The sequence below is a fragment of the Chenopodium album genome, chromosome 14, assembly GCF_948465745.1.
Source record: "Chenopodium album chromosome 14, dcCheAlbu1.1, whole genome shotgun sequence".
Lineage (NCBI taxonomy): Eukaryota > Viridiplantae > Streptophyta > Magnoliopsida > Caryophyllales > Amaranthaceae > Chenopodium > Chenopodium album.
In genome coordinates, this window is record NC_137847.1 from 51,862,253 (window position 1) to 51,924,717 (window position 62,465).

The 62,465-nt window shown below is 34.8% G+C and overlaps 4 protein-coding genes and 2 pseudogenes across 5 annotated transcripts; 3 read left to right on the forward strand and 3 right to left on the reverse strand.

Moving 5' to 3' along the window:
• Positions 1-1,614: 1,614 nt before the first annotated feature.
• LOC145578320 (uncharacterized) lies at positions 1,615-17,956 on the reverse strand. The gene is made up of 14 exons (XM_081635661.1): positions 17,804-17,956; positions 17,173-17,313; positions 17,007-17,052; positions 16,772-16,951; positions 16,511-16,641; positions 16,188-16,398; positions 15,721-15,958; positions 15,562-15,616; positions 15,057-15,349; positions 2,875-3,539; positions 2,637-2,756; positions 2,468-2,539; positions 1,979-2,100; positions 1,615-1,839 (listed from the first exon to the last, which is right to left on the reverse strand). Exons 1-14 carry the CDS (start codon positions 17,954-17,956, stop codon positions 1,615-1,617), a joined length of 2,652 nt encoding a protein of 883 aa, XP_081491787.1.
• Positions 17,957-21,439: 3,483 nt separating this feature from the next.
• On the forward strand, positions 21,440-24,452 carry LOC145579530 (cysteine-rich receptor-like protein kinase 6). The gene is made up of 7 exons (XM_081636771.1): positions 21,440-22,450; positions 22,526-22,669; positions 22,762-22,880; positions 22,967-23,177; positions 23,400-23,637; positions 23,735-23,891; positions 23,989-24,452. Exons 1-7 carry the CDS (start codon positions 21,625-21,627, stop codon positions 24,316-24,318), a joined length of 2,025 nt encoding a protein of 674 aa, XP_081492897.1. The 5' UTR covers positions 21,440-21,624; the 3' UTR covers positions 24,319-24,452.
• Positions 24,453-31,690: 7,238 nt separating this feature from the next.
• LOC145577500 (cysteine-rich receptor-like protein kinase 10) lies at positions 31,691-34,544 on the forward strand. Its single transcript, XM_081634979.1, has 7 exons — positions 31,691-32,526; positions 32,615-32,755; positions 32,858-32,976; positions 33,049-33,259; positions 33,346-33,583; positions 33,678-33,828; positions 33,923-34,544. The coding sequence occupies exons 1-7, from the start codon at positions 31,710-31,712 to the stop codon at positions 34,247-34,249; spliced, it is 2,004 nt and encodes a 667-aa protein (XP_081491105.1). The 5' UTR covers positions 31,691-31,709; the 3' UTR covers positions 34,250-34,544.
• A 230-nt stretch (positions 34,545-34,774) lies between these two features.
• Positions 34,775-39,239, reverse strand: LOC145578321 (putative cysteine-rich receptor-like protein kinase 20; annotated as a pseudogene). Its single transcript, XR_014098850.1, has 10 exons — positions 39,176-39,239; positions 39,000-39,061; positions 38,063-38,228; positions 36,947-37,612; positions 36,694-36,813; positions 36,325-36,446; positions 35,993-36,203; positions 35,606-35,843; positions 35,334-35,484; positions 34,775-35,217 (listed from the first exon to the last, which is right to left on the reverse strand). The product of XR_014098850.1 is annotated as a putative cysteine-rich receptor-like protein kinase 20 (transcript).
• A 942-nt stretch (positions 39,240-40,181) lies between these two features.
• On the reverse strand, positions 40,182-48,611 carry LOC145578322 (cysteine-rich receptor-like protein kinase 19). Its single transcript, XM_081635662.1, has 12 exons — positions 48,509-48,611; positions 47,729-47,859; positions 45,214-45,335; positions 44,742-44,858; positions 44,360-44,526; positions 42,810-43,484; positions 42,570-42,689; positions 41,706-41,827; positions 41,375-41,585; positions 41,004-41,241; positions 40,767-40,917; positions 40,182-40,681 (listed from the first exon to the last, which is right to left on the reverse strand). Exons 1-12 carry the CDS (start codon positions 48,609-48,611, stop codon positions 40,385-40,387), a joined length of 2,454 nt encoding a protein of 817 aa, XP_081491788.1. The 3' UTR covers positions 40,182-40,384.
• Positions 43,582-47,226, forward strand: LOC145579531 (cysteine-rich receptor-like protein kinase 19; annotated as a pseudogene).
• Positions 48,612-62,465: the final 13,854 nt, after the last annotated feature.

Genomic DNA, 62,465 nt, shown 5'->3' on the forward strand with positions numbered 1-62,465 from the left:
CGATGCGTGATGAATATGGTGCTTTAATTGAAACGGGGACATGGGAATTGGTTCCTAGGCCAACGGGGATGAATGTTGTCAATTGTATGTGGTTATTTCGACATAAATTGAATGCTAATGGTGATCTTGAAAGACACAAAGCTCGTCTAGTGTGTGATGGCAGGTCGCAGGTTGAAGGAGTTGACTGTGATGAAACTTTTAGCCCGGTTGTTAAACCGGCCACTATTCGTACAGTGTTGAGTTTAGCTATGGCTCGTAAGTGGTCTATTCACCAACTTGATGTGAAAAATGCCTTTTTACATGGTGATTTGAATGAGTGTGTTTACATGCATCAACCCCCCGGGTTTGTTGACAAGCAATATCCAGATTATGTTTGCAGACTTCGCAAGGCTCTTTATGGTCTGAAACAAGCTCCACGAGCTTGGTATCAGCGATTTGCTAACTTTCTTTTGCAGATGGGGTTTGTCATTGCTAAAAGTGATAATTCTTTATTCACTTTCCGGCACGGGAGTGATGTGGCATATTTGCTTCTATATGTTGACGATATTGTGTTGGTTACTTCCTCTGATCGGCTTCGTGAGAATATTATTTCTCACCTACGGACTGAGTTTCCGATGACTGACTTAGGTCCTTTGAATTATTTCCTGGGTATAGCTGTCACTCGTACTCCTTCATATTTGTTTCTTTCTCAGCAAAAATATGCACAGGAAATTGTAGAGCGCGCAGGTATGGCTAGTTGTAAACCTGCGGCAACTCCGGTGGATACTCAATCCAAACTCAATGCAGACTCTGGCCCTCAGTTTCACGATCCAACACTTTATCGTAGTCTTGCAGGTGCTTTACAGTACCTTACTTTTACTCGCCCTGATACCACTTATGCAGTTCAGCAGGTTTGTCTATTCATGCATGATCCTAGACAAGCTCATTTTGATGCGTTGAAACGCATCATAAGATACATTCAGGGTACCATTGATCACGGGTTACACTTATATCCTTCATCTCCTACAAACTTGATTACTTATACTGATGCTGATTGGGGCGGGTGCTCGGACACTCGTCGTTCGACCTCGGGATATTGTTGCTTTCTTGGGGACAATCTTATTTCCTGGTCTTCAAAGCGTCAGCCTACACTTTCTAAATCAAGTGCAGAGGCAGAATACAGGGGCGTCGCAAATGTTGTTGCCGAGGCTTGCTGGCTTCGTAATCTTCTATTGGAGTTACATTGCCCACTCCGACAGGCCACTGTTGTTTATTGTGATAATGTCAGTGCAATATATTTATCTAACATTATTTTATTACCAATATGTAACATAACATCGCGAATTTCCAGTTTATCTCTTTGATTGACAAAGTTTGTCAATCTAAGGGTACTCTTGGTTTTTCACTCATTAAATACAGGGACCATTTTGCAAATCAGTGTGATGACATACTCATTTTGCCATGTCGCTGCTGAGTCCGCAGTCCACATCATAACACGGGTATTACACGGATGATACCAGAAAGTTAATGCTCATGTACTCCGTCATTCAACCTCAATCTGGGGTTAGCTCAGCTCCACTCCCACTGTAGTTTTTGGACATACTACTCTCTAATATGGTTTTCAATAACAAAGTTTTAACTACAAGTACCAAAAAGAAAGCGATCAAGGCTCTTGTTCGCCACAAACTCGTAAACAAGTAACTTCTCTTCTCCTTCAGAGCAAAATCCATAAAGTTTGACAAGATTCTTGTGCTGCAGCTTAGCTACTAAGGAAGCTTCACTCTTGAACTCCCTGATTCCTTGCCCAGAAGGGCTTGCAAGCTTCTTAACAGCTATAGCTTGTCCATCAGGAAGAATCCCCTGAAATCACAAAGGAATAAAACAAATGTCATATATATGTCCCAACAAGAAGGCATCAAGTTATTAGTGAAGCTTGACATAGTCCAAACAAATACAAAAAAGAATAGAACTTAAGTGGCCTATAAGCTACACAAATTACCATGTAAACAACTCCAAATCCACCTCGACCTATTCTATTAGGAGGGGAGAAGTTGTCAGTGGCAACTTTGATAGCATTATATTGCAAATGCAAATTTTCCATACTCTCAATCTCTTCAATACCTGCAAAACACATGACAGAAAGTGGCCTATAAACAACACAAATTACCATGTGAACAACTCCTCATCCACCTCGACCTATTCTATTAGCAGGGGAGAAGTTGTCAATGGCAACTTTGATGAATTGTAAATGCAAATTTTCCATACTCTCAATCTCTTCAATCTAAAATACATCACATTACCATCCACCTGTTACCACAACCCCCCCCCCCCCCCCCCCCCCCACACACACACACAAAAAGTTACTTGCCTTGTAAACAAACTTAGTTTGCAGTAACTCGTAGAAGGCATGTAACTCAATCAAAGAATTAATGATAGAAAGCAAAATTCTAACTCCAACCAACTCTAACAGTCAAAAGGAAACACAAACCATCTTTTCTCATGTAGTGATTAATAGGACTCTGCCTCTCATGATATAATCTCCCAATGGAGTAAGGAGAGTCTAAACAACACATGAATAAAAGACATATAAAGAAATCCACCGTATCAAATTGAAATTCCATTTCCCTGCATAGCATAAAGGTTCATTCGATGTTTACCAGTGGGCTTCCCTCTTGCTTTGCTTTTTCGGAAGCACATATAGAAGTTCAAGATGAATGATACCCCTGCCACTACAGCGATTGCACTAAGAGAAATATATGATGTGTGAAACCGTTTCCCTGCATTTAAGAATACACTTACTTAAGGTATCAAATAAAATCAAGAATGAAAGAAATAATTTAAGAAAATGTGCATGCTTTCAGGACTAAATATATAACATAAGGATCTTTTACCCACCTGGGTTGAAATCAATGAAGAGGTATTGTAATCGACAACTTGGTTGTACAGTTGTCCCTATTTGCTTTCCATTCATTGGAAGCCTGTTGAGCCCCGTTTGCAGGCACTTGTTGCAGTCTGATGGGGTCAAATCAGGAGTGCAGTCAACATAGGCAGAAACTGTTATGTTTATGCTAACATAGACCATTCCAGTTGCAGAAGCCAAGGTCGTATTATCAATTATGGCCTTATTGGAAAGGTCTATCAACTCACTTGATAATTGCTGATCAAACTGCTTGTAAACTGATGGTCCAAAGTCGTAGTTGAAATAAACAGAATCATCCAGAATGGAGAATATGGAGTGGTTTGCATAACGTAGCATGCATTGCCCATAAAACAATATTGCTTCAACATTATTAGGACACTTTTGTTGAGCTTGCCCTACTGCTACAGAGATGCAGTATTGGCAAAGTTGAACAGTAAAGCCTCCATTACAGAGTAAGAGGCCGTACACCTTATCATCACCCTCACCCACAGTGGAATAGTAGAATTTATTTGTGACTGCCTCATAGGAAAAATTGGTTAATAGAAGATTAAGATTGCTTTGGTATACACTTCCATGATCATAGTGTCCCTCTGAACAGAACTGCTGCATAAAAGTGACTTGGTCTTCAGAAACAACAGGCCTGAAGAAAAAAATTGAAAGACAGAGCAGACAGATAGCTTTTGGATAAAATAAAGTCATTGGCATAACTTTGATGTATACAAAAATATTTGTTTTGATTAAAAATAGGATAAAAGAATGCAAGACCCTATGAGGTGAGATACACGTTCACTCTTATTAATTTCAAATACGGCCCTAACTCAAGAATATGATTGAAAGGCATGCAGGGTCCAATGAGATTATATAGTGCCAAGTTGAGCATTCAGAAACTTATCAGTAGAAGCTTAAATATTAAATTTTCCTTCTCAAAAAGAAAACCAATTTCATTAATGTTTATGATTTCCACCCACTTTCTGGTACAAATAATCAAAATGATACTCCGTCAAAGACATAAAATTGAAAGGCAATCAAGATCAGACTTTATTATAGTTTATAAAGAGACAGAAAGCACTTCAATTAGACTTTTTCAAAGAGTTTACAGGGATATTCAGAAACTGTGAATTCTATGCTTCAGACAACCAGCTATGTGGGGGTTTGAATATAGGATGAAAATCAACTACTCAACATAATTAAGCTCTATACCATAGTTTCACGCTTTAGTATTCACGAATCGAAACAGATTAATAATCAATCCACGGCGCTTTTAATTTTCAAAATATGGTTGTATGAACCTTAGCTTAAATAGGAAACAAACTTAAATTTTGGGATTAGTAACACCCACTCTTAACAAATGTACCTTAAATTCGGAAACCTCATAAAACCAGTAGCACAAATAAAATGATCATTGGAGCTAGAAAATAACAATGGGACATCAATGATTTGGAGAGCTCGGAAGTTATAAGCTCCAGTGAAATTCCCAAGTCACAAAATCAAGCTCATGTCACTGATTATACGCAAAGATTCATGTCACTAAGTGCAATTTTTAATAAAGAAAGCAGTTAACAAATCGAAAATACAGTGTTACATATACATCATACCAATTGCATCAAAGAATAGAAATTGGGTAAAAAGTAGCTTCTAAATTTGGTAGTTAAACAAACAAACAAAACCCCTTATTTTAAAGTTATCTACCATCACTATTAACTATTGAATGTCAAAATAAATCCAGTTGTATACAAACAATTAGCCAAATTAAAGGACAAGTAAATTACCATCACAAATGTTGAGTTAACATGAATCCAATTCAATTAAAGCATCAACAATTGATCAAATAAACAATTAAGCATAATATCTTGAAAGAAAAAGTAGACTATCTATCAAAATTCAAGTAAGCCACAACAATTATTCGAAAACTAATGACAAAATAAACTGGGGTTCTGGTGATTTTCAAAGGGTGTTCAAATTTGTTATAATTTTCATATTTTGCTTCAATTTCAATCGATTGTGCATAAACTGAAATATTAGGTTTTTCATCATCACGCAAGAAAGTATTATAAAATTTTCTACGAATAGTTCAAAATTCCAAAATAAATCAACAAAGAAAATGTCAAACACAAATTGAAGTGAAATGGTCATATCTGAAGCAGCGAGCAGCAATCAATGAGTATGAGGAGACAAAATCGACGACGAAGAATGGATAAGACTGACCCATTAATTCTAATTTGTTGGCGGGCTCTATTGAATTGATCAACTGCTTTTATTTTCATTTTTATGAAGGGTAATGTTATATGTAGCCGTGGATATATATAAGCATTAAGGGTGTGTTCTATTCACCTGATTTTTACTTATTTGAACTTATCTGAACTTATCAATCTTATCTGAACTTATTACACTTTATTAACACTTATTTTCACTTATTTGACCTTATTAAACCTTATTAACACTTATAAGACTTTATTAGACATTATTTGTCATTCTTGAAACATATTGTGTAACATATTGGTAATATGAGTATATATATAACAATATATTAAAATAAAAGCAATAAAATATGAAAATATTAGCATTTTGATAATTTCACTTTGTTTTTTTCACATTAATAATAAAATTGTTGATTTGCTTAACTTTTATATAAGCAAAATTTATCTAGTCATGATAATAAAACACATAAAATTTTACAAAAAAAAAAAAAGTGAAAAGCAATCTTGATTAGTAATAACTCTATATAAATATAATAAGTGGAAATAAGGTGAGGAGAACGTTAATTTAGAACTTATTAACCCTGAACTTATCTGAACTTATTAACCCTTATATGAACTTATCTGAACTTAACTGAACTTATCCGAACTTATTAAACCTGAAATAAGTGAAAATAAGGTGAACAGAACAGACCCTAAATATGCTTTTAAAAATTGTATAAAATTAGGAAAAACACGCGTAAATCAGTGTTATTACTTATTAGTGTTTATATTTGATGATTTCTTAACTTTTTACGATTCTCAGGTGTAAATTAAATTCTTATATGTAGCCCTAAGGGCTATGTATAACATTTTCTTTTTATTAAAAATAATTAACTAGCATATCATGGGAATATGGAATATACCTTCGCGGTTCCATATTTGGCACGTTTCTTTTATCTTGCCAATGCAAGAGTCAAAAGATTAATCTTAAATATCTTTAACTAATCTAACAAAATCTTACATGGCTATGTTTTTATATCCTTATAAATTACAATATTAGTCAATGCAATATTCAGGATCTAGGTTAGATCCCATGCCATGCACGGTGATCTTTATATATAGTTAATATTATTGATTGAGAAATTATATAATCATAAATTAGTCAAGAAATAATAAAAGTATGTGATATGTTAATTTGATATTTGAAATTTTAATTGTAGCTTCCAATACACAACTAAAACAAAGTAGGCAAAAAATCCGAGCAATATTTTTTTTATTGTAAAATAGGTCACTATTTATTTAAAAATATTTATTTTTGTTATGAAAATATTGTGTGGATATCCATTATCCTCTTTGTATGTTTCCGGATTATTCTAGACCTAGGGTTTATTGTTATCTAAGCAAACCCTACTTATTATATTCTATGTATATATACCCCTAATATATGAAATAACATAGATAGATTAATTCTCTCTCAATCCCTGATGTTTTCCTTTATTTTCGCAACACGTTATCACCACCAAAACTCTAAATGATTAATAATTCTTTTGATTTCTATACATATACATAATTGCTTTTCGATTTAATTGACAGTTCATCATTATTTGGGTTTAGCAATATATCGTACTTCCTTCGTGATCTTTGTCTCATCAATTGGGTGTGGTCTAAAGAAAAAAATATATGATAACATCTAAACAAATTATACAATAAGTAATGCATACAACAACTTCGAACATATGCAATGAATAATCCAGTAACCTATGAATCACACATGCATATGAGCATACATAAGACTCGAAATAATGCAAGACACTGTACAGTGTGGATTTTAAAAATCCATATTTCATTGGACTTCTGGTCCATGATAAAGTTTTATTATTATCATTTGTCGATGACATTAAAATGGACATATATCCTAGATCCCTTATTCACTAGTACGTCTATTATATAATGCGAATGCATTATTTATCGGCTCCATCATATACCAGTATCATCATATAATTCCTGGTAAGGTTTTTAATGAGGCAGCATCTCGAGCGTATTACGAAGAATGTTGTACTCTTTTTCCTTAATTAGGTTTTTATCCCATAGGGTTTTTCCTATTAAGGTTTTAACGAGGCACATTCTTCGATAATGGACATCCAAGGGGGAGTGTTGTGAAAATATAGTGTTGATATCCATTATCCTCTTTGTATGTTTCCGGATTATTCTAGACCTAGGGTTTATTGTTATATAAGCAAACCATACTTATTATATTCTATGTATATATACCCCTAATATATGAAATAACATAAATAGATTAATTCTCTCTCAATCTCTAATGTTTTCCTTTATTTTAACAACAATTTTTGGTATATATTGCACAATTTTTTTAGAAAGATTTGTGAATAAATCTTTTATTTTGACTATAATAATTATTACGTGGCAATATGGAATATGTACAAAAATATATATATAGATATATGATTTTTGTAAATGATTTGTTTCCTTAATTAATTTTTTTTTTTAAAAAAAATAATAACTAAGGACACACCAGAAGATGACATGTGTCGCGTACGTACTCGTGTGTCTTTTAGTATATAGTATTGATTGATTGATAGTATCAAAAGTCAAAACGTGTTATCTAATTTGGAACGGCGGAAGTATATAACAACGCATATTTTATACAGTCAATCACATTGTGTGACCACTTGTAAAAACACGGAATAACTTTTATAATAATAGTATTGATAAACTCTTATTATAGATTTATACTTATTATTAACTCTTAATAATAAAGTAAATCCTACAATATTGATAGAGTACTCTATATTAATAATCATAAGTAACCCTTGTACTAACGTAATACTGTAACTCTATGGTGATTGGGCATACCGTATATAAATATTAGTACTTTTATAATAATATCGAAGTATTAACAAATTTTCATACTCTATATGTGGTTGTCACGGGTTACTCCATTGGTTAGGGGTTACTCGGTGTGGTCACGGTTACTCAATCAATCAATAGTTACCCCGATAAGTGTTTTGGTGTGTGTCAGCCAACCACACCAATACACCAACCACACAAAAAACGCGCTAACCAACCAAGTAATCCATGAATAAGTAAGCCCGGTGATAAGTGTTTTATTTGTCCACTTATCATGGTATTTTTAGCACAATTTTGTTGTCATTTTCCCCTCTTTACCCCCCCTTTCCGACTCCTTTTTGTGTATGATTACAACTTTTGGCTTCCCCGTTCCTTTTTTTGTGTGTGTTCGTGTTTGTAGATGCAAGGAGAAATTGGTCATATAGCATGAACATGAAGAACTATATTGGAAGCAAAGCACAAGAGGAGAGGGCGTGCAACCCCTTAGGAGAGGGCGCTCCTACCCCAAGCGCCACAATCTGCCTCTCTTTATTCCCAGCTAGGAGAGGGCATGCACCATAGTAGGAGCGGGCGCTCCTCCCTGATCTTCCACAAACTGCCTCAAATCGCTGCAGGAGGAGAGGGCGCGCAAGAGACAGGAGAGGGCGCTCCAGCCTGAGGAGCGGGCGCTCCTCTATGTAGGAGCGGGCGCTCCTACATGCAGACCCGACTTTTTGGGCGGATTTTACAATGTTATTTCGGGGTGTATAAATACGACCTTTGGCTTCAGTTTTCTGCATCTTCTTCCTTGGAGAAGATCACCTTCTTCCCTTTAGTCTTCTTAGGCCCTTAACTCTCTAAACTCTTATTAATTAGCTTAGTTTCTCTCAAACTCTATCATTGAAGTAGATTAATTGAAGTTTGTATTCTTCCTTTCAACATTTTCTCAACCTTGAAGCTTCATTAGTAATCTCTTTCCTCTATCCCTTACTCTTTATTTTCTGTTTTTTAATTCCTTGAATTGTAGATTTCTCTCTTAATCTTGGTTAATTGTTGTTGCATGTTCAATCTACTTTGTTCTTACTACTCTCTTCAATTTGTTAGATTAATTTTGAACTTAGATATTGTTGTTAGAATGTTATTCACCATGTTTAGTGAGTAGTTTCTTAACTAGGGCTTGGGTGAAGACCCAACCAAGCCATGGGTTAATTGATGTTTGTGTTTGCATGTTCATTTTGGGTTGATGATTGATTGTTAAAGAATTGGTTAATTGCATGTGTAATTGGATGGCCACTTATTGCTCATGTATTCACTTCTATGCTTGCATTGAAAGATGAGGTTTAGTTGTGAGCCATTTCTTGTATGATTATGCTAAATTCCTCTTGATTACGGTACCTCGTTTGGATGATGTAGTAGTCTTAGTTGCGGTAATTAGGAGAGAAATCCCAATTATTTGTGCCTTAGTACTATCTCGAACCGATCGAAAGACAAACCCGAGTTAGTAGTCTACTTCCCATCGTTAAAACTTGGTTGGCCTATCTTGTTAGTCGAGTTTAGTTTAGGAATGCTTAGTGTTGTAGTTTCGAGAGAAGTGAACCTTTTCTTGTATGATTAGACCGAATTTCTATCTTGATTACGGTTCCTCGTTTGGATGATGTAGTAGTCTTAGTTGCGGTAATTAGGTGAGAAATCCCAATTATTTGTGCCTTAGTACTATCTCGAACCGATCGAAAGACAAACCCGAGTTAGTAGTCTACTTCCTATTGTTAAGACTTGGTTGGCCTATCTTGCTAGTTGAGTTTGGTTTAAGAATGCTTAGTGTGGTGACTTCAAAAGAAGACAATGTTGAGTGCCCTTTCTATCACCCAATTTGTGTACATGCTTGCCTATTGTTTTGATTCATTGGTTTGGTTGGTGTCGATTCCCATTTCCCCCCTAGTGTTTGTCTCCATATAGTAGTTATTTAATCAAACCTCCCATTTGTGACCGAAATAGATTGCAACCGTTTCATACTCTCGGTGTACTTACCCATTCCCTGTGGATACGATCCTCTACTTGCCCTAGACTTGTCTTAGGTTGGTTTAGGTAGAAATAGTGTTTGTTTTTAGGGTGATCGTCCAACGACCGATTATCCCCCCTACCACCCGGTCACACGGTCTTGAATTGTCAGTCACACAGAAAACGCAATATAGTATATTTATAATGTGGAAGCTAATTTTTTTTTTTAATGCACAATCCTCTCCTTTTAGTGCTGAGATACTTAGATGCATACACATCGATTTGCTGTGTTTAGCATAACAATATGACTCTGGAAGTAATTTCGCAACCAGCATTTTTCATACAAAACTGTCCCATGCTACACTATAAATATCAGTGGCGGAGCCAGAAATTTCAAACCAGGGGGACAGATGACCATCACTTTGTTTTGACAAAAATGTTGGGAAAAAATAATACTCTTACATACCAATAGCTAAATAGTGAATGTATTACAACTCAAAATATCCAAAATACGGAGTACTTAATTTGTCAAAATAACCTAACAATCCCAACATCATATACCTTCCTCCGGAAATATTTGCCTATGACATAGCTTACTAAATGCAATTGTCAATTTGTCATTATTCCCTATTACAATCGTAATTTGAGGTTCCGATCCGTTCATGCAAAATTAATTAAATTATAGTACTCCGTAATAGGGAGGAAAGGGAAAGAATGGGCCCAAAATGACGTCACGTGGTAGTTGGAAGGCAAGAAGGTGGTAGCTTTTAATGTTTTTGAAAATAAAAGGTGGTAATTTTCAAAAAAAAAAAAATAGAAGGTGGTAATTGCTAAAATAGACATAACAGAAGGTGGTAATTGTCAAAATTTCCCTGTAATAACAATAAGTTAAATAAATATACGGAGTAATTGATTAGAAAATCTAGAAGGATTACTATGTTGTGCATAAAAATAAATAAATAAATAAAGCTCCAATAAGTATCATAAAAAAAATAATAAGAAGAAAAAATAAACCTGATTAGAAAAACTGGAAGGAATACTATGTTGTGCATAAAAATAAATAAATAAATAAAGCTCCAATAAGTATCATAAAAAAAAATAAAAATAAAGCCTCCAATAAGTATCGAACTCGCATCTCTTGAATGGAATCACATTGACCTCACCACTACACCATAGCGTTTGGCAAGCTGTAAATTTGTACTTGATTATGGTTTTAATCTGATTTTATATTTTCAAAGTGGGGGGACAGTTGTCCCCCCTTGTACCCTGCTGGCTCCGCCTCTGATAAATATAGATTCATTGAGTGAGAATTCTCCTTTTAATTTATCTCGGCATAAGAGATGAGGAAGATCTTACTATCATAGCAGCACATACAGAGTGCCAGTTGGGTTCCCATAGCACAGAAAAGAGCTATTCCAAATCGAATGAATATTCAATCAAATAAATAAGAGGTCAGCATGTCCAACTAGACTACAGCTACGACTCCAGAGGATGTTTTTTTCCTCTTTTCAGCAATCATGTCCAAGTTCACATGTGCTAATATGCAAAATCCTGTGTTCTGTTTGTTCACCCATTTGATGGACCTCATTCACTGTCAGTTAATGACGCAGCTGTGACAGAGCTCTACCCTTGATAATAGAGAGCTAGGTATAACTGTGTCTGCAGTGAGTATTACTTTTTATTGCATATAATAGCCAACTGTTAGGTGGATATGTATAATACTGTATGAAATTCTAATATCTTAAGCTCTATTTGTGTAAAAACTGCTGTTACACCGTATGATGTTTTGTACACTAGTAGAAAAAGATAAATGCCCACCGGTTCAAAACCCCCTTATGCCACCGGTTTTTGAACCGTTTGCATTTGAGGGGTGGCAATTCTCCATCAAAAAGCCACCGGTTCAAAATCGGTGCCAAAAATCAATATTGCCACCAGTTAACCGGTGACAAAAAAACATTGTCGTTTTTTTTTTTTTTTGGGTGTCAAATATAAATGCCACCGGTTAACCGGTGGCAATGTAAATGAAATTTTTTTTTTTTTTTTGTCTTTTTCACTTAAAATATAATTAACCAATTAACTAAAAAAAAAAATGGGAAATTCTCCTTGGTGAACTCCAACTTTTTCATTTTCTAAGTGGTAAACGTTCTTAAATTTTATTATCAATGGTAAACCTAAATTTTTATATTGAGTCAATTACAACATTAATGATGAATTTTAACTAGATATTTAACCATTGTTAGTTAGGTTTTTTTTCATTTATTTTAGAAATATTTTTTTTATCAAACCTAAAAAAAAAAAAGCAAACCCCACCCACAGCAGCCCCTCCCCCGTCAGCCACCCTGCACTCCTCCTTAACCCCAACTCTGCCACCATGTCCCCATTCCCGCTGCTCCACCCACCGACCACCATACCCTCTCCCCATTTCCCCCAGCTCGACTCTCGCTCCACCCCAATCCTCCCCAAAAACCGCCCACTCCCCTCCCCCAAACTACCCCTCCCTTGTTTTTTGGCCCCCCAAAACCACTATAACCCATTCGAAACCACTCATCCACCGTCGACCTCACTAACCACCCCGAAAACTGATCCCCTTCCCCGACGACCCCCCTCCTCTATTCTCCGACCGTAAACCCTAAATCCAACCCAAAAACACAAAAAAAAACCCAAATTCGTTCATCCAAATCCAGAAATCGAATTCGAGTTTTTAGGTGGGGTTTAAGGTTTTCGAGCCGCACGAAAGAGAAGGGGACTCGTCGAGGAAGAGGGCCGTTTTTCGGGGTGGTTAGCAACGACGGTGGCTGAGGGTGGGGGTGGTTAGCGAACGATGGTGGTTGAGGGTGTGGGGGATGTGTCGAGATGGAGGAAAGAGAGAAAGTGGGGCGGGGAGACTGGACGACGGTGGCTGAGGGTGTGGGGGAGGTTGAGTGTCGCCGGCCGAGGATAGGGGGAGCTTGGGCGTCGCCGTCAGGGGCTTGGCCGCCGGCTGGGGGAGGGGGGCTGCTGGTGGCTAGGCTGGGTGGGGGAGGGATATGGTTTTTTTTTTTATAAATATTTTATAATGAATTAACTATTCAAAAAATAATAAAACTAACTATAGTTAAGGATTTTCATTAAAATAACTCTTATCAAGAGTAACAAAAAATTTAGGTTTACCATTGATAATAAAATTTAAGAATGTTTACCACTTAGAAAATGAAAAAATTGGAGTTTACCAAAGAGAATTTCCCAAAAAAATTAAACATCAAATTTAAATATAATAGACCAATTTCATTCATTATAATCGAAAAAATTACAACATATAATCAAAAAAAAAATTACAACATCAAAATGAAAAATTACAATGTATAAATCAAAAAAAAAAATACAATATAAATCAAAAAAAAAATTACAACATCAAAATTAAAAAAACCCCAACAACATCTTGATTCTTCGACTTATATTCGATCATCTTGATTCTTCGATTAATTAAGATCTAAATCAATTAACCTGCATCAATTAAAACAAAAAAATTAATAAAAGTCACTAACCAGAAAACCCAGAAAAACCCAAAATAAAATCAAGGAAACCCAAAAATCCCAAAAAACCCAAAATAAAAACCCAAAAACCCAAAAAAAAAAACCCCGAAAAAACCCCAAAAATACGCATGCATGTTTGATTAAACCAAGAAAAATCGTTTAATTAACAAAATAAAAACCAGAAAACCCACAAAACCCAGAAACCTTAAAATCCCGAAAAAAAACCCCAAAAAAAACCAGAAAATGCAAAATCGTTTTGATTGAACCCAGAAAATAAAAAAAAACCCAAAAAAACCCTAGAAAAATCGTGTAATAAAACCCATCATTAAATCCAGAAAACTCGAGAAAAATCGAATTAAAATCCCAAATTGATTAAAATCACACAATTAAACCCAGAAAAATCGAATTAACATCCAAAAATCAATTAAAATCCATTAATTAAACCCAGAAAAATCAATTAAAATCCAAAATCGAATTAAACCTAGAAATTAAACCTAACCTCGAATAATTTAGATGGTCTTGGTGGCCTTCATGGTGGTGGAAACGAAAGAGAAAGAGACGAGAATCGGCAAAAAAAACAAGTGAAAAATGAAAGAGAAAGAAGAGAGAATATATGAAATTGGAGTGTGCAAAAAGGAAAAAAAAATCGGGGAACATGCATATCGAGAAGAGAGAGGAGGAGAGGAGAGGAGAGAGGCTGGTGAGTGAAAATGGGGTAGGGTTAGGGTATATATAGGGGGCTTTTTTTTAATGTAATGCCACCAGTTTGGTAAACCGGTGGGAATATTGGTTTTTCCCACCGGTTCAGTTTCCCCATATTTTCCCCACCGGTTTTTATAAATCGGTGGCCTTAGGGCGGTGCCAATCTACTTTTTTCACCTAGTGGTAAACCCTCCCAACGTGATGCTAAATATGGGAAGTAACAAAGGAAGGAAAGTGAAACTTTGCATCATCATGTAGTGTACAAACTTTTACACTCTGCCCACGGGAAACGCTGCCAGTCCTAGGATAAAAGGAGGAGGGTTACAGTGTAAATCTTTCACATCACTATATGAACCAACATGAGGATTTCGTAGAAAGTCACCTACACTCTAATATTTTAAGACCTCATGTTGGTTTATGTAGCCGACTCCACTTATGGGATTAAGATGTTCAGGAAGAAGAAGCAGGAGAAGATGTAGAGTGTAGACATTTATATGCTATAGTTATGCAATCTTGGCAAACTATTACTACCTCCTTTACACATTAGTTGCAACTTTTGGGTATTGTTTGTAAAATATAAAAAATTCCAAAGTTGCAACTAATATGTAATGGAGGTAGTATAAAAAAAAAATTAAATTAAACAAAAAACGGACACACACACACATACACACAAAGATACTTTTGGATCTAAATCAAAGTAGAATCATTCGATGTGTTAACAAATAATAATGTCTAGAAAAACCATAGAACCATTATCAGAACCATGTTGTGTTAACAAATCTTGTGTATAATTATCATTCATTGACATGATGGATATAAATTTTTTGTGTAAAACAATCGATCCCTGAATAGAATTTTTAAGCATTACAATCATAATCAATCAGCCTCCTAAGTAACATAGCTTCCACGTAATAGAATTACCTGCCATTCATATTAGTGAACACCTCTGAAAAATGAGCATTACTTGCACTCAAGGCTTGAGGAAGGTTTTTCTTACACGGAAAAGCTAGATGCGCTGTCAGAGATGGCAGAACAACTGACTGGCTATTGAGCATAGACAAGATTGATGCAATTGTTGGTCGTCTAGCTGCATCTTCCTGAACACACAATAATCCAATATGGATGTATCTTTCAATTTCAGGAATCGAGAAATTTCCTCCAAGATTTGGATCAACCAACTCTAAACCGGTCCTATCATTCCAGCACTTCCATGCCTGTATAAAAACATAACATCAGTTAAAGAGCTTTATATGTTAGTTTTTTTCTAGCAGAGGCACTGGTTTTACTTTTTTTTATTATTCAGGGGGGTAATATATTATGATCGAAGCTTACATGATTTAGTAAGTTCTCATCTTCTATGTTTAGATCAGTTACACTATTCCTGTGTCCACTCACAATCTCCAGAAATAAGACTCCAAAAAAAAACATCAGATTTGACTGAAAAATTCCCTGTTGAAGCATACTCAGGAGCCATGTAACCACTGCAGTATTTTGCATCCGCATTAAAAAAACGAAATTTCATGACCAAGGGTTGGGTGGCTATGAATTTTATCCAAAGGAGGAGATAGGAAAGGATCAAACTTACAATGTTCCAACAACTCTACTAGTATTTTCTTGAGTTTGGTCAACCTTGAAAAGCTTTGTCATTCCCAAATATGCAATTTTGGGGTTCATTTCTCCATTTAATAATATGTTGCTAGGCTTAAGATTGCGATGGATAATCTTGAATCTGGAGTCTTCATGTAGATACAGAAGTCCTCTTGCAATTCCCATTACAGTCCTTTGTCGAGTCTCCCACTTCAAATGGACTCCCCTGGTTGTACCTACAATTTCAGTCAGGACAAGAGTAAGTCATCAAGAATCAGAACTTTTCTTAAAGGGGCTCCCCTACTTGTATCTAGTATGCGTTTTCCAACATGGCCTTTTATACTAACTCCGGTCCAAATTACTCGCAACTTTGGGGTATTATTTGTGAGATATAAAATATTCCGAAGTTGCAAGTAATTTGGACCGGAGGTAGTAACAAAGTTCAAGTTGTAATTGAAATCATACCATATAGAAATCGGTCAAGGCTTTTATTTGGCACAAACTCATATACAAGTAATTTTTCTTCTCCGTCTAAGCAAAATCCATAAAGTTTGACAAGATTCTTATGTTGCAGCTTTGCTGCTAAGCATGCTTCACTCTTGAATTCCCTGATTCCATGCTCTAAGGGACTTGCAAGCCTCTTAACTGCTATAGCTTGTCCATCTGCAATTGTTCCCTAAATTTGAAAGTGAACAAATATAAGATGTTTGTCTGACAAAAAGAAATTACAGGTATGAAGTTTGACAGAAAAAGTAAAAAACACTAGTTTCATATTATTTGTCAATTACGCAAACATACCATGTAAACAACTCCAAATCCACCTCAGCCAATTTTATTTTCAGGAGAGAAGTTGTCAGTGGGAACTTTGATAACATCAAATTGCAAACGTAGATTTTCCATGCTTTCAATCTCTCAATTCCTACAAAACATAGCAGAGGCTCATCCATACTTAAATCTCTATTAGACTACAAATTTTGTTTATCCCCCCTATAGGCTACAAATTTCTTACGATATCTTGTGTGGAAGTACCATAATGATAAACCTAATACTTGAAAATTCTATAGTAATTGATTTGAAGATTACAAAAAGCTCCATTGAGTCCACCCTAGATCTGATTTCCATCATAACCAAGATTCCATCATAACCAAGATAAGTATTGAAACATGACTGAAGTATAGAAAATGATATCATAACCAAGATAACCTTCCAGAAACTCTGCTGGTATTTCCCTAAGAATCACACCAAGATAAGTATTGAAACCTCCTTAGTAAACTCCTTAGTTACATGGCACATGTGAAGCCTTTAGCAACAATAAGGAGGTTTCATCATTCTGCAACAGGAGAGAAGGTTTCATCATAGTCTACTCCATATTTCTGTGTGAAGCCTTAGCAACAAGCCTAGCTTTATACTTTTCAAGTGTCCCATCTTTCTTTAGCTTCACCTTATATACCCATTTACACCTTATAGCTTTCTTACCCTTAGGCAAGTATGTAACAACCCATGTGTTGTTGGCTGCCAAAGCTTCAAGCTCTTTATTCATGGCATCTATCCACTCTAAATGTTGTGCTGCTTTCAAAGTAAGTAGCTTGTTCTGTCACATTTGAAATCTGAGCAATGAAAGCCTTAAATGGAATAGGAAACTCATCATAGGCAACAAAATTACACCAATGAGAAGTTGCAGAATCAACTGCACACACATAATCAATCATCCAGGCTAGTTTCTTTGTGGGTCTGGTTGGCTGTCTTTCAGGTGAAGGAGGTTGTGTTTGGGGTACATGAGAGATATTATGATCATGATGAGGTAATATTTGTGTGTCTAGGTTATTTTGTGGGTCTGGTTTATGGTCAGTATTAGTTTGGTCAGGGAATAGGACAAAAATATCAGGCATATCAGGATCAAAGGTAAAACTGAAAGTTGTATCTGCTGGGAGAAAAATTGAGTCTGGTTTGGGTGTATTGTTTGAGAAATGAAATGGAAAATGTCTCTCATGAAAAGTAACATCTCTAGAAACAAACACTGTATTTGTTTCTAAATTCAGAAGCTTATAAGCTTTCTACCCAGTTGGATATCCAAGCATTACACAAGGTGTTGCTCTTGAATCAAACTTTGTCCTGCTATTTTTTAGAGTGGCAGCATAAAACAAACACCCAAAAACTTTAAGATGCTCAATGCTAGCTACAACTCCATGAACTTTCTCATATGGTGTGACATAACCAATACATGACAATGGCATTCTGTTTATTAAATGTGTTGCAGTTAGCAAACACTATCTCCAATATCTTGCAGGAACCTTAGACTGAAAGAACAAAGCTCTTGTTGTTTCTAAAAGATGCCTATGCTTCCTCTCCACAACTCCATTTTGCTGTGGAGTATCTACACAACTTCTCTGATGAAAAATCCCAAACTTCTCATATATTGTCAGTATTCTGCCCTTACATAATTCCTTTGCATTATCAGTTCTCAAACTCTTGACATGTACACCAAATTGAGTATGAATAAAAGTAATCAAAAACTCTAAGATATCAACACAACCAGACTTCTGTTTCATTAAAAATGTCCAAATATGTCTTGACATATCATCTACAATAGTCAAGAAATAAGAACATCCATCATGAGTTCTTATTTTGTAAGGTTCCCAAGTGTCTACATGTAAGAGATCAAAGCAATTGACACTCTTAACACTATCCTTTGGAAAAGACTTCCTAACTTGTCTAGCTTTTGGAAAAATTTGACAGATGTTGTCATTACAAGCTTTATATGAGAACTTAGAATCTATATGACTCATTTTATTGAAAGGAAAATGACATAATCTCAAGTGCAACAACTTTTCTTCATCTCCTACAGCCAAATTTACTGAGGGAATTTTATTCACTGTCTTCTTCAAGTCACCATCTGACACTGCATAAAACCTGAGTCCAAATTACCAAGAACCAGAGAAGTGTTCTGGGAGTGATCCTAAATCAAACACTTATCATGTGTAAAGACAATGTCACGACACATATCTCTACAGATCCTATGTGTGGATATCAAATTAAAGTGCAAATCAGGTACATGCAGCACATTCTGAAGCACTATACCATTGATTAACTTCACAGTGCCTATATACTTAACTTTTACCTACTTTCCATTAGCCACAGTAATTGTACTTGGAAATTTATCAAACACATCATATGAATCAAATAAACTCAAATTTGAGCATATATGACCAGTTGCTCCACTATCTACTATTCGTTTAGAATTGAGACAAGTGATTAAGCAATTACTTGCCATATTGGCCATTCCATTGAACTGCTAAGAGCTATCCTGCTTATCTTGCTGAATAAGACTGACAAGCTTCTCATACTGTTCTTTAGTGAAGTAATTGGTGCATTCTTCTTCATCTTGACCCTCACCATAAGCTACAGCTGCAACTCTCTTCCCTTTGTTCTTGGTGAAACCTCCCTTTGCAGGATAACCATGTAATTCCAGCACTTATCTATGGTGTGATTATTCAGCTTGCAATGATCACAAAATAGAGGTGCTCGAGCAGCTGTAGGATAGTATCTGTTGTAAGTATTTCTCCTTTCTTCTGCAGCTGCAAATGCCATGTTGTTAGGCTACCTGGTAACAACATCAGTAATCTGCTTCTGCCTTTCATCCTGAATAAGCAGATTATATGCAACAGACATAGAAGGCAATGGATTCATCATCAAGAAATTCGTTCGAACTCCAGCATGTTTAGGATCAAGTTTCATAAGAAATTGAATCAGTCTTTTATCCTACTGAGATTTCAGAAATCTTTGTGTCAAATTGCAGGTACACCTTGAACAATTGCATAAAAGAATCAGATTTGCAGCACTAATCTGATCCCAAATTCCTTTGATTTTTGTAAAGAACTCAGCTATTGAAGAAGAACCTTGCTCTATTTGATTCAAAGTTTGTTGCAATGAATAAATCTGAGGTCCAGAATTCACAGAATACATGTCTTCAAGATCCTTCCAGATCTCATATGCATTGAGAAGAAGATAACACTCTTAGCAAGAGTATTGTCCAGAGATCTCAGTATGTATGATATTATCATGTTATTGCATCTGCTCCAAGCATTGTACATTAGTTCTGCTTCTCCTGGATTCTGCAAGCTTCCATCTATGAAAGCCATCTTGTTCTTCATTGAGAGAGCCAAAATCATACCTCTCTTCCAATCTTGATAATTCTCACCATTGAATTTCTCATAAACAACTAAAATTATTGCTGGATTTTCACTTGGATGAATGTAATAAACTGATCTAGGATCTTGAGTCGGATTAGTACTTTATGCTGCCATTGTAATCAAGATTTTATGCTTGAAAAAGTTAATTTCAGCAAAGAATTTGTATGAAAAAATTGTTTTTGAGTTCAAATTTCAAACCAAAAAAAAAAAAAAAAAAAAATGAAAATCGTATGAACTGACACTAGAATGAGTATTAGAATTGTTGCATTATATGAAAAATTTTGCGGAAAATTAGCAGATATTCTGCTCTAATACCATGTTAAGATTCAGAAATTGAGAGTTAGAACAATTTGTAGAGAGAGAAACAAGAGTTTGTTTTATTGATTTTAAGAAAAATCTGAATGAATCAGAATATTACAGCAATGATGCTTATTTATACAAGAGCTCTAACAGAATATTCCATAATGAAAAATATCTGTACCAGCTGATCATCACAACCATTCAGTCTTCTGTCCTGTGCCAGCTTATGAGGATATGCTGCTGTGTCATCTTGAACTAGATCAAACGTGCTATGCTTTGTAGGAATAGAATCTGGAACCTTGATAATGTGATCATCAGCATGATCATCAATATTGTTGTAGTTCAGAGACACTATTCCTATGTCCACTCACAATTTCCAGAAGTATAGCGATCAAGGCTCTTGTTCGGCACAAACTCATAAACTAAAAGGAATAATATTATGTTTCACTCTTAAAAATTCAGCCAAAAAATCGAATGGGCACACATTTAATTCGAAGCATTGATCTACTTGCAACATTTATTTAGACTTGGATGGACGTATATAAGACTCATTCAATTGTTGAGGTTCTTCTCAGCTGCGCCCCTCTTTTTTCTTGCTTTCCACCCAATTTCCTAAACCATGAATTTTAGAGGAACTTTCATCGATTTTACTGGAGTAAAGCTAAGCCTCTGATCATCCTTTATTATTCTTGTGGTATATTTCTCTAACTATGCTTTAATTTGTTGATTAGTTTAAACTAGGCTGCCGCCTCCTTTTATGAGGATATATATTTTCCTATCGAAAGATATTATTTTTCTAGGATATTTGCTACTTTAGGTTGTTATTTATTGGTGGTTTAAGGTTTTAAATCAATTATTAGATCAAACAATTATAACATGAAATGTAATAGTAAAGGCTGGGCCACTTTTCCTCCAAAAAAAAAAAAAAAAAAAAAAAAAAAGGACTCGGGCCACTTGAAAAGATGCGAATACATAAAAAATTCATTGCTCACATAATCAAATTTGAAGCAATGGATGGAGTTAGAGTTGTGCTCAGTTAGTCAGTTATAGTTGTTTTTAGTCATGAAAGTTGGGATAATTCTTTAATCCTTGTTTACAAATTTTGATAATTACTAAAGCAATGAATGGTGGCAAGTAGAATGACATAAGAGCACTTATAATAGACTTGGATACAAGTCATAGGAGAATAGACCAACAATAATTTCTGGTCAACGTATTGTGTAAATGTGTGTAATACGTAAAACTAATTAGTATAGTCTTGAACAAAAATATTTGTAACCAACTTTTCTATCTGACTAGTTTGTTAACCAAAATTGTTATCACCTTTCTATTTTTCCTTCTCTTACTTTGTACCATCTCCCTTTCTTCAACCTTTTTGCGACTCCAAATTAACAAACAAAATTAATGGTAATATGGAGTCTTCAAATGTTTACTTGTTAGTACTCAGTCTCATAATTTCTTCTACCATGCCCAAGTTTGTCTCAGCTCAGAGCCCGTTCCGCAGGCAGTGGTGCAGCGACACGACTTACGCACCAAATAGCACTTACCAATCCAACCTTCAAGCAGTCTTAAACTCTCTATCGACAGACACTCGAATCACCTACGGGTTTTACAATATAACAGCAGGACACGAACCGGACAAAGTGAGTTCATTAGCCCTATGCAGGGGTGATGTCCCTGTTAATACATGCCGGAATTGTATTAAAAACTCGGCTATTTTGCTCATTAATACCGTTTGTCCTAACCAAATGGAAGGATTTGGGTATAGTGGATATTGCTCAGTATTTTTCTCAAACCGTTCGATTTATGGGAAAGTACAAAATGTGGTAGGCCCATGGTTCCTTGCAGATAGAACACCTGCTACGAATACTCGTGGTTTCAGTGATGCACTGTCTTTGCTGATGCAATCGTTGAAGAATCGAGCTGGTTCCGGTAATTCAGAGATGAAGTATGCTGCAGACAAGGCTAATACATCAGGTGGTCAGAGTTTGTACGGTCTTGTGCAGTGCACACCAGATTTGTCAAAGAGAAGTTGTATGCAGTGTAGTCAAGAGTTAATTGATTATATCCCTTCGTGTTGTGTTCAATCGAATTACACGGCTTCTGGAGTTATGCTTGTTTTACCAAATTGCTTTGTTCGGTATGATATCAATTCCTTCTATGGGGATGTGCCTGATGATCCTTTGCCTACGTCGTCACTCAACATCAGTCCATCAAATAATAATGCTACTACTTCAGGTAATATCGAACACACAATATTTTGTGCTTGAAATATTTTGTTTAGTAATTTGGACTAATTATGATTTATGGTAGGTCGAAAAAGTAACAAGACTCGTATAATCGGTATTGTTTCAATTGCACTTGGTGTGTCGACAATGTTACTTGCTACAAGTATCATCTTCAGCATCTTATTAAAGAAAAGAAAATTGAAGAAATCTTGGATGGTGAAATTCAGCAGTAAGATTTTTGGTCTAATTTACAGCATTCTTTTATGTAATTTGCTTCTTGTATATAATAATGTTGCTAATTTTGTTAATGCGTAAGTGCAGAAGATGAAATTAAGGACTTAAAGTCGTTACAATTTAGTCTTGGAGCTATGAAGCAGGCAACACAGAACTTTTCTGAGGAATATAAGCTCGGAGAAGGCGGATTTGGCTCTGTTTATAAGGTACTAATTCAATCAAACAACTAGGAAGATAGTATGAGTACAAATAAGCCATCTTTTTTTTTTTAATTTCCTAATCCATTTTTCAGGGTGTACTTCCTGATGGACAAGAGATAGCAGTGAAAAAACTTGTAAAGAACTCGGGGCAGGGCGATGCAGAGTTTAAAAATGAAGTACTGATATTAGCAAAGCTCCACCATAGAAATTTGGTGAGACTTTTGGGATTTTGCTTACATGGAAAAGAAATGATTCTCGTCTACGAGCTCGTTGCTAATAGAAGCCTTGATAAGTTTATATTTGGTGAGTGAAAAAACTTCTGACAGAATGATGGTAAGACCTTTATGTCATGCTGGCTCCGATACCATGTTAATGGACCAACTCAACCAAAAGCTTAAGCTGATGGTTGAGGTCCACGAATATAATTTATACTCTATCAGATTTGATACCTCGCTCTAAGGGAATTGATTTTTATTGATCATCGTTAAGATTGTCTAAAATTCTGTTACACGTAATCAAATGCAGATCCATTAAGTCGTCAATCTATGCAATGGGAAACACGTTACAAAATCATCAATGGCGTTGCTAGAGGGATCTTGTACCTCCATGAAAATTCTAGACTAAAAATCATACATCGCGACCTCAAAGCAGCTAATATTCTCTTAGACGAGGATTTCTATCCTAAGATCGCAGATTTTGGTATGGCAAGGCTATTTAACTTTGATCAATCTCAAATACAGACTAGCAAAATTGTTGGTACCTTGTAAGCATCCAAATTCTTCCACTTCTACCTACAATATATTATTGGCTTATGTTTTTTTGATTTCTTTGTACAAGAAATAAATATATTATTTTTGCAGAGGTTACATTTCACCTGAGTATGCTTATCAAAATCAAGTATCAGTAAAGTTAGACGTCTACAGCTTTGGTGTACTCGTCCTAGAGATAGTAAGCGGGCAAAGCATTACTTCATTATTGTACGGTGATGAGGAGAATCAAGAAACCCTCTTGAGCTTTGTAAGTTACCTTATAAAAATTTGACATATTTTGATAACTTTCTTTCACAATGTTACAAAAATTCATAAATGGCATTTGAAACATTGGTTTATAATAGGCTTGGAGAAATTGGACTGAAGGGAATGCTTCTAATCTGGTAGATCCTGTAATACAACCCGGTTTTAGTACCGAGATATTAAAATGCATCCACATCGGTTTGTTGTGTGTCCAAGACGACCCTGCAGACAGGCCAACGATGTCTGCAGTCGATCTTATGTTGAGTAGTGATTCTATTACACTTCAAGTACCGGTGCAGCCTGCATTTTGTACCGAGGACCAAAATCTACCTGATATGCTCTTGGAGTGGAGTACAACGACTAAGTCGAGTGTAAGATCAGAGGGAGCTTCAATCAATAATGTTACGATAACAGAGTTGCACGCTAGGTAATGGAGCTTTAGATGACCCTAGAAGGTATCGAAGGGATACCCACAATTAATTGTCAAGTGAATAGTTTTTTCTTCGTTTTTATTATAGTTGTAACAATTTGACTTTTACACTATTTATATGTTTTACTTTGACTAGTTTTGATGATTTATATTTAAGCAAATATATAGCAATGTGAGATCTTTTAGATTTTCGTCTCGATTTATAATATTTTAATATCAAATATTAATAATTTTTATATATTGGAAATTAAAGACATTAACGATTGAAATCATGTATCGACAAACGTGAAAAGAAAAATATTGCAATTATTAAAAAAAGGGAAATTCTCAATGGTAGCCTCATGTTTTTGCTTTTTCTCAATGGTAGCCAACTTTTTTTTGGATTCTCAATGGTAGCCTCCAACTATTTAAAAGTTGCAACCGTAACCTTAATCATGTTTTTCCGTTAAATTTCTGTTAAAACTAACTTTATTATAAACCAAGGTTAACATTTTAAAAAAATATATAATAATAATAATAATAATAATAATAATAAACCACTCCTCCTCACACCACCGTCTCCCCCTCCACTACCGTATGCTGGTGACTGGCCAAACCTAGCCCGCTAGCGCCTGGCCAACCCTCACCGGAAATTCTGTCCCAACACCACAACAACCACCACCCCGAGACCCCACCCATCCCTTCCACCCCCTTCCCCAAAACCTGAACCGTCCCTCCCATTTCCCCAAAAATTGATCAAAAACTTGGGAGAAAGCCTTAAATTCGAGAAATTGAACAACATTTTTCTCTTCCTCATCCAAATTTGAATTCACAATCCTTTTTAAATTTCGAAATAATTGAGGGCGCGACTTGTTGTGGGTGAAGGGGGAAGGGGGTCGAGCCGTCGAGGCTCATGATTGGGGAAATGATGGGTGGCAGGCTGGCAGCCATGAAGGGAAGGAGTGAGCGAGAAACGGGTTCGTTGATCTCAAAGTTGCCGGAGATTTTGTGGCAGGGTAGCGGCGGTGTATAGCTAACCTTAGAAATGGGGTTGCAGATCTCGAAGTTGAAGGATGGAAATGGGTCTGTTGGTGAGTTTCCTATGGTAGAAAGGGGTTTGGAGGAAGAGAATTGTCTGGGTGTGGCATGTGGCTGCCATGGCCATCTCCTCAAAGGAGATACAGTGAGAAGGAGGGGGAAAGTGTGGCTGGGATGGTGGGTATTTGGGTGATCAGATCGTGACAGCCATGAAGGAAAGGAGAGAGAAAAAAATTAAACATGGTTAAAAGTTTTTTTTTTTATTTTTGTTTTTTATTTTAAGAAACATGGTTAAATGCTTTAACTCTAGTTACATTTAACAGTTATTTAACCTTTTTTAGTTAATAAGGTCGGTTGCAACTTTTAAAAAGTTGAGTGCTACCATTGAGAATCGAAAAAAAAGTTGGCTATCATTGAGAAAAAGCAAAAACATGAGGCTACCATTGAGAATTTCCCTTAAAAAAAATAGCGGAAGTATATATTAAACCATGTTACTTATGACTAATAAATTATTTAGACAAACAGGTGAAATCCATTGATGTATTATCGTGAGTTTAGCTTTGTAACAAAACACCACGCTATTTATTTGAAATAGATTCCTGGCGTTTAAATAAAGAATACAGTGATTTGAATATCATTTTCTTGATTCTTTTTGTATAAATTCTCCGTAGTTAAGAAATATGGAGTGACGTTTTGTTATCTTTGCGAAGTAGCTTTGATTTGAGCTCAAAGTTATCACTAATAAATAATTATACGAAGATTATACTTAAGGTCTGTTCACTTCAGCTTAATTTCAGTTAAATTTAACTCCAATCAGCTCAGTTCAATTCAACTCCAATCAGTTCTGTTCAGTTCAATTTAACTCCTAATTTTCTTTTCTCATAAAATATTCATTTTATCTCTATTTAGTTGAGTTCAGCTCCAGTTTATTTCATGTGAACAAACCCCGAGTCAATTTGTTTTTTTTTTCAAAAAGTTATTGTAGGAATAATACTAGTAATTGTCTACTAGACTACTACGTCCTAGAGTTTAGGGTACTACTTGATTAATTGATCAAGGTAATTTCGTTCCCTTAGCTTGACTCGTGAAGTCGTGATCCATTATTGGTCCTTGTATGACATGAAGATTTTTTTTTTTTTTTTTTTTTGTCTTTTTATTTGGTCAAGAAGGACAAAACATGACAATTTGACAATGAATAACCACCTATTGTTCCTTGTATTACAGCTAGACATGAAGATTTATTTATTTATTTTTTTTTTTTTTCATTTGGTCAAGAAGGACAAGAACATGACAGCTTGACAATGAATAACCAAGAAAAGAAGATGAACAGACTACAAGTAATCAATCAATCTGGCTTGCAGAAGTTGTTACCCTATTTATGGGTCAGGTTAGTTATTAATAAACCATATTCCCTCTGTTTGACAATTATCATAACATTGATTTGCATATATACGTACTCTAAAGTTACAAACATAAAATATATTACGAATTTATAATTATTATATTCTAAACCACATCAATTAAAAAAAAAAAAAAGGCTTTCGTTCTTATGCTTTTGGGATCATACTTTATTACTCCATTGATTTTCAGTTTAATCATTTCAATCAACCTAAGGGTTGAATTTCAGTTAAGCCTAAAGACCAAAATATCAAACGAAGCTCATCCATACATATTGACTAATATAATAATAAAGTAATATTATTGTAATAATTTGCATGAGAAGATGACACCATTAAATACAAAAACTTTCTCTGAGATAGAGAAATAAAAGTACCGTGTACCTTTCAAATAAAAAAATAAAATAAAATAAATAAATACAATTAAACCTACTCTTAAATTTTTATTTTGTGGCCATCTTCTTACGTCAACGATACTGTCAACGGTTGATTGTGGACTCGACAATTCCCATTGAAGAGGGGCACGCACTACTTACGTAATTTTACTTTCATTTTAAGACTACAATGTGACTTTTTTGGATGGAGCTACGTGGCACCTTCCTCAATTAATCACGTATTTCATTTTATGTGGTTAAAAATATGGATTGGATAAGGTTTTGATCTCAAGATTTCAAGTTTTAAAACTATATTGCTAGCCACTAAGCTATACCATATTTTATTAAAATTTAAATATAATTAACAATTTTAATCATGAAATTAATTTAGTAACTCGAAGCATAGTCCGAGGCCTAAAACTAGTTGTAAAATTATAAATAGTACAATGTATTTTTAAAAGTAATTATAGTCTTTATATGGAGTGATTTAAATACTTACAATGGTTACATCCTTATTTATTACATGAGTCCGATTATCTTATCTACTTCGAGCATACTCCCTCCGTGTTTTATTCGTTGCTCCATTTTTTCATTCACGGAGTTTTTACGAAAATTAGTAGAAAACAAAAAAATATGAATGAAGAGCGGATGGTTACAAAAATAAAGTATGAAAGTCAGGAGGAGAAATATATAAATGAAAATCTTTAACTATGATAAGGAAGTAATAGATACGGTTGCAAAAGAAAAGTGGAGGAAGTAATTAAATATGGAGGGATGGTATGTTTTAGTGTTTTACTAAGCTATTTATTTTTTATATATATTTTTTTTGACAAGTACTCTTTCAGTTTGCACATATAAAACTATTTTAAATTGGCTTTTAAAAAAAAAATATTTTTGAAATATTTTTTTATATTTTTTAAAATTATTATTATTATTATTATTATTATTATTATTATTATTATTATTATTATTATTATTATTATTATTATTATTATTATTATTATTATTATTATATCTCTTTCCTTTTTGTCATGTTTATTGCTTTATTTACTAAAATTTAATTAGGAGAATAGACACATTCTATATTTTGGAATAATTTAATAGTGAATCACATTACATGAGTTTAATTTACAACTTGAATATGTTAAAATAAGGAAAAATTGTCAAAAATAATATAAACTTTCAGCGATCCGCCAAAAACAAGTCAAACTTTTGATTATTCCTAAATAATACAAACTTTGTAGTGTATTCGCTTTTAACAAGTTATTTTACCTACAACCTGAATGACCGGTTTAATTTTTTTTTTTAATAAATTTATTTAACAATGTAATTAATTATTAATAACAACTTTAATTATGATTAATTAATAATTAAATTATTTTTAAAAAAATTTCTTCAAAAATAAAATATTAAAAAAATTTCCTCCAGCCACCGGTTGCTGCACCACCAGCGCAACCTCCCCCCACCCCTCCCAGCGCCAGCGTCGGCACGCCGACCTCTATGCGCATCCCATTCCCTCTACCCTGAGTCTGGCCTGAACCACCGAAACCCCTTCCCCAAAACCCTTCCTCCCCCGTACAACCACCAAAAACCCATCCTTCACCCTCGAAAACCCTAACCGAACCCCTAGCGATGGCTAGAGAGGTCCGATTAGGGCTTTTCGAGGGTGTGGGATGGGTTTTAGGTGGTTTTGCGGGGGGGGGGGGGGGGAGGGTTTCGGGGAAGGGGTTTTTTGGCTCGTCGGGAAGAGGGAAAGGAGCGGCGCAGAAGGGGAAGGGGTTCAGCGCCGGTGGAAGGGAATCTAGGCGCAGCTGGTTGTTGGGGAGGGGGATCTAGGCGTGGCTGAGTGGGCTGGAAGGGGGTTCACTGGTTGTCGGGGAACAGGAAAGGGGATGACGCGCGGAGGTGGGGCCGTGGGGGTTAGCGCCGGCGCCAGGGGAGGGTGGGGGATCCGGGCAGTGCTGGTGCCTGGGGCTGGGAGGGAGGTTGGCACGGTGGTGGTGGTGCTGGTGGCTGGTGGCTGGTGGAGGAGATGGGTGGATTTTTTTAAAAATAAAATAAAATAATAATAATCTGTAAAAATTAAAAAAAAAAAACAATTTATATGGCCCAACCAATAAGATGATGCCACGTGTCCCACATAACATGCTAATTAGGTTACTAATAAGTCATAACTTGTTTAAAGAAGATACTATCAAAAGTTTGTATTATTTAGGAATAATAAAAAGTTTGACTTGTTTTTGGCGGACCGCTGAAAGTTTGTATTATTTTTTACAATTTTTCCTTAAAATAATGCGTTCAAATAATTAGTGTTAAAGTGGAGAAAACAGCTTAGGCTTTGCATTGATTATACGACTATATATATATATCATAATAATCCAAAAGGAAACCTAACGAGCCTAAAATCCTAACAAGATAGACTTAACATAAATACAATATTAACAATTATAAAACCAAACCGACTTCTAATAATACTCCCCATCAAGTTGAGCATGTAGATCACGAATGCTCAACTTGCGTAACAAAAATCCAAACCGTTGTCATTCAAAAGCCTTCGTAATAATATCTGCCAACTGATGATTCGTCGAAACATATATTAAGTAGAAATATTACCTTTCAACAACTCATCACGTACAAAATGACAATCTACCTCATTATTCTTCGTACGATCATGAAACACCGGATCTTAGCTATATGCAAGGCCGACTGACTATCACAAAATTAAACAACTGCATAGATTTCGAATGATCAACACCAAGAGCAAACAACAACTGTTTCAACCATTTAACCTCACAAGTAGTGACTGACATAGATCTGTACGTATTCGGCTGAAGCCAAAGATCGGGAAACTGTAGGTTGTTTCTTAGTCTTCCAAGAAACAGACAAATGACCTAAAAACAAAAAATAACCTGACAAAAGGAACGCCGAAAAAGACACGCCGCCCAATCACTGTCACAAAACTCCGCCGGGTGTAAATCCTTCATAGGTCGCAATAAGATGCCTTATCCCGGACCACCCTTAAGGTACCTTAAGACACAAATAACCGCATCCCAATGAGAAACTTGCGAATCACTCAAAAACTGAGCCAAAACATGCAATATCAACTGCACAGCAAACACGCACACACGCACCACAGAACAACACAACGCACCAAAGCATAGCACAACACCATGCAAACAACAACGGCGTACCACAATAACAGCACATCACAACATCAGCGCACCTACGGAGCACCAAAAAATCTCAACATACGCACACCACAAGGCAACGTACAACACAACATGCATACACAATATGCGCACCACAAAGGCACAAACTGACCAAAAATTAGAGATTGTAAACCTTAAATTCGACCAAACAGAATTTTGTGAAAAAAAATAAAATTGAAGCCCTAATCTCACTAAGAAATTAGCTTGCGGAATAAAAAATAAAAAAATTTGAAGAACAAACCAAGATCGAAAAAAAATCCTGTAGAAATTAAAAAGGCTTAGATATCATGTTAAAGTGGAGAAAGATGTGAAGAAAACGGCTTAATTAGGCCTTGCATTGATTATAAGGCAATATATATACACAATACAAAATAGATTTAACATAAATACAATATTAACAAATATAAAACCAAACCGACTATGAGAGTGATTTACATTTTTTTTTTTTCTGAGAAATTTCAGCTTAAAATATTGAAGTTTCTTACATTTTCTTTGAAATCTAAGTGTCTAATCCACTTTTTCATTATTGGAGTTTTATCCAAATTTCTACGAGTATAGTGTTCCATTTTCAAGTTTCAACTAATCGTAGTACTTTAGGAGAGGACTGTTTACCACATTTTGCACCCAAAAAATATCAAATAGAGCTTATCTTTTATCTTATGGTGGAAATGAAGCATGCGTGCTAATTGGAAATGTAATTATTCAATGACTTTATACAATTATTTTGAATAGTCAAATATGTTAGTTTTCTTCTTCCTTTAACGTGGAATAGTTAATCCCTACTCACATATACATGTGGATAAAAGATGTATGGATTAAGATTGAATTCATAGATTACTGCATCACACCCAATCAAAACTTAAAAAAGTAAAAATTTTCTTATAAGACGAATCTAATGTAACAGACGACATACTAATCCATAGTATCGCACCTAGCTAGCTCCACCACCAGCAAACACCCTGATTGTTCCAAATAGCAAAACCACAACTCACCAAGCCCATAGTTCCATACCATGCTCCACTTGTGGTGTTGTGCACTCTTTTATTAACGGAGTGGCGGCTTTGACCAAATGCATTATGAATTTCTGACTACTTATAACTCGTCAAAAAAAAAAAAAAAAAATTATGTTATAATCATATGTACCATAAAATAAAACCATTATTTAACTACTAGTAATAATTTCTTGTAACACTGCAAGGCAACTTCGCTATGACTCGTATGATAAAATAAGGCAACTTCGCTATGACTCGTATGATAGCAACCCGTGAGGCCGTGACCCAATTTACCCTTTTTGTCATATTATATTTATTTATGACCCGAATTTACCCTTTTTGTCATTTAAAAATTATTTATAGACCTCTGTTAGCTACCATCTGAATCACATTCACAGCAAATATGAAATTAACGAAATTATTCTTCTTAGTATTTTTGGTTCAACTATTTTATGTAATTCCCAAAACTTTTGCTCAATTATTTGAGTTTCTCAATAGTAGGTGTGGAGACAATCACTCCACTCCCAATGCTTATCTAACAAACCTTAAAACAACCCTCAAGTCTATGTCTTCAGACACCCAAATCACCTATGGTTACTATAACTTCACCGCCGGTCAACAACCCAACAAAGTCGAAGCCATGGCTCTCTGCAGGGCCGATATCTCAGTCGATGATTGTCGTGATTGTGTCAGTTCTTCTGCTTCTAGTCTGCTTTCAGTCTGTCCCAACAGTATGCAGGCGTTTGGGTATTCTGACAACTGTGTAATACATTACACAAACATCAGTCTGTTTCATGTTTTAACAGATAGGCCATTTTGGGCTCTTCGGTTTGATGGCAGTATTGCTGCTGATATCCCCAAGTTAAACAGTTCGCTTACTACTTTGATGACCTCTTTGCAAAACAAGGCTTCCTTAGGTAATTCCGTTCTCAAATTTGCTACCGGAAACACGAAAATAACTGCCAATCAATCCTTGTATGGTCTTGTTCAGTGTAGTCCTGACTTGAATAGGCTCGACTGTGTTAAGTGTGTGCAAAATCTCACTTTGAGTGTTTTCACACAGTATTTTGTCACCACTAGTCCTTTATATATGGCTAAAGGAGGAAGAGTGATTTCACCTAGTTGCAATCTTCGGTATGAACTCTATCATTTCTATAAGAATGTAACTTATGTAGCTACTTCACCCGCCTCCAGCAGAACTGCTACTTCTTCTGCTCTAGGTAAGAAAATATGAATATAAATTTTGATTCTTTGGTATTATAATTAGTCCAAATCTGTATCATGGATTTGTGTTTTGTATTTTTTTAGGTGCAAGTAGTAGCAAGTCACATAAAATCATTGCTATTGTTGTTCCGATTGTTGGATCATTAGTACTCATCCTTATCATAGCTTTCATCTGTATCTTTGCGCGAAGAAAGAAGCAGGGGAAGTTTTCAGGAAGTTTTGACAGTAAGCAAGAATTCTAATCTATTAGACTTGTAACAGTCTAATATTAATATAGTAAACTAGAAATCTAATCTTGTAATATTATTACTTATATGGTTTGTATAGAGGAAGAAATGGACACTCTTCAAGCCTTACAATTCAGTACTGGGGCAATCAAGGTTGCAACAGAAAACTTTGCTGTTGAAAATATGCTCGGAAAAGGTGGATCCGCCACTGTTTACAAGGTAATTGTTTAGGATATATAATATCAAATGCAAGAGCTAATAAGAATAAATCTTTGTAACATCTATTATCAGGGGAAGCTGACTGATGGGCAAGAAATAGCGGTGAAGAGGATCGAACGACATGCAGTTCTAGGGGAAGAGCAGTTCAAAAATGAAATTCTGACCCTAGCAAAGCTGCATCACGGGAATCTAGTGAGACTTCTCGGATTCTGCTTGGAAGAAGATGAAATGCTTCTCATTTATGAGTTTGTCGTCAATAAAAGCCTTGACGCCTTTCTTTTTGGTTAGTATTTACTGCTTAAAGTTGTTCTATCCTTTTCTTTTCATTAGTAGTTTGGCAAATCATCTAAGGCTTGTACATAATTACAGACCCAGAGCACCGTGCATCTATGCACTGGGATACGCGACTTAAAATTATTAATGGCGTTGCTAGAGGACTCCTATACCTGCACGAAGATTCACAACAGCGGATTATACACCGTGACTTGAAAGCTGCTAATGTTCTGCTAGACGCTGAATTCATCCCTAAGATTGCAGATTTTGGCCTAGCAAAGTTGTTCAAGGCTGACCAATCTCAAGCAGTAGCAAGCAAAGTAGTTGGTACTCAGTAAGTATCATAACATTAGCAGCTTTTTTCATGTTGGGATTACTATTAATTGTTTGAAACTTTAACTTTGAAAGATGACATTGGTTTGTTACAGCGGATACATGCCACCGGAGTATTTGATCCAAGGTCAGGTGTCATTGAAGTCGGATGTGTTTAGCTTTGGTGTACTTGTTTTGGAGATAGTAAGCGGCCAAAAAATTAGCTCTTTCCAAATTGGAGAAAAACAGGAAAGTCTGCTTGCTTATGTAAGTGTTATCATTTATTCTTACACTCAGCTTATATAAAACTTGATTAACACATATCAAACTAGTTTCTTAACATTAAATTATGATGTCTTAGGCATGGAAAAACTGGCAAGAAGGCAAAGCGTGGAATCTTGTAGACCCTGCACTATCCCCTGCTTTTAGTGCTGAGATACTGAGATGCATACACATCGGTTTGCTGTGTGTTCAGGATAACATGGCCGATAGACCAACTATGTCTTCAGTATCTCTTATGCTAAGTAGCAACACTATGACCCTGGAAGCGCCTTTGCAACCAGCATTTTTCAAACAAAACCGTCCCATGCTACTAAGTGAACCTTCACAAGACAATTCCTCAGATCAATCAAATAGCAGATCATTATCAGTTAATGAAGCTTCTGTGACAGAGCTCTACCCTCGATAATAGAGATCTAGGTCCACTGAAGGGTATATACTGTTAATGTTACAACTGTGTCTGCACTTTATAATTACAGTATTATTTATTGCAATATAATAGTAGCCAACTGTTGTTACACCATATGATGATTTGTAGAGACCCTCCCAAAGTGATGCTAAATATGGTAAGTAAAAAAGGAAATTGAAACATTGCATCATCATGTATAGACATTTATATGCTACAGACCTACAATTATGCAGTCATAGGGCCTGTTCTCTTCAGCTTAATTTCAGTTCAGTTTAGCTCCGATCAGTTCAATTTAGTTCAGTTCCTAATTTCTTTTTTCGTAAACAATTCAGTTCAGCTTCGTCAGTTCAGTTCAATTCAGTTTAGTAAATCTGAACAGGCCCTTAGCAAATTAAACTATTATATTCAGGGAAAAAAAAAACACACACACACAGAGATACTTTTGGATCCACATCAAAGTAGAATCAATTGTTGTGTTAACAAATAATAATGTCTAGCAAAATCAGAAAACCATTATTACAATCATGCTGTGTTAACAAGCAAAATATTGAGTATAATTATCATTCATTGACATGAAGGAAATAAATTTTGTGTAAAAGAATCCCTATAACGAGTTTTCAAGCATTGTAATCAGTCAGCCTTCTAAGTAACAGAGCTTCCATGTAATAGAATTACCTGCCATTCACATTAGTGAACACCTCTGTAAAATGAGCATTACTTGCACTCAAGGCTTGAGGAAGGTTTCTCTTATACGGAAAAGCTGGAGGCGCTGTCAGAGATGGCAGAACAGCTGACTGGCTACTGAGCATAGACAAGATTGATGCAATTGCTGGCCGTCTAGCTGCATCTTCCTGAACACACAATAATCCAATATGGATGTATCTTTCAATTTCAGGGATTGAGAAATTTCCTCCAAGATTTGGATCCACCAACTCTAAACCGGTCCCATCATTCCAGCACTTCCATGCCTGTATGAAAACATAACATCAGTTAAAGAGCTTTATTGTTAAATTTTTCTTGCAGAGGCTGTGATTTTCCTTTTTTAAATTTTTCAGGCGGATAATCTTTTATGATTAAAGCTTACATGATTTAGTAAGTTCTCATCTTCTATGTTTAGATCAGTTACACTATTCCTGCTTCCACTCACAATCTCCAGAAGTAAGACTCCAAAACTAAAAACATCAGATTTGACTGAAAAATTCCCTGTTGAAGCATACTCTGGAGCCATGTAGCCACTGCAGTATTTTGCATCCGCAAAAAAAAAAAAAAAAAAAAAAAAGCATGAGATTTCATGACTAAGGTTTGGGGGGCTATGGATTTTATCCAGAGGAGGAGACAGGAAGGGATCAAACTTACAATGTTCCAGCAACTCAACTAGCATTTCCTTGAGTTTGATCAACCTCGAAAAGTTTTGCCATTCCAAAATCAGCAATCTTGGGGTTCATTTCTCCATCCAATAATATGTTGCTAGGCTCAAGATCGCGATGGATAATCCTGAATCTGGAATCTTCATGAAGATACAGAAGTCCTCTTGCAATTCCCATTACAATCCTTTGTCGAGTTTCCCACTTCAAATGGACTCCCCTGGTTGTACCTACAATTTCAGCCAGGACAAGAGTAAGTCATCAAGAAATCAGAACTTTTCTCAAAGGAGCTCCCCTGGTTGCTCCCCTAGTTGTATCTAGTATGCATTTCCCAACATGGTCTTTTATAAAATAGTTCAGGTTGTAATTGAAATTATACCATATAGAAATCGGTCAAGGCTTTTATTTGGCACGAACTCATATACAAGTAATTTTTCTTCTCCTTCTAAGCAAAATCCATAAAGTTTGACAAGATTCTTATGTTGCAGCTTTGCTGCTAAGCATGCTTCACTCTTGAATTCCCTGATTCCTTGCGCTGAGGGACTTGCAAGCCTCTTAACAGCTATAGCTTGTCCATCTGCAAGTGTTCCCTAAATTTGAAAGTGAACAAATATAAGCTGTTTGTCTGACAAGAAGAAATTATGGTATGAAGTTTGACAGAAAAAGAAAAAAGCATTAGTTTCATAATATTTGTCAATTACACAAACATACCATGGAAACAAATCCAAATCCACCTCGGCCAATTTTATTTTCAGGAGAGAAGTTGTCAGTGGCAACTTTGATAAGATCAAATTGCAAATGTAGATTTTCCATGCTTTCAATCTCTTCAATTCCTGCAGAACATAGCAGAGCCTCATCCATACTTAAATCTCTATTAGACTATAAATTTTGTTTATTCCCCCTAGAGGCTACAAATTCCTAACGATATCTTATGTAGAAGTACCATAATGATAAAGCTAATACTTGAAAATTCTATAGTACTTGATTTGAAGATTACAAAAAGCTCCATTGAGTCCACCCTAGATCTGATTTCCAGAACATGCATATTTGATTATTTGTAAATGTTAGTAGATGAATTACCAGTGGGCTTTTCTCTTGCTTTAAATTTTCTGAAGCACACATAGAAGTTCAAGATGAATGATATCCCTGCAACTCCAGCAACTATAATAACAACAATATATGACGTGTGTGATTGTTTCCCTGCATCAAAATACACATTTTTTTTTAAAACACGAGTACATAAAAAATATGGCGGTAGCTTCAAAGTTGAAACTAAGCAAAAATGATAACAGCCTACAGAGAAGTTATTAGAAGCTTAGAGTCAGTGAGTCACCTTGGTTGAAATCAACAAAGAGGTATTGCAATCGACAGCTTGGTTGTACAGTTGTCCCTAATTGCTTTCCATTCATCGGAAGCCTATTGAGTCCAGTTTGAAAGCACTTGTTGCACTCTGATGGGGTTAAATCAGGAGTGCAATCAGCATATGCTGAAAGTATTACATTTTCACTAACATAGACACTTCCCATTGCATAAGCCAGGGACATATTATTAACTTTGGCCTTATTGGAGAGGTCAATCAACATGCTTGATAATGGCTGATCAAACTGCTTGTAACCAGGAGGTCCATATTCATAATTGAAATACACAGAATCATCCTCAATGGAGAATATGGAGCGGTTAGCATAACGTAACATACATTGCCCATAAAACACAATCGCTGCAACATGATTTGGACACTTCTGTTGAACTTGACCGACTGCTTCAGTGATGCAGTCTTGGCAAAGCTGGGCAGTGTAGGTTCCAACACAAAGGAATAGGCCATACACTTTATTACTGCCCTCACCCTCAGTGAAGTTGTAGAATTTTTTAGTGACTGCTTCAAAGGAGAGATTGGATAGTAGAAGGTTTAAGTTGCTTTGATATATATTTTCATGATCATAGTGTCCTTCCTCTGAACAAAACTGCTGCATAAAAGTGACTTGATCGTCAGTAACGACCACTTGGAAGTAAAAGATTAAAAGGCAGATCAGAGACATAGCTTTTGGGATATAAATAGCCATTCACAGTAATTTTCTTTTCAAAAGAAAAGATTGGATAAGATGTATACAGGGCTCAATAAAGCTAGATATGTCCTTAAAGCAAATAACTTCGGATCACTCTGGAGAATCATACCATTCAAACATAATCCTAATATTTAGTTGGTCTTGCAGTCATTTAGCTTAAAAAAACAATTTATTTCCAAATATCCAGTCATAGTCACAACAAATGGAAGCTCACAGGTCACAACTGTGCTTCAGAGACAAATATAATAAAAACTAAAAAATTGTTCACTTGTTTTTTTTTTTGAGGAGAACGGCAAAATATATTAAGTTAGGCTAATGTTTGTTGGCTCCCGTTGGGTTGCCCAAAACTACAGCATGGGGGTCATGGCCCCTAGGATGATTAATACAGTTTACAGCATCCAGTTCTAAGTTTTTTATACAGACAAAAGGAGGAGCTAACAAATTACAAGCATGATTCAAGATATTTAGCCTTCCTCTAGCATCCTTTGCCAGGACATCTGCCACGCTGTTTTTGCCTCGTTCTCCATAGTATAGTTTGACCTCAGGTAGCTCCTGTAGCAGCAGCCTGCAAAAAATTGTTCACTGCTTAATTGTTTTTCTTACCAAAATAGAATGCATGAAGCACGACATTCCAACCTCTATCTCAGAATGCAGCGTAATAAAAAAAAAAAAAAAAAGATATTGACTCAGATGAAACGAGAACTGAAGTCTAGATTTAGCATTAATAAAAACATCAGTCAGATATAGCTGGAATTTTGTTATAGGTCAAAGTCAGTATAGTGTACATTTCCGGAATTCAGGCAATTTACTAATCAGAAAGATAAGTTCAGCAAATGATTTAAACTGAATTTCCTACGGTCTGCAAGATGCATGACTGCATGTAACAAGAGTAAATTTGAGCCTTTCCATCCATCAGGCACTCTTAAACTAACTAGTTATCCTTGCACAGAGAAAAATATAGTTAGTGTTCTGAATTCGTTGTGCATAACTTGATCAAAGCAAAGTGTAAATTAATTGATAGACTAGTAGACATTGGAATTTCTTGAAAGTCAAAGCAGCATCGCTGCAATCTTAACTTAATGCTTAGCTAACTTTTCATCTGGGTCAAATTTATACATCAATTATTGGACTATATATGAAAGTCAATTAATCTATAATCATGGTGTGAATACACAGCAGTATAACTTCAAGAATCCTGACTGAAGTATTTATTAATTGCAGAGGACTTGTTCAAGAATCCCATTTGACAGAAAATGATATCACAACAAAGATAAGTATTGATGAAATTGTTGAACCAAAATTTTCATAAAAAATGTGGATTACCTCAGCAAACTTTTTGATTTGTTGAGCAGATATCATATGAAATGACCTGAGGACACCGGAGACTGAGTGCAATGACAAATATTGTACAAATGATTTAAATTACAGTTATCACAAAAGAATGTACATCTATTGAAATACATTAAATAATGAAACTGGCCAAAAAAAAAATTTATTACTTTGCAGAATTAGCAGGAAGGATGGCCTCACAAGTGAATGCCTTTGATCATAGTTCTCCGTCATCATAACATGTCATCACTTGATATGGCCTCACAACTGATTTGATTCCTTCATATAATCTTTCAGTCAATTTGGCTCTCACTCCTTCAAAGTACTGCATTGAATTTCAAATGAACTGTAACTGAAGCAAAATTGCAATTCTGCAAGTCAGTGTACACTGTACGCTAAAGCGATCCATTCTGTTTTTCGTAAAACCACTAGCAGTGGTTGTTACTCTGTTCTATTTATTTAAGGATCCGGAAAGGAAAAAAAAAATGAACAACAGAATGTCACAGACAAAGAAACCCCATTAGAAAAGCTAAAAGGATTTTAAACTAACGGGTTGCAGGGCCAGAAAACTGAAGTGCAGAGTGAAACTAGGAAAAATACAACTCTTGTGCAGAAGACTCGTGGATTACAGGATTAACTAAGTACCAACTTCGGAACCATCAATCAATAAGATATGGATTAACAGTAACAACCACTGCTAGTGGTTGTAAGAAAAACAGAATGGATTAATCCATGAGTCATTACTGCCAAGTCATGGATAAACTAATAAATTAACTAAGTACCAACTTCGAAACCATCAATCAATAAGATATGGATTAACAGTAACAACCACTGCTAGTGGTTTAAGAAAAACAGAATGGATTAATCCATGAGTCATTACTGTTAAGTTATGGATTAACTAATAAATTAAGTACCAACTTCGAAACCACCAATCAATAAGTTATGAAGCTGATCAAGTTAATATTGAAGCACTTGACAGGCATAGGCAACAAAGACAGCAAGATATAATCTTTTATCTTTTGTAACAATTAATTACAGCCATTTACATCAGGTAAAGTTGATGCAAGACATATAGATGGAGGCGTGCAGGCAAAAGTGCATATCCAGTTCATCCCCCCCCCCTCCCAATGGATATATATCATATATACCCTTCCTTTAAATGGAGGTTTAGTTGGTTCAGGGACTGGATGCATAATATCCTCAAGATATGAATAAAAGAGGACCAACAGCCAAAAAAATCTACAACATAGGAACATACGGCCCCCAGGAATATAATCCACTTGAAACATAGAATTCATATTTACATGAAATAATTCCAGTAAATAGTTTTTAAGCATTAAAATCATCGAGTTGAATTGTCTGCTTCCCAAGGCACAGAGTTACCTCCCCTGCATAGTTGTAAACACCTCTGTAAAGCGTGCATTACTTTCACTCAAGGCTTGAGGTATGTTTCTCCTATATGGAAAAGCTGGAGGTGCTGTCAGAGAAGGTAGAACTACTGACAGGCTACTGAGCATGGACAAAATTAATCCCATTGTTGGCCGTCTCGCTGCATCTTCTTGGACACACAATAGTCCAATATGGATGCATCTTGTCACTTCAGGGATTAAGTAATTTCCTCCAAGATTTGGATCTACTAACTTCAAAGCAGTCCCATCGTTCCAGAGCCTCCATGCCTGTGTTGTGATTTGTGAACGTAACATCAAATTTGCTACAGATGTAAATTTAGTTGAAGTCCAATATAAGAAGAGTATTACTTACATGATTTAGTAGGTTTTCATCTTCTTCTTTTAGTTCAGAGACACTATTCCTATGTCCACTCACAATTTCCAGAAGTATAACTCCAAAGCTAAAGACATCAGACTTAACTGAGAATTTTCCTGTTGAAACATACTCAGGAGCCATGTATCCGCTGCATTATGTATAACACCCCCACAAGTCAGAAGTCACAAGTTATGATGAGAAATAATAGCTGAGAAATAGGGAAGGTAAACTTACAACGTTCCAGAAACTCTGCTGGTATTTCCCTGAGTTTGGTCAACCCCAAACAGTTTTGCCATTCCAAAATCAGCAATTTTGGGGTTCAATTCTTCATCTAACAAAATGTTTCCAGGCTTGAGATCCCGGTGGATAATCCGGAATCGAGAATCTTCATGAAGATACAGCAGTCCTCTTACAATTCCCATTATGATTTGTTGCCGAGTTTCCCATCTCAAATGGACTCCCCTATTTGTATCTACATCATCAAACATGACAAAAATTGTCAAGGAATTACAATTTTTCACAAATTGGTTGTAGTAATTAAGCTATTCATCTCCATCATAGATTTTTATAGCAAATTTCAAATTGCAACAGAAAGAAAATAATACCAAAGAGGAAGCGATCAAGGCTCTTGTTCGGCACAAACTCATAGACAAGTAATTTTTCATCTCCTTCCAAGCAAAAACCAAAAAGTTTGACTAGGTTCTTGTGCTGCAGCTTTGCTACTAAACATGCCTCACTCTTGAATTCCCTAATTCCTTGCCCTGAGGGACTTGCAAGTCTCTTAACAGCTATAGCTTGTCCATCAGGAAGTGTTCCCTAAAATTGCCATGGAATTGTTAATAATTGTTCCAGTAAGATGTCAAATCTGAATAAGTTTATACATAGAAAGGAAAATGTAAATAATCCTTGAATTATCAGTCAGCTGTTCAAAAATACCATGTAAACAATTCCAAATCCACCTCGACCTATTTTATTAGCAGAGGCAAAATTGTCTGTAGCAACTTTGATAGAACTAAATTGTAAGTGCAGAGTTTCCAAACTCTCAATCTCTTCAAGTCCTGCAAAACACGTCACAGAATCTCATTCATTCTGATTTATGCTGAGATATTTGATAAAATTAATACACTAAAATTTGTCCTGCTTGCGTGAAAAAATAAATTAAAAAAATTAGTCCTACAAGACTACAAATGTTTTTTTTACCCCCATATTCCTTGGCATATAAGCACAACTAGTAATGTTTTAGCAGATAGACAAATATCTCTTGTAGATGATATATTTGATAAAACTAGTACACTAAATCGAAAATAGTTATATAATTAACAATGTAACTATAATCTTGTAATTGAAGGTAATACTCATTTATTCATCAACATCCTGTCGGACCTTAATCATTATCCAGGGATAATTTTCTTGTTCTGGATGGTCCTTGAAATTGTACTAATTTATGCTTAAGTTAAATTCAAAGAGAAGATGTGGTAGACGATACTTCTAAACTGTCATTGTCTAAACAAGGATGTATATTAAAGATACTGATGTTTCAAACCACCAAGATCTGTATATTCTCAGTTTAATAAACAGGTTTAAAGTTCATCCCTGAGAAAAGACAAAGGAATTTCTGTAATGGGTAAATTCAATTTTCTTGTAGCAATGAATAGACTCTACCATGATCTGACATCTCCATTTACAGAGTCGAGTGGAAAATGTACTAAAAATAAAATAAATAACTCTTCCCAGTATCATGAAATTCTATTTCCCAACACATGCATATCTGCAAATTTCATACTTCAGAAGATGATTTACCAGTGGGTTTCCCTCTTTCCTTGCTTTTGCGGAAGCACAGATAGAAGTTCAAGATAAATGATATCCCTGTTATGGCAGCAACTGTGGTAAGAGCAATATATGAAGCACCAAATCGTTTTCCTGCATCCATTAATAAGTTCCTTTCAGATTTTCTTCATGATGAATTTTACTTCATAAACTAATTATGAATGAAAGAAAAAATTTCAGGAAAGACAGGAAATGTTTGGAGTTAAGTGCCACCTGGGCTGACATCAAAATAAAAGTATGACAATCGGCAACTTGGCTGCACAGTTGTTCCAATTTGTCTTCCATTCATTGGAAGCCTATTGAGTCCTACTTGTAAGCATCTGTTACAGTCATATGGACTTAAATCAGGAGTACAATCAACATAGGCCACAAGTGATATGGTTTCTCTAACATAAACCACTCCTGATGCATAAGCCAGGGACGCATTATCTGCTATGGCCTTATTGAAGAGGTCAATTAATATGCTCGATAATTGCTGATCAAACTCCTTGTAAATCCGTGGTCCATACTCAAAGCTGAAATGCACAGAATCATCCTCAATAGAGAATATGGGATGGTTAGCATAACGTAGCATGCACTGTCCATAAAACACTATTGCATCAACATCATATGGACATTTTTGTTGAACTTGCCCTGCTGCTACAGTAATGCAGTCTTGGCAAAGTTGAGCAGTGTAGGCAGCATTGCAAATGAATAGGCCGTACACCTTATTAACACCATCACCTTCAGTGGAGTTGTAGAACTTTTTTGAAACCGCTTCACTCGAGAGATTTGCTAGAAGATGATTTAGATTTCTTTGATATACACTTTCATGCTCAAATTGTTCTTCAGAACAAAACTGCTGCAAAAAAGTAACTTGATCTTCCGAAACAACAGGTCTGAAAAAGACTGAAAGACAGAGCAAACAGAGAGTTTTTGGGTTAAAAATAGCCATTGACTTTAGTATTCTTTTTTAGAATTTCTGTAGTGAAAAGACCAATGAAGTTTGATACATAGATATGTGCCCAAAGCAATCAATTTTAACTTACTCTGGACTAACTAATCATACAATAATTAATTGTTCTGTCACTATCTTACATTTTGTTGAAAGTAAAAAAAAATTCCCAGTCAAAGTTAATATTTTACTAATAGTCATCTGTTCAATTGGTGGTACTTTCCAGGAAATAACTATCACCGACTCAGGATTTCAAAGTGATTAAGTTGAAATGCTACAAAGATGACAATTACTTTAAGCAAAGATGACGAATCAGATAAAAACAACTTTAATTAAAAGCAATAACTCTTATATCTGATTTTGAGTAAATGTTCAATTAATCAACACTAGTATTACATAAACAAGGTAATTAATAATTCAGATGCTAAATCAGATGATGGGAACTGAAGTTTCTATGCAGCATAAAAGTTTTTTGGTCACATTCAGTTGAAAAATAAACTATTAAGCTAAAACCCATTCATTAATAATGTAAACATATTAATTAGTCAGAAGGGAGTGTTCAGGAAGCCAATAAATTTAAAATCCCATGGTCTGCATTTCTGCAATATTCCTCCTGGTACAAACAAAAAGAAGAAATGGACCAAACAAAAATTGTACTCCATTTGTTATCAGGAACCTTTTTATTTCTTTGCCTTTCAGATCTTCTACTCCAGGCTGCGACTGCCGAGGATCAAGTCACATACTTAGGTAGCTATTGTGGAGGGGATCAACAATATGATCAGGAAAGTGAATACGCAAATAATGTTGATCTACTATTATCTAACCTCACCTCCAGAGATAGCACAAACAAGTTCTACAACGTCAGTAGTGGAGAAGCACCCAACCAAGTCTATGGCCTTTTCCTTTGCAGCAGTTACACCACTGATCAGGTCTGCCAAGATTGCATCACACTTGCACAGGGTGAGATTCGACAACAATGTCCATCTAGTGTAGCATCTATAGTGTGGTATATAGAATGCATGTTACGCTATGCAAACCACTCCATATTCGCAATCAATGATGAATCTGTACATCGATATATGGAGAGTGGACAAGCAAAGTATAGTCAGTATAATCAAGACTTGACAGACACATTTATCAGCCTCTTCAGCACGGCTACCACTGGGAACTCATCATTAGCATCAAGCACAACAGTTTATCTAACTAAAGACCTGACAATGACTTGTTTTGTAGAATGCACTCCTGATTTGAGCCCCTCAGATTGCAGTAATTGCCTAAATAGTGCACTAAGTAAGCTTACAACACCTGGTACCCAATCAGGAGGACTCCTGCAATCAAGTTGCAGATTGATGTATGCTTTCAATGATGCTGGATCTCTTTCACCAGGTACTTATAATATAACTAGAGTATGATATAAGACTTTTTCATCTTGCTCCCTTTAAAGTTTCCACCCCCTCCCCTCTCTTCTCTTCTCTCTCTCTCTCTGATGTATTCCCTTGCGTATGATGACAAACAAAGATAAACACTCCAATAAACTGTATTTTACATACTGAGTTTTTTGGGAAAAACATAATCTCACTTGCCCAAAAGAAAGAAAGCAAACTACTTAATATGAAATATAACTAGAGTATGAATAAAGTAAAACTTACGTCTCTATTTGTGAATTCAGGCAAGGGGATATACATAGCCTTGGCTGTTACTTCAGTAGTTGCAGCATCATCTTTGTTCTTACACTTCTTCGCCTTTTTGAAGAGAAATAAATCCACCCGAAAGCCCATTGGTAAGTTCTCTTCTCGCACTTTCACCTGTTAAAGGAAGAACTGGCAGGTTATTAATGGGAAAGAAGGAAATATTAACTTACAAAGACAAATCATCACTTGATGTGCTTAAGATAAAGAAATTTATAACCAATCAGGCTAGTGACACAACCCAAAATAAACACTTTAACAATGATTTTCTGTCATTTCAGGGATTGAGGAAATTGAAAGCATGGAAAACCTGCATTTTGAACTGGATACTATTAAAGCGGCCACTGATGACTTTTCACCAGCCAATAAGCTTGGGCAAGGTGGATTTGGAATTGTTTACATGGTTCGTGTGATACTTATGATGTGATCTTGCAATTCATGCTCTCCCACTATAGATATTCACTTATTTGACATTGTTAAATGACAATGCTGATTTCAGGGAAAACTTGCAGACCAACAAGCAGTGGCCGTTAAGAGGCTGTCAAATGCTTCAGGACAAGGAATCAAGGAATTCAAGACTGAAGCATGTTTAGCTGCCAAAATTCAGCACAAAAATCTTGTCAAACTTTTCAGATTTTGTTTGGAAAGGGATGAGATGCTACTAGTCTATGAATTTGTGCCCAATAAGAGCCTTGACCGATATTTATTTGGTAATGTTTACTTTGACACATCTAGGGGAAAACAAGTTCAATGCATAACAATTTCTGTGCAGACATGTGACTCATTTGAAACACCTTCATTCATAATATGTCATCAATCATAAACTGCAGATAAAAAAGAAGCGCAAATTTGAAGTGGGAGACACGTTACAACATCATAATGGGAATTGCATGAGGCCTCTTATATCTCCATGAAGATTCTCGGCCCAAAATTATCCATCGTGATCTTAAACCAAGCAACATATTGTTAGATGGAGAGATGAACCCAAAAATATCAGATTTTGGCATGGCAAAGCTTTTTGGAGGGGACCAAAGTCAGGGGAATACCAGTAGGGTGGCAGGGACATTGTAAGATTTATTTCAAATTGAATTCATTGTCTTACATCCTTATCACTTTATAAAGCAGCTTAATAATATTAACAACTTAAGAAGAAGAATGCTAACCTTGATAAGAAACGTAAAATGTGATGCAGCGGATACATGGCTCCTGAATATGCAATAACAGGACAATTTTCGGGAAAGTCTGACATTTTTAGTTATGGTGTCATACTTTTGGAGATTTTGAGTGGTCAGCGGAATAACTTGTTTGATCCAGATATGGAGGCAGATAGCCTTCTAGATTATGTAAGTTAAAAATCTGTAATCAATTATTCATAAACTTTGATTGATTGATTGAATTATTCATAATCTTAAGTTCATAACCCCCCTCAACCCCCCCCCCCCCCCCCCAGCCAAAAAAAAAAAAAAAAAGAAATAAATAAATCGCTTCCCCGTATGAACTGATATCATATATTGTGATGGCTCATTACAAGGCTTGGAGGCTTTGGGATGAAGGAAATTCTCTGAAGTTGCTAGAGTCAGCACTAGGGAATGTTTCTGCAAAGGCTGAGGCAGAAAGATGTATACAGGTTGGGTTATTGTGCATTCAAGAAGAGCCAGATAAAAGGCCTAGCATTGCATCAGTATTGCTCATGCTTAACACCCAACCTATCACAATTCCATCACCTGTACGCCCTCCTGCTTTCCCTTATCGTCTAGGAAAGAAAGCAGCTCCACGTGAAAGTTATAGCATTCAAGCAGAATGTGAAATCACTGAGTTGAATCCTCGGTGATAAGTAAAAGCAGATGCAAGGTGGTTGGCAAACAAAATCTTGTGAATAGTATCAATTGATTTAAGAGCTTAAAAAGCCACTATATATTGGAATGTTTCCTTACAGAACTGCAGTTATTGTTTAGTACTGGAAACGATTTATATTTATTGATTTATTCTCTTGACTTGTGATGTTTTATGAGTTTGATCTGATATACTGTAGTTTATAATGAATGAAACTGGAGCAGAAATTTCAGTAATGCTTAAACTTTACTTGCGTTTTTTTTTTTTTTTTTTTTTTTTTTTTCAGTTTTGTTTTATTGTCTTTTGAGGCAGCAGTGATTTCACTGCTTCAGGAAGGTAAATCAGGTGGCTTCTAAGAATGATTTTGCATAGTTTGTTCGTCATATCAAGCAAGCACAAAATAGTAATGAAAGAATATTATCTGCACTTCATGGTTCCATTGTACTAATTTCATCATTATTTATTCCCCATTCCCTAATCAACCATTATGGTGCATATTGTAAGGAAAAAGTATTTATTAGAGATAGTTTAAACATTATTTACCGAGTAATCTTGATGAGGTGATCCCTGGAATCACCTGTCCGAACTAGGTTATCAATTCATCAGTTGCATAATGCAGCATACATACAGGATATCATCCGTGTGCCTATTCGGCTATTTTATATATCAGGACAGACTTCTACAATCCTCTTATCTGTAGCCTTAATGCAGTTGCATTGCTTTGAGTTCATGTCCTCTCTGCAGTAAAGAATCAACATTTTGTCAGGGACGTCACCAGTTATGGAATTGCAGAACCCAAAAACAGAGGCTTGAGCAGTTATTCAGTTAAGCTGTGAGAATTAAGCTTTAGAAGAACAAAAGTATGGTTGATCTGATACATGCTATACACAGATTAGTTTCCACTGTAATGATTGGATTTGTTACCGATGATGGGGATTGGGGCATGTCATAACACATTTAGAAAAAGGCAGTACCACTACCAGCAGAAAACAAATGGAATCATCCATAGAAGCCATTGAAGCTAAACAAATGCCCAATCAATTCAAAAATTAGATGTCAGGAACTAAACTTTTTTTTTTTTTTTTGACGGGAACTAAACTTAGTCAAACACACATCAATCTTCAGAAAAACTCATTACTTTCAAGTTTTAAGGATGATCAATAAAAAAACTTAAAATTTACTTTTTTTTGGTTGGTAATAATTATTTCCTGAAAATTTATTAAACTGCAGAATCTGTTTAGCATCAAAATAATAAGTTTGACAGCTACATTAACAATTTTGTCCAGATATCCCAAAATAATTTTGGTGAAAATATTATACTTAGATAAAAGGAGTATTAAGTGGTAGTACTTGTGCCTTGTTATCCTAACTTTAAACTTATTATTATATATACATCACAGTGGCCAATCTTCAGAAACAATCATATACTCCAAAGGGTAACAATTAAAGCTACTCACCCCTGTATGAGAGTTTCTTCCCAATAAAGCTACACGAAGAATGAAACCATTGGCATTCAGCATAGAAACTCCAAATAAAGCAGCCAAACTCCCACTCAGACATTATGACGAACATTAGGTGAGCATTACAGAATTCTGGGTAATTTTATTCAAGCTTCAAATTTGAAAATTAGTTGACTTAGTAGTTTCTGATGCCTTAATTTCCATTGCTCTATAATCAACAATGTTTACAATGTTGCAACTACATCCATTGCCCCCTCTCTGAATCTCTCCTGCTATATATGATTATTTTCTTTAATTCAAGGAAAGATCTCAAAGATGATACCCACTATCAACCCAAATTGATAGAGTTGGTAGGCCCATCCCGAACATTCAGAAGAAAGTCAACAAGTAAAAATATAAACTAGAAAATAAAGATCAAAAAACGCTGTAGACAATCTTAGACTATCTAGATTTTGTAACAGGGTACCTTGAAACTAAACATTAGAACATCTTAACTACGTACTTACCATTATATCAATTACATGTAAATTAAGTAGCAGTAAAAGATAGCACAGAACAACTGATATAGAACAGTCAGAATTTAGTCAGAAGCCAAAGGTCTACACTCTCTAAAGCTCTGCTAGGTAGGCTTGGAAAACTCATGCACAATTTTCCCTCTTAACATACTTGTTGATATTCGTGAAAAGCCTGCGTTGACAAACATAATAATAGGATTAAGACTGGTCTACCCACAAAGCCACTATCGAAACATGTTCAGTTCTTCTATACAGGTCTACAGCTTAAGCTTAAAATCCTGGCGTAATCTGTATTAATTTTGCTGTATAATAATTGATTGACAAACAATTGTTTCCTTCTCTCTATTCCCCTATTCACAACAATCAGGTAATACAGCATGTGTGGTAAGGTTGATTAGTAGATAAATAAGATTGTTTAACTAATAGAAAACTGAATACTTCTGCTCTTTCTTAACAATGCAGCTTACTTAAAATCTGGTACATACTACATTGCCTTGCTGTTTGAAAAATAAACAGATTGACTAACATGTGAAACCAGAACATAATCAATTTCATTCTCTCAATTAATAAATAATCTTTATCATGAAAACGTCACAAGCAAAATAGAAAAAACCATTCGGTAACTTGGTCCTCCAGAAGATTGAGTATTCACACAAGTATTATTGGCATTCAAAATAAGACTGCAAATAATCATTTAACTCTCAACCAATTATTAAACAAGAACATATAAAATGCTGATTATAGAATATAAGAAATCTATGTAGGAAAAAAAATAATCTTAACTTTGACTTGTCGGCTAGTCCCTTTACAATATTCAAACTTTCAGTTGAATGACCAAGTTTAGTAAAAATATTTCATAAAATAATTCAAGTTTTTATTTTATTTTTTAAAATTGCATAAAATGTTATCAACTAAAACAGATGTCAGGAGGTCTAGACAATTTTAAAATTAAACCCCTAAAACTTAGCCACTTAGGATTACATTAAGAGGAGGAATGACCAGAATATGGATCATCTGATCTTTATAAATTTTCCATTAATTTAAAAACATTATATAAAACACAAAGACGCTAAATTGAATTTTACTGCATATATCTATAACCCTTATAAAAGCCCCAAGCACCAAGACTGTAGCAATTTTACTGTTCCTTATGAACAGGAAATTGACGGTTTTGCCCTCCCTGCCCCTTAGCACCCTTCTCTGGTTGACCGAATTGACCAGGGCTATTTTGGTCTTTCTGTTTTTTGCATTCTAGCTGTTACTTGTATGTTAGACGCGTCGTTTCTTGGTGTACATTTGTCTGCTCTCTCTTTATTCACTTTCTCTCTCCTCAATTGAATCCTCATCGTGATTGAGTTTTGATCATCAGGGTTTCAATTAATTGTGAAATTCGGATTTATTTCTTGGTTGTGAGGATAGATCATTGTGAATTTAGGGTTTTCTTGGGAATTTGGGTGAAAATTTGAGAGAATTTTGTTGAGTGAAGAGGATGGGGAGTACAGAAGGATTGTTGAAGCAACTTGGAGTGACGAAGCCGATTTCTATGGCGGGACCTTCTACTGTTGATTTGCGGAAGACTCGGGAATTGGAGAAGGTTTGTTGATTTGATTCTTGAATTTTTAGTTTTAATTAGGGATTCTTGTTTATCGTAATTGATTGTTGTTGATCGCTCAATTTGGAATTTCAGTTTTTGGTTGATTCTGGTTTGTATGAAAGCGATGACGAGGAGGCGAAGAGGGAAGCGTAACTCATTCTCTCTCTTTCGTTCCTGGTTAGCCGAGTCTTGTTTGCTTTTTTTTTTTTGTTCATTTTAATTTTCTCCCTTCTTTTTCTTTTTTCTTTCTTAATCGTTCCTTTCTGATTTTGTAAGGGTGTTGCAGCGGTTAGTTCGATTGGATCGTTTCATGGAGCTTGTGGTGCTGTAGCTTTGGGTCTGGTTGTTGCATGTTGTAAGGTGCGTGGATTTAAATTTGTAATTCTCCCTGGTTTAATTGGTGTTTAGTAGCAGTGGTTTCATGTTCGGTTTCTTTTGTAGAGCTTGAAATGCTAACCCAGATGCTTCAAGAGGTTTGTGAGCTAATTTTTACTCAAACTCTTAAAAATCGTTGTTTGTTTTGGAACTGGTTTCTAATTTGTGCGTGTTTTCGTATTTAAATGCTACTTTTTGTGCTAATTTTTGTAGTACATTCCAATATATGTCTTGGGTCAGATTTTGAGGGCAGATTCAATCTTGGGCTTTTATGTACAGTTTTGGGTAATGTGTTTAGATGAATTGAGCTATTTTCAATTCACAGACCTTAGCCGTTTTCGGGTGAATAGAACAATCTTGTGATTGGTGTGTCTTTAATCATGCTTGAAATTGATTTCTTAGGGCGTTTTATCAGCTACATGCTCATAGTATGCTTTTATCTGTCCATATCCATAATATCTACGTATAGCTTTGATGGATTCTAGAGATAATAGTGATATCCTAATTTGGGCTAAGAAGGGGAAATCTAAGACTACTAGAAAAACTAAAGAAAGCCTTCTCAAGCAAAGGAAGTTCAATTTGTGTCAATTTTTTTTTTATTAGAATTGGCTTTTAGGATTTTAATTGATGAATTTTGATTTTATGTTTGTGGGTTGGCAGAATCACCAGCATAATTCTTTGCAAAGAAGAAGAATATTGCTGGAGTTGACAATGTAAGTCCCAAGCTCAATTTTTTTAAGCACATACTAAGGTTATTGTAGAAGAGTTATAAAGCTCACCGCGTAACTACTATTGGTCTTAATAACACCAAATTCTTCATGTGATTGAAGACCTATTAAACTAAATACAATTAATTAAGTGAGCAAAAAGTATTTATGAAGGATTAACTATGATGTAGATGTAAGAGTAACATATATAAATAATACAGACCATGCTTGCCGGCATCTGACAGCTTCTTGGCGAACACTCCTCTTTGGATCATCAAGAACCTTGGACAAAGCTATTAGCACCTATATTATCAAACATGAAATCCAAAATCAACCAATTCCATCTCTTTGGCATTACATTGACTCAAAGGAAGGGTATTTCAGATAGTCTCAATTTACAACTAATTGAACTTGTAAGTATCCTCTCTTTGTAGCTATCTTCAACTATGATTTCAATTCATGTGATTTTCAATGAACCTTTTTCAATGGTATGAAGCTTAGTATACTACTCAGGAGATTTTTGGTTTGTAGATTTTAGGTATGAGATACAAATTTAGAATGAGTAAAACCTTTACCTAGCGTTTGTTTTAGAAAATTTTCAATTTCTAAACTCATATCTCAAATCACAAGGTATGAGGTTTAGAAACCCAAGGAGTTGGGTTGGTATAGCTCATACCAAACCTCTTAAGTACATTTTTGATGCTTTGAAAGTGAAGCGCTTATTTGAATTAATATTGTGAATTCGGCTTTAGCTTTAAGCACTAATTAGGAGTATACACTCTACTGTAATTGTATGACGGGTTTGATTTTCTGTGACAAAAATTGAGTTTAATAATGGTTTTATGCTCTCTTCTTTGCGAGGGCTTAGTAAGGGTGTGCTTTTCTCTGTTTTCAGAGGATAGTGAGGGTTTGCTTTAACTGTGGTTATACCACTGATGCACATAGCTCGTGCTGTGATTTGAGGATTCTATGTGATGATCAATCTGCTTTGGTTTCAGAGACTTGTATGAAATTGTTCATTTTTTGTCGCTTATTGTTGTTTTAGCAGGTTATCACAAGTTTCATGATATTTATTTCAGTTATTCGACTTCGGGTTACCATAAGTTTATATGAGTTGGTGAAATTGGAGTATCTAATGTGTTGAAATTTGAACTTGTTGCTGCTCTTTTGATGTAACCTATTGGTGTATTTCTGTTGTATTCTTGCCATTGCAGTTTAAAAAAGCTCGTTTTCTGGTTGCTATTGGGTTATATATGTTCCAGGCAAATTTTTGGGTATTTTGCTACTATATAATTCTCAGCAGATGATAGAGTGTAATACATACCTTCAGCTGTTGTGTAATACTTTCTCTATAGTTTGAATCTAATACATAGTTTATGTTGTGTAATGCTTTATCTGCGGTTAGAATGTAATACATACCATCTTTGTTATTTAATGCTTGCTTTAAATACTGCCCCTTACATGGAGTATTTTGAAGTCATATACGAGAACTATACTTTATTCAAGTTATGATGACTTACATCTGATTTTTTGGTTTCCAGAATAATCTTGAGGACATATTTAGTATTCTTCGATTTTTAAAGGTGGAGCCATGGGGAAATTGGGCATGGTAATCTTCTGCTCCGTTTCTTTTACATATTCGGAAGATTGTTATATGAAAGATAGCAGCTATTTGTTCATTAGTTTAGTGAGTTGCTTAATGGAAAATTAAACCTTGTGCCTGCCTAATAAATTTCTTTTTATTTTATTTTTATTATTTAAAGGTTGGATTATGAGCTTCGGGAGCTAGGATTAAACTAAGTTAAGTGTTCAAACTGTAAAATAGGAGCTAGATGGTGGAAAAGGTAACAAAAAGCTGTGAGGAAAAGTGATAGGAAGGAGGAAAAAAGATAGGAAAGATGGAGAAATATGCAAGAGAGATACCAGAAAATGAAAAAGAAGGAAAAATTGAAGAGAACTATAAGAAGAGTGATAGAAAGAGGTGGGAGTAGGATCAAGTAGAAATTGACTTTATAAGTCAAACCTATAAAAGAGAGAGAGATAACAATAAAAAAAAAAACGGTTTTTTCACCAAATGCCATTCACCTTTTGCAAAATTCACCAAGTACCCTCAAGTTTTTCAAAATTCATCAAATACCACCAACGTTTATTATTATTCACACCGTGAGCTCAAAATACCCCTGCGTTAAAGGTCCGTTAGCAATAAAATTTAATTTACCAAATGCCCTAACTTTGTTAAATAATTCACCAAATGCCCTAAATTTGTAAATAATTACACAAAATACCTCTATTTTTTGAGGACAATACAGTCAGGAACTCAAGATTACACACCGAGGGCATGATGATTATTGCTCAGGACAACCAAGCATACATTTTGTCATTTGATACCTCCTTGTACATAATTTTGGGTTCAGGTGCAGACACAAGAGAGGAATTCACAGTTCTATGTACATATTGTACACTAATGTGTTATGCTTTTTTGTGTAGATCTTTTGTTATTTCCGCCTAGAGTGAGATAGTAATTTATCATGGTGGAGGTTGTATCATGAGGTGATGAGAAACCAGTAAGAAAAGCTGAACGATGTAAGTCGCAAGCTCAATTTTCGTAAGCACGTACAGTAGTGATTTTATCCCCAATTTGAAGATCTGGGTTTTATTTTTCTAATGGGTTTATGTTTAGAATCTTTAGATGTTGATTGTTTACTCATATTTTGATTTTTAATGGTAAGGAAAGTAATATTTTATAATTTTGATTTTTAATGGTAATGTTTAGAATCTTTGTAATATGATTTAGCGTTTAAGATTTTCCATTTTGTTAGACGACTATCCATTCATAATCTAGGTTCTTGAAAGTACAGTCACTTTAGGGAACAAAAGTAAGAGGAAAAGGATTGCTTCTTTGGAAGCTGTGATTATCAAATCTAGGATGTTAGTTGAAGCATGTGACATTGAAAGGGGTATTATATTTTAGTCAGATAGCTTCTAAGTGAGAAACGACCATTATTTTTATTGCTTGCTATAATTAGTGTCCAATTCAAAAGTATTTGATGGTGCTTTCTTGTATTGAGTTAGTTTACAGTTTGTCTGCAATTTAGACATTGAAGAAGGACTTTAATATTATGAAGAACGTGGATTTACTAAAAGCTGAAGTGCTTTCTTATTTTATCTATTGACCTTTAAGTTTTGAAAAGAGCTGAATCTGTTCACTTAGGACAATGTTCTTTATTTACATTCAACAGTTTTCATTTGATTTCAAGTTCAAGTGAAAATTTTATTATATAAAGTTATACACTATTCTAATAGTCAATCAGTTTAGTGTAGGTTAACTTCTTAAGTACTCTCTGCTCTTATTTCCGATCCTTCACACCTTCAACCAGCACCTCTATTCTGCATTCTGCTTACAGGATGTAATATCGAGGATCTCCATGAACTGAAGCCAACTAAGTTCTGCGGGGTCCTCTGGGTTTCTGAACATTAATACACTGATATATATGCATTTATGAAACCCTGAAGTTGTCCTTAGTGATTTTCTTTTTGCTAGATATTTTAGGTTCTTAAATGCTGCTTATAAAAACTAGAAAGTCATGTTTGATTTGTAGAAGTTGGGTCTCTTATATGAGTTCTATCTCTTTTTCCCATCATTTGCTCATTAGTTTTCATTTTAACTGGTATCTTATTTCCATCTTTCCCTCGTGACCTCTTGCTATGAATTAGTAATAGGGGAGCCAGGGAAGGGATTTTAATGATAGGGGTGGGGGAAATTTAAGTAGTTTCATCATGAGTCATTGTCTTTAATAATAAGCTATTTAGTTAGAAAGAGAGCTCTATAAATAGAGCTAATGATAGAGAGGAGTCTTGTTGAATATTGTGATGACTGATTAGTTTGTTGCTTTGGGAGAGTGCCAGTACACTTGAAAGATTGGCTAGGCTGTAAAGCAGTAATTCAGTCATATTTAGCTTGCTCTATTAATCCTCTTATTCCCTTAATATATCATTTTAATCCATGATCATTCTTTCTTTCTTTTTATTTATTTTTCATTTTTTTAATGCCTGAATATGTTAATTCATAATGCTATTTTTATTGTTAGCTGGTGTTTTATTTCTATTTTGATATAATTAATGGTCATATGGCTTTCAACTAAAATATCTGGTTTTGATTAATTGGAACTCTGGTCTGACTCTTTCAGTTTAATACTAAGGCAGCAATTGCAGCTCATTGCATCAAGCGGATCGATGACAATTATGACTTCAAATGCAACAGGTAGCTTGGGTAGAATCTAAAAGTTTAAATCTATTGAGTTTATTCTGGACCTACTGAACTCGTACTACATGTAATGATTGGGTAGAGTGATCGATTGTGTGCTTATAAATTAACCATTATACATATAAGCAAGTTTTTTGTTTGGTGCAGACCAATTCTGTTTAAATTGAGAACCTGATAGGACATGCAATGACAGGGTGTTGGAGACTGCGGCAGTTAGCGTTGCTCTCCATCACAAGGTGGTCCTGAATTTGCTGGTTATATTCGTGGTTCTTAAGGACGTACCGTCAATCCTCTTTTAAAGGTGTCGTATCTCCTTTTCTTAAATACTTTTGTTTCACTGATTACGCATTTAATAATGGCAATGCAGTTACAGAGTTATGGAAATTAAGAAAGCTTTAAACGGCACAACTTTGTGTTGTCAATTTAATACACTTTTTTCACCTAATTATTTGGCAGGTGAGCCTGGTGAAAATTCTTCCAGGATTTCTACAAACTGTCACAAGCAAATATTGAAGCAAGTATTGAGAGAACAACTAAAGCATGATTTATCGTAAGAGTCGGATTTTGTAGCAATGAGTCATGCTTGCTTGGCATACAATGTAGAGCACTGTCGATAAGAAAATATACTACCTTGGTATAGGTAATGGGTGTTTGATTAAGCAGTTCAGAAATGCAACTGGTTATTGATGTTTATTTAAATAGAATAATGATGTCATATGTATATTTAACATGTTGCAAATATTGAATAATACTCCCTTAATACCTCATTATAAATGCCCGAATCTAATTCATAATGCTATTTTTATTGTTAGTTGATGTTTTATTTCTCTTTTGATATTATTAATGATCTTATGGTTTCTGTTTTAGTTTAATAGCTTAACTAGGTTAGTTTCCGTAACATGCACGGTAATTTTAGTATTAAACTATCATTATAATTAGTTTTTTATTAAGAAAAAAATCTAAAAACATAATTGACAAATTGTGATCAAAATAAAGGATTATACGAAAGATATGCTAGACATAAAATGAAGTAAATATTTTTATTATTATGTTAAGACTTTTTATTTATAGCTATATAAATATTTTTGTCAATGATATGTCAAATCTTTTTTATTTTAAGGAATTGTATGTTAAATCTTTTTTATTTTAAGTAATTATATTTTATAAAATTAGAGAATTATTATGTATAAGATTTGTTTGTGTTTGTTTGTTTAATATACTATGTAAAATTTTATTTTTTTAAGAGAAAAAAAAAATAAAGACACACCAGGAGATGACACGTGTCATTGTTGGTGTGTCTTTTAGTATATAGTATTGATGATTGATTGATTTATAGCTATATAAATATTTTTGTCAATGATATGTCAAATCTTTTTTTATTTTAAGTAATTATATTTTATAAAATTAGGGAATTACCGAATTATTATGTATAAGATTTGTTTGTTTGTGTTTGTTTTATATGCTCTGTAAAATTTTATTTTTTTTAAAAGAAAAAAAAACTAAAGATACACCAGGAGATGACACGTGTCATTGCTGGTGTGTCTTTTAGTATATAGTATTGATTGATTGATTGATGAGGCTAAGTTAATCTTTAATGCTATGTTTGGATAACAAATTAGAAGGGAAATAGAAGGGGAAGGAAGGGAAAGTAGAGGGAATGATGAGCTCCATTTTCCCTCCAAATCTCTCCAATTTTGAAGGGATGGTCTTTATTAAAGGAGGAGGGAATCCCTCCCTCCCCCTCCCCTTCCCTCCCCCACACATATTATCCAAGCAAGGAACTTTGTCTCCCTCCTTTTCCCTTCCCTTCCTTTCCTTCCATTTATTGTTATCCAAACATATAGCCTAAGTAATTTTTTGGCCTATATTTGTTCACAATTTTCATTAATTAAAGTTTAGTTTAACCTCATTAAAAAGAACAGTTTCCATTTTGAAATTAGTTTGCTATACTTTTAAAATCCGTTAAAAACAAGGGAACATAAAGAACGATAAAGGAAGGAGTTTATGAGAGAGTGAGTGTGACCTATAATTTTCAAAGAAAGAGCAGGCAAACAAGGCTAAGGGAAGGGAGGAAGAGAGGATTTAGGATAACAAAGGAAGGAAAGATGAGTAGCACTTCAAGAGACCATTTATAGTGTTTAATCGTAGAAGAGACACAACGGCTACAAAGAAGAAAAATAAGAGAAATTAGGAATGAAAATAAATTAAGATGAAAAACAATGAGGGGGTTTAAGGAAGGAGAAAGAGATGAAGAACCCTTAAATTATAAGGCTATTTTTAGAATTTTAGGGCCTGTTCTCATTGACTGAGCTGAGCTGAGCTGAGCCAAGCCATAAGAGAACAGGCCCGAGCTGAGCTGAAACGTAAGAGAACAGGCCCTTATTAAGGAAGAGATAAACAAAACTTTTTAAAAAGATTCTAAATCCTATAAAACCGTATAAGTTACGTGTAAAAATGTAAAGGAAGATGAAAAGGGAGAGGATAGTAAAGAGGCTATAAATTTTGCTAAATCATAAGTTAGGGAAGGAGGGAGAGATGGAAGGAAGGAGAAAGAGAGCGAGATAGAGATGGTTACTTAATTGCCTATTTTATGTGCTCAATTAACAACATTGATGTGATACTTTGTATAGAAAGTCAAAATGATTAATAACACATTTAGAAAAAAAAATATTCAAGTAAAAAGTGATTTGAATAACCATACATACATACATATAGCGAGAGAGAGAGATTTATAAGATATGAAGCCATTAAAAGGAAGCAAGAAGGAAAAAAGAAGGAAAGAGAGAAAGAGATAGAGAGGGGAATAGAAGAGGAGAAGGAAAGAAAGAGGGGGGATTAGAGAGAGAGAGAGATCGGAAGAGGGAGATGTGTGAAGAGAGAGGGAGGGTCCAAGACAAAAAGGGGCCAAGAGAGAAAGAGAGAGAGTTCAAGTGGGAGAGGAGAGGACATGCTGGGAGAGAGAAGGAGAAGGAAAGGAGGAGGAGGAGCCAAGAGTAGAGAGATAGAGAAAGTGGGCTGGGAAAGAAAGAAAGGTTAATAGAGAGAGGAGAGAGATAGAGAGAGGGCCTAGATCGAGGGAAAGGGGTCGGGAGAGAGATAGAGGGGGGGGGAATAGATGGGTCAGGAGAGATGAGAAAAGGGGAGGTCGGAAGAAAGAAAGAGATAAACGGTGGGGGGGAGAAAGAGGGCGAGCAAATGCAACTTATAATTTTTAAAGTCTTTAAAAGGGTAAAATAGAGAGGAGAAGGATTAAGAAAGAAAGAAAGAAAGAAAGTGAGAAAGAGATTGACCATGCAATAAAGGAAGGAATGCATGATTGGAAAGCAAGGCCAAACTCTTTCTCACTCTATTTTTCAAACCCATTAGAAAAGGGGGTTAAGGAGACAAGGCCATGAGGGGGGGGGGGGGGGGAGAGAGGGTTTAGGGCAATATAGGAAAGAAGAGGTAAGAATCATTCTTGATGTGAAAAAAACTGCAATGGTGGTCAATGAGATTTTTCCAAGTTCATTGCATGATATCTTAAAATGTTAGAATGGCAAGATCTATCTAACATAATTATCTTTCCATGCTTAATATATACTAGGCATGACCTTGATAATTAAATTATTGTTATTGTAACCTGTTCACATTTACTAAACTGAACTGAACTAATTGGAGCTGAACTGAATATTTTATGAGAGAAAAAAACTAGGAGCTGAACTGAACTGATTGGAGTTGAAATGAACTGAAATTAAGCTGAAGTGAACAGACCCTAAGTCAAAGTAGTGCATACAGAGTAATAGCTTGTCCATGTATAGACCATTTTTAACAATAGTTAAATCCTTGTACTACTCCTTTATATCATACTTTAATTTGAATCTAGATTTACATGAAAATTTTACAAATTTGTTCAAAAACATTAAGAAAACATTGCATATTCAAAATTCACATTGATACTTACTTCCAAATAAATAACATTACCAACTATTAAAACAATATATTCTTAAACTGGTAACTTAATTAATAACGACAATTTAATTTCACCAAATTAAAACTCATCTTTAACAAATACATCTTGTATGTATATAGCTTTTCCATTTGAGTTAAAAGTATCCTTTTAACATTTGATGCCCCAAGTGATTTATTTCAATTCATTTGAAGCAAAGCTCTTAAATTCGATTCTAATTCATAATAAATATTTTAATTCGTTTAAAGCAAGTTCTTAAATTCAATTCTAATTCATAATATAACTATTTTTGGCATCAAAACGTTTAACAACCAATTAAATTTCGAATAAACAATGACTTCCAACACCTTTGAAACCATGAGTAATTAATTATTTAATTTGCTAATCAACACACACATATATTACATTAATTCATTAGCAAAACAATCTATTCCATCAAATTTCATATTTGTACAACGGTAACAGATATACCTGACTCCATTACCAAAACAAATTTAAAATAATCTACACATACATCAACGACTAATTACACATTAATCATTAAGTATAGATCACCAAATTGAGGGATCGCGCGCGTACCGAGTATATCACCATATAAGGGGACCGCGCGCTCTCATCTTTTCCCTCCGTAACATTACTTATTTGTTTACTTATAATAAGTTATGTGTATTACTTCCCATCATTACTTAATTTGGTTTAATACACTCTAAAATGCTACATGTTATGCAAAATTCGTATAATTTAAACACAATTATTTGACATTACGTTATAAATTGTTCCGATTTTAGTTGAAGCATTAGTTTTGTGCACTTATTTATTAACTATAGCTAAAGTGATCATTATACACTGATCAATCAAAGCAAAGGAAAATCAACAATCAAAATGCGACCAATTACATTAACACATAAACAACAATTAATTACACACTAATCACCGAGGCAAAATCACCAAATTGGGGGACCGCGCGCGTAGCGCGCGGGCCAACAACTAGTATAAAACAAAAACAAAAAACAATAAAGGGAACTGATCAACCTAAATGTTTTTGATCCAATAAAATAAAATTTGCAGTTACAGAAATAGATAGAATACATATTACATACCAGGGTAAACCCTCTTGTTTGTGTGACATTATATTGCTGTCAACTATCAGTTGTTCGTGGTCATTTATCAAGCAATCCAGATTCACTTAGGCATTTAATCGAACACCTGGTGAGCATAACTCAAAAAATGAGAAAAATAACATAATCAGTAAACGATCAATGAAATGAATCAGCTGTAATCATCATATCTAGCAAACAATCATATGGAGACAATGGAGTAGGAGTAGCATAAATAAAAGATGATACCTTCAAATTAAAGAGTGGTTTCACAACCCAATTTCGTCATTGAATTGCAGCAAAACAAAATAAAGGGTAGATTTCTTTCCAATGCATAGAGCCAAAGCCAATAGAGGTCCTTTTACTCCTCTCCACTCCGTCAAATTTCTTTCCATATACTCCCTCCGTTTTTAAATTCCTGGAAGAATAAAAAAAAATAAAAATAAAAATAATGAAGAGAATTGGAAAAAAGAAAATATAAAATTAATAAAATATGATTTAAGTTGGGAAAGCTTTCCAAATAAAGAAATAAAAAAGTATTTAAAAACGGCGAAAAAGTAAAGTTAAGTAAGTATTTAAAAACGGAGGGAGTATCAAACAACGAAGGATACCCATTTAATAACCAACTAGCTTAAGTCCCGTGCAACGCACGGTTGTTACTAACTTCATATTGTAACAAATTGCAATGCTAATTTAATAATACTTTACGTAAATAAAGGTATACAATTTATTTTTTAAAATAAAGTTTAAGGTCTATAAATTTTTTTTATTAAAAAAAATGAAAATTTTGATTAATATTTGTGCTATTATATATTAATACGAATATATATAGTATATGCATATATAAGGTTCTCAAATGAATTTTCTCTTTTAAATTGAAATAAAGTTCAAAAATAGTAAAGTGAAACAAAAAAAAATAAAAAAAGATAATATTATATGAATCTTCGATAGTGGTATTATTTAAATAATGGAAAGAATAATGTTGTCAATCAGGAAAGAATATATCATGGGTTATAAATAGTTTTCTTGAAGTTTTTGGAGAAAGGAAAAATGGAGGGAAAATTTTTAACCAGTAAATGACATATGTCATTTCTGATTTTGCTTTTAGTATAAAGTTATTGATTGATACTTTACGTAAATAAAGGTATACAATTTATTTATTTTTTTAAAATAAAGTTTAAGGTCTGTAAATATTTTTTATTAAAAAAAATGAAAATTTTGATTAATATTTGTGCTATTATATATATTAATACGAATATATATAGTATATGCATATATAAGGTTCTAAAATAAATTTTCTCTTTTAAATTGAAATAAAGTTCAAAAATAGTAAAGTGAAAAAAAAAATGATAATATTATATGAATCTTCGATAGTGGTATTATTTTGATAATGGAAAGAATATTGTTGTCAATCAGGAAACAATATATTATGGGTTATAAATAGTTTTCTTGAAGT

Coding starts and splice junctions, on each gene's coding strand:
- LOC145578320 (XM_081635661.1), bottom strand. CDS start 17,956: ATGCCATTGTCATGTATTGGTTATGTCACACCATATGAGAAAGTTCAT. Junction 3,540..15,056: donor TTCACTAATATGAATGGCAG/GTAATTCTATTA, acceptor TTTTTTCTTCAG/GCCTGTTGTTTCTGAAGACC. Junction 1,840..1,978: donor GATTTGGAGTTGTTTACATG/GTAATTTGTGTA, acceptor TTGTGATTTCAG/GGGATTCTTCCTGATGGACA.
- LOC145579530 (XM_081636771.1), top strand. CDS start 21,625: ATGGAGTCTTCAAATGTTTACTTGTTAGTACTCAGTCTCATAATTTCT. Junction 22,670..22,761: donor TTGGATGGTGAAATTCAGCA/GTAAGATTTTTG, acceptor GCGTAAGTGCAG/AAGATGAAATTAAGGACTTA. Junction 23,638..23,734: donor AGCAAAATTGTTGGTACCTT/GTAAGCATCCAA, acceptor TTATTTTTGCAG/AGGTTACATTTCACCTGAGT.
- LOC145577500 (XM_081634979.1), top strand. CDS start 31,710: ATGAAATTAACGAAATTATTCTTCTTAGTATTTTTGGTTCAACTATTT. Junction 33,260..33,345: donor CCTTGACGCCTTTCTTTTTG/GTTAGTATTTAC, acceptor ACATAATTACAG/ACCCAGAGCACCGTGCATCT. Junction 33,829..33,922: donor AGGAAAGTCTGCTTGCTTAT/GTAAGTGTTATC, acceptor ATGATGTCTTAG/GCATGGAAAAACTGGCAAGA.
- LOC145578322 (XM_081635662.1), bottom strand. CDS start 48,611: ATGTCTGAGTGGGAGTTTGGCTGCTTTATTTGGAGTTTCTATGCTGAA. Junction 41,586..41,705: donor GATTTGGAATTGTTTACATG/GTATTTTTGAAC, acceptor TGGCAATTTTAG/GGAACACTTCCTGATGGACA. Junction 41,242..41,374: donor CCTTGATCGCTTCCTCTTTG/GTATTATTTTCT, acceptor TTGATGATGTAG/ATACAAATAGGGGAGTCCAT.